We start from the raw sequence: 60,590 nt of genomic DNA, 5'->3' as shown, positions 1-60,590 counted from the left end.
GCCACCAACACTTTAGGTTAAGGGGTCACAACCGCACCCCAAAGACCAGAGGAGCCGTTGGCGTTCTGGCGGCGCAGATTGGGCTGAAGGTGGGGCGCTTGAATCTCGCTGTTGGAGGCCGTCTGAAACTGACCCAAGCCTTTCCCTTGAATTAAATGTAAATAAGAAATGAACCCCAGATGCTCATGGAATCAATCACGTGTTTCCTTTGAGCCGTTTCAGAGACTGCTCCAGAGTTTACCTTGCACAGATGCGCAAAGATTAATGATGGGGGTGCACGCTTCCAGGCGTCTTACAACTGTAGGGACTGATTAGAGACAATTCGTAGCTTGTGCTCATTTCCCTCTGTAACGCTTACGGCCGACAGGCACTGTGTAAGAGCCGGCGTACAAGAGCGGGTGACGTCACCGCCCTTCCCTGTGATAGCAGGACCACAGCTACTGGGCTGTGGAGCGATCTCTCTTTAGCTCACGGGGCTAGGTCGCTGCAGAGAGACGCGGAAGTCCCGGGTTTGAGCCTCCAGTCGGGATGGGGCCGACCAGATGCGGCAAGGGCGCCCGCCTGAGCCCCCGTTGCGTTACATCTCTATTCCCCGTGTTGCAGTGGTAAGATGACGTAAATTCCTGCTTCGACACGTAACGGGATTATAATCAAGTGCAGGAGCTGAGGGCTTTAGTTTTGTTTCGTTTTCCATGGCGTTCGTAAGCGCGCAAATCAAAGGCAATTCCTGCGTCTAACACGAATGTAAATGCTTTTGAAAGTGCAGTGTGGTGCAGCTTGTAAAATCCTTGTCCACATTTTTGGTTTGTTGATGTTTTTTCTGTCTGCCAAAGTTGTATTTTGACATCCGGACTGGGGGACTTCATCATTTGAACGTGAAGCCAGCCTTAAACCCTCTGAGGCGTGTCTGTCTGCCGGCACAAATCTTGTGAAAGGTATTTTTTTTAACGGAGAGCAACTTTAAGAAGGTTTCCGCAGCCACCTCGCAGTCCGTGTTAGATTATAGGAGGAATGCGGCGGTGGTGGGCTCGCTTTTGTCGTGGTCGAGTGGTTAAGGCGATGGGCTTGAAATGCGTTGGGGCTTCCCCGCGCAGGTTCGAAACCTGCCGACTCCGGCGTCTGCCGCACGTCGCCTTGTGCCTGCGCGGCAGAAGTGAAGTGCCGCTTCTCCTTTCCTGGTACTATAACAACGCGAAATCACTTGGACCCGCCGCCATGGGAAGCAATTCTTCAGATAACCACACATTTTGCGTTCACACCTCTGGTGCTCTACTTATGCCTTTGAAAACCTAATGAATAAAGCTGAAAGAACCGACACGATATGTAGGTGCTGGTAAAGCACGCAGTAAAGAACTGTTAACAGCAAGGGTTTCAGTGGGTTAACTGAGGAGAAGGCGTGATCGCTAATTGTTGACTTTTTATTTGGTGTTAGAAACACTCTTACTGTGCATGACGTGCAACAAATGTAGCCACAGAAATTGCATCACGCTTTCATGTATGCTATTGCAGACACCAACGTTGCCTAGATAGAAAACCGAAATAGCCGTGGGTTTGCTTGCTGGTCTGAAGGATCTCTCTTCGAATCTCTATCATTTGTCAATGGAAGTAAAAGGCGCTGCAATCTCATACGTTCAGAATCAAACCCGCAGCTGTTGTTCGACTTTTTTTTCTTGACTAATTACAACTGAGTGTCGCATGAGCAGTTACATAAACTTGTCTGGTATATTTGAACACAAATGCCGTTCTTCAATTAAAACTAACAGTACATTGTCAGGGACATTCAGTTCTATACAAACAAGAGACAGACAAGAGAATATTTCTACCGTTCATGTGGACTACGTGTTGACTTACTGATCGGAATAATTGAAAAGTTCGGGCTCATAGCCGATGCAGTGCGTGCTAATTAGAACAGCAACGCTAAGCTCTCAGCACCGTACTGAGCCCAGGTGTTTTTCTAAAGCTGTCAGGTGCAGTTCATTTACATGAAGGAAATATCTTACTGGGTACGATTACAATGCAGTAAGTAGCACAGACTACTTAGGGAGTAGCCCGATGTGTTTAAAAACGACCCGAGCCAGGCAGGAGTCGAACCTGCAATCTCCTGATCCGTAGTCAGACGCGTTATCCATTGCGCCACTGGCCCTGGTGTGACACTGCAGGACTGTAACCCAGTGAGATGAGCACTGCACCTAGTAAAATATTACCCCCGGTCCATTCTTTTCCAAAAGTGAGAAACACCTGTTTTCTACATTTTGTCTGTTTTAAAACCATATCTCTTTAAACCAAACCAAGAGTTTGTCTTTTGCACTGATATTCTGATTCATTTCGATTTCAAAGAAAAAAAAAACATTATCTTCCAAAGCATCATAAAATTGTCCATTCTTCCAGACTCTACTTCTCTCTTGTAGTAGTACAGCAGACCTTTCCAGGTGAGCAGATCACAGAGTCCGAAATGAGCTTCCTCCATCAAGCAAAGTACCTGAACATGACTCTGTCTTCATAAAAGCGCCCCTGTAATAAAGAAATTAAATCCGAAATCAAGAGGGCAGTTGCCTACTGAAATACAAGAAGTCATCAATTTTAACCTAGCAACACATTAAAGGCTGCATCTATACAAGTACGATTCTAGAAATGCTCACCAGATTACGTTTTAAGAAGGAACTGCGCCTCAGGTTCCGCCGAGATCTTAACTCGGATGGCAGAATTCAGAGTCCGGAGTGCGGACTGATGGCGCACGGAGAGTCCATATACTGAGGATCCCTCAGTGATCTTCCGCGTATTCAAACCGCCAGCGTGTGACTCCCCTGTCCCCGTGACCTCATTGCTCTGCTCTCTCCTGTGTGCAGCTGAGCCCGACTCACGGTAAAATGGAAAAAAATATGCCCTCGACGTGAGATTTATTCTGGAGCGAGCCAGTGTTGCGCATAGCTGCCTTCAAAGCAGTTAACCTAGGTTCGATTCCCGGCCAACGCAGTTACGAATGTTTTCAAATGCTGTCATGAGCCTTGGATTGTGACTAGCAAAGCGAAGCCTTTTGAAAGAGCTAAAGCACTGCAAAACGGAATTGAAGGAGAATCTTACAGGGGATTCTGAGCAGTGTCTGCATACATGCAGTCAGATAAAGGTGCTGAAAGCTTGAGCTACTCTCAATGTCATGCTGCCCTTCCCCGGAGTAAATCTGTTACATTGAAAGAATGCTTCTGGCAGGTTCAAAAAGAGACCCTTGTTAATTGGAGAAATCAATGATTTCGAATGAATTCTGTATGCGTTAAAAGACAGCTATACACAGAAAACATGCAGGACACTGCTCATGATGTTTCCCGAGCAGAAACACAGTGCGTTTTTCCAAGCCATTTGACAAAGCCCACCCACTGAAAACTGCAGCAGATCGTGTAAAGACGTTCAACTTTGTAACTACTGCACGCACAGGAAGCAGAATAAATTCCTCTTTTCAAACTGTCAAAGGTTTGCTTTGCGAACGCTGCAGGACATCGCACAATCTCTTTTGAATGGGGACAAACGATTTCTTATGGGGCGCAGTAAGTACAGACGTTTAAAATGCTCCACTCATGCCGACGATGCAGCATGAAGAAGCGCAACCTAACGTTTGACAGACAAAAGCCAGGCGCCGCTACGAGCAATATGAAATCATACTGACAAGCACACGGCGTTTCGCGCTGACACAAAAGTAATCTCGACAGACGCTGTTCTCTGCATAAAGCTGAAAGAGCTAAAGAGCGTTTCTGTTGACACGTAACAAGTTCGTTTCTTTCTACCATGATATCACCGTGACCAAATCTGTCTTTAAACACCTTGCTCAGTCTCTGACGAGACTGTCAAAAATTACTTTCGCCGATTGTATTGCAAACCGGCGGAAGCGGGGTATTGGAAAAGTTTTCAACTAGCAATAATCACGCCTCGGCTAACCCTCACAGGCTACGATACTGCCACTACGCAAAGCTGACGGTTGCCAGGCAACCGCGGGGATCCTATGGAAATCGTTATCGATCGTGTCATGGCATGTCGTTGCTATAACGCTTCATATTTGTCGTCTTCTTCTTCTTCTAGCTTGAGGTTTTGAAGAATTTCATGACAGACAAGGGCTCCGTTGGGAACAAAGGGCGTTGTGAGAAAACCGTTGCTTATTTTCAGCAGCAGAAATACAACCCTTTAAATACAAGATGACAGAACAATGACGAAGGGCATGCCGGGAGGAACTCATGCACTACAGAGGAAAGGGGGCGGGCACGTACAGTTCACATTCAAGCCACAAGTACTCCTCTTGGATGTTGCACAAACAAATCCTAACGTCTTGAAAGCATTGCAGCATGTTTGTGTCCCACTTCCCGTGGCTGCGGGACGACTGACACGAACGGACAAACACAATCTGTGGCGTTTAGCGTGACAGTCTTGCAGGCATCGTGCTGTCTCACTGCAATATTATACCGCTGGAGGGAACAGTCTATCTGGCCATGAAACTCATTTGAACGTCTAGCTACAGCAACTAACAATATCATGATTTATTCAGGATGTGTGGAATCAGCACGTCCCGGAGACAGCTTCCGAAATCGTGAGCATTCTCTGGTGGTAGGGGCGTTCAAGATGGCGCTCAGGTGGGAGGTAAAGTTTAGTGGTTGGGGAGTTTTTTTGAGTTTTTCATGACCTGAATGTTAATTTTTGCTTTTTTTGACTACAGAAAAATAAGGACTTAACACTAGTTGTTTAAACTTCAGTTATAATTGAAAGAAAAAAAAACGATTTTTTTTTAGGTTTAAAAAGTCCGATATGAGTAACACTGGGAAAAGAAAAGAGAGTGCTGGGTCTTCGAAGGAGAACTCTAAGATACCTCAATCGTATATGTATAGCACTACAAAAAAATCGATGGCAACTAAAGGGAAAAGTGAAGCAGCTGCAGGGGCAGCAAGAGGGCGGAGGCGCCGCGCGCCCGGCCGAAGTGTTGGACCGATGCGCTTTACGTGCTGAAATAAACACGCGACAGCCCCGAAATGTTTCCAGAGTGCTGTGCACTGAAGACTTGCCTGGTGCTCCTCCGTGCAGATTCTTTGTCCTCCTCCAGTGCGGGACGAGCCAACACAAGGGAGCGCATTCGCCAACATCCAGGCACGCAATGCGATTTGGAAAGCAGCTCCTTTCCAAAGAGTTGCACACGAACGATCCTTCTGTCCCGCTCTGGCAGCAAGGAGCCCCCGCCACACACAGCTTCAAGTAGCGAGTCAGGCGCCAGGGCTTTCGCTTACGGCCACACCACCCTGAACACGCCCGATCTCATCTGATCTTGGAAGCTAAGCAGGGTCGGGCCTGGTTAGTACTTGGATGGGAGACCGCCTGGGAATACCAGGTGCTATAAGCTCTTGCTCTCCCGGCCAGCAGGGGTCACCGTTGGTGCCGTAGGCTTTGGGAGGAAAACCTGCAGGATGGAAAGGTGATCTATAGCCTCATCTCTAGAGATGTTTTGTTGCTGTGGCATGTGTGTGACCCATATTCAAAAAAAAAAACCCGTCTGTAAAACGAATATCGAAGCTGCCTCTAAATCTGCAAATGAAGATGAGTCGATAAACCACTCGTTTTTCGTATAACTAGACATATATTCATTTGTTACCGATTTCATTCATTGAGCATGGATACAGTAGAGGTACAGCCATTCACTGTTTGACATGTCTGCACTGGTACAGAACCGAGCAATCAGAAAACGGGTGAAACTGTCTTTAGACTCAGCATACAGTACCGAGGCCCCCCATGACCAAATAAAGGCTAACCTCGATAATCAGCCTAAAGAACGCAGACTACAGCAAAACGACTGACTTTGAAAAGGGAATGAACGTCCGGAAGGAGTAGTGGAACTAGCTTGAGATGCTTCTCCGGACCCCTAACTAAAAGCCAGCGAGAACCAGCAGCGGCGTCCACTCCTGTCGAACCGGGATCCTTCCGCAGCCACGCAGCTCGTGGTGTCCTAACCCTCCCGTATCTGATTTTGGACCAAGCACATCAGGGGAGAGCGCGAACGCAGTCCCCCACTTCTAGAAATTATGCAGTCGAGATTCCCACATTTGGGGAATTCGCAGGGGTCAACACAGCCGGAGTGCAATGGCCGAGCCTCGCCCTGGGTGAACCTCCTTCTTGATCAAGGTATCTCCCCTGCCAGGTAAGTATGAGTTAAACAGGCCCCTGCAAGCGGCCCGCACCCACAGCACAAATCACGCAGCCTAGGCCACCTCCTCGCCCCGCACGCCACCGCCTCCTGCTGGGCCCACTCTTTCACACACTCACACGCCACACTAACACTCAAAAGTGTGGGCAAAACGAGAAAACGAGCGCGCCGTTTCCTACATATCTGCAGTCGCCGTTGCGCATTCGCAGCATGTCCCGGGATGCAATTCGGCCTCATTTGCATAACTCCAGACCGGCAGATCGCCACGCAAGCTCGCGACGTGCGCCTGCCACACACCGAACAAACCTTTTCAGCAATTTCCAAAAAACGGGCCTGCTCGCCTTCCCACAAGGCTCCGTCTCTTACCTGCTCTCCAGAGCCTGCTGCCTTCTGTGCTTTTCTCTCGGCACCGCTGCAGTGCACACAACTCCTGCAGTGGGAGGGGGGGAGAAAGTTCCCGCGCTCCGCCGCAGGGAAGGCTCGCTCCGTGCGCACACGTCCTTTCGATGCCAGTCCAACAAGTGCTCCGCATTAGCTGCGTCGGGGCTCCGGCGTGTCGCACCTCACCTCACCTCGCACTGCCCCCTCCTTGAATGTCTGCCGCTGGGCATGCCCCGCTCTCCTCCGCCTTATCTTATCGCGTGTGAGCACCGACAATGGCCACAATGCCGGGGAATGGCACCTGTAAAGTGTTAATTGGGGCACAGGAACAGCCCGTCTCGTCTCGGGGGGGCCGGCTTCAGAGACAATACAGCAAACACAGCGGGGCGGGGGAAGAAGACGACACCACACATGCGGGTACATTCAGCTCCGGCGGGAACGAGACATTTGTCGGTCTTTTCAAGTGCCGAGAGCCGAGCAATCCTTCACTTGTATCGTTTCTCCCCGGTGACTAGATCTGGCCCTGCGACTCTCGACTGGGCTCACCCCCGGGGCAGCCCAGCAGGTGTGAGCCTGGCCGGCACCCGGATGGGAGATTCCACCCCGGAAAAGCTCCGGTTGCTGCTGCTCCTGCAAGAGGTGTGACTGGGAACAGTAGGGAGCGCTCACCCTGCGGGCTGTGTGGCTTTCTTACGCCCCAGCCTCCTGATGGCGACACTCTGCTGCACAAACAGGCGCTGACATTCGGGGGAGGCGTCAAACCGAGGTCCCGACCCTCCTTGGCCATTAGGAAACCCCAGGGCGTCTCTCAAAAAGAGACGCCGTGGGTGTCCCTCTGGTGTTAGTGCTCCCCTTTACCCATCAGTCGGGGTCTCCTCCTAATCCCCGTCTCACCTGTAACAATCAATGACGAGGCCCCCCTGTCCGTGAGATTTAGTACTCGCGCAAGAGACCGGGGGCAGAGCGCGAACGCGGTCCCCCGCCCCCCACAAAGTGCGCGCTCCGGGTTCCCTCTCGGGGCCCTGCAACACAGCGGAAGGGCAGCGAGAAGGAGCCTCTTGCTCTGACGCCGCAAGGCCACAAGAGGGCGGAGGCGCCGCGCGCCCGGCCGACGTGTTGGACCGGTGCGCTTTACGTGCTGAAATAAACACGCGAAAGCCCCGAAATGTTTCCAGAGTGCTGTGCACTGGAGGTTCTTGTCTGGTGAAGACTTGCCTGGTGCTCCTCCGTGCAGATTGTTTGTCCTCCTCCAGTGCGGGACGAGCCAACACAAGGGAGCGCATTCGCCAACATCCAGGCACGCAATGCGATTTGGAAAGCAGCTCCTTTCCAAAGAGTTGCACACGAACGATCCTTCAGTCCCGCTCGGGGGGCACGGAACCCCCGCCACACACAGCTTCAAGTAGCGAGTCAGGCGCCGGGGCTTTTGCTTACGGCCACACCACCTTGAACACGCCCGATCTCATCTGATCTCGGAAGCTAAGCAGCGTCGGGCCTGGTTAGTACTTGGATGGGAGACTGCCTGGGAATACCAGGTGCTGTAAGCTTTTGCTCTCCCGGCCAGCAGGGGTCGCCGTTGGTGCCGTAGGCTTTGGGAGGAAAACCTGCAGGATGGAAAGGTGATCTATAGCCTCATCTCTAGAGATGTTTTGTTGCTGTGGCATGTGTGTGACCCATATTCAAAAAAAAAAACCCGTCTGTAAAACGAATATCGAAGCTGCCTCTAAATCTGCAAATGAAGATGAGTCGATAAACCACTCGTTTTTCGTATAACTAGACATATATTCATTTGTTACCGATTTCATTCATTGAGCATGGATACAGTAGAGGTACAGCCATTCACTGTTTGACATGTCTGCACTGGTACAGAACCGAGCAATCAGAAAACGGGTGAAACTGTCTTTAGACTCAGCATACAGTACCGAGGCCCCCCATGACCAAATAAAGGCTAACCTCGATAATCAGCCTAAAGAACGCAGACTACAGCAAAACGACTGACTTTGAAAAGGGAATGAACGTCCGGAAGGAGTAGTGGAACTAGCTTGAGATGCTTCTCCGGACCCCTAACTAAAAGCCAGCGAGAACCAGCAGCGGCGTCCACTCCTGTCGAACCGGGATCCTTCCGCAGCCACGCAGCTCGTGGTGTCCTAACCCTCCCGTATCTGATTTTGGACCAAGCACATCAGGGGAGAGCGCGAACGCAGTCCCCCACTTTTAGAAATTATGCAGTCGAGATTCCCACATTTGGGGAATTCGCAGGGGTCAACACAGCCGGAGTGCAATGGCCGAGCCTCGCCCTGGGTGAACCGATTTCGATTTTTAAGAACTTTATTTTCTTTTCACAAAAAAATACAGGAAATCACAAATCAGAAAGCTTTACATTAATATACATACTTAAAACAGTATATATGATCACATCTCATTACATTTTGACACGGTAACAGTTACATAGCAACAATTTTCTTTTTTTCTGGTGCAAATCACATTCTTTATTTAAACATGATAATGTTTTTCACAGTTTCTTGAGATACTCTCCAATGCCCTCTATTTCCCACAGATTTTCTGCTTCCTCCCTCCCTTCTCTCCACAGATCTCTGAGGTAATAGTTCTCTCGGGTGATGAACAGGGCCAGGCTACCTGCTGCCTTGACTGGGACCTCGATGCCTTTGAACAGCCCCATGTTCCTCACTCTCCACAGGGCGTCTTTCCCACTGTTCACCACGGCCCAGATCCTGTCAAACACGTCAGGGGGAAGTTTGACAGGAGAGATGCCGTATATGATGAAAGCAGCGGTCAGGGTAAATTGGGGCGAGCGAGCCTGCAACCAATCTTCAAACTGTGCCCAGAAGGCCTTAGCAAAAAAGCAGGACCACAGGAGATGGGTCACAGTCTCCTCCTCGCCGCAGCCCACCCTAACGCAGCGAGGGCTGGGGGTGAGGCCCCTACGGTACAAGAAAGTTCGTACCGGTAAGCACTGGTGGACGACACTCCAGGCTAAATCTCTGTGAATGTTGCACAGAAATTTAGAGGATGTGTGTTTCCACACCTTCCTTGTTTGGGCTGATGTTAAAATGCCCACAGGGGTCTGCCTATTGTTCTGGGGTGCTACGAAATCTTCCAGTTTTTGGACGCTGACATCTCGGAGGGGAATATGGCCAATTGGGTGAGATCTTAGAAAACTTTTAACTGTCCCATAAATTGCAGGGCATGTGTCAGAGAGTGGGACGTCCAGCTTGGGTCTGACACCCCACACTCTGAACACCTCCCTACCTACCCAGAGCCTGGAAAAATAAGTCCAGGTACGCGCTGCAGGTGCTGTTGCAAAGCCTCTCAGCACAGAGGCCAGGAAAATGCACAGCAGCTTCGTAGCAATATCTGGGACAGACTTCCCCCCTGAGGGTAGCGGCCTGTACATTATTTCCCTTCTGAGTCTTTCCTGCTTCCCACCCCATAGAAATTGAAACATCAATCTCCTCAGCACCGCCGCAACACGGTGTGGGATTGGGAAGGTAGAAGCCAGAAAATTCAAGACAGGCAAGAGATCGGCTTTGATGACCAGCACCTTCCCTGTCATGGTGAGGTCTCGGTCCTTCCATTGCATCAGTTTTTTGTTTAAGATTGGCAATTTGTTCTGCCAATTTACTGTTCCCATCTCTTCTCCAAAATACACCCCCAGGACCTTAATTCTCTTCTCTTGCAGCCTGAGATCATGTCCTTCTTTTGGCTCCCTCCAGTTCTGATAAAAAATCTCACTCTTAGATGTGTTAATTTTTGCGGAGGAAGCCAAAGAGAACCGATCACAGCACTGCAGAGCTCTGCTAATTGAGGCATTGTCAGAGAGGAGCAGGGTGACGTCATCCATGTATAGAGATGTCTTTACCTCTCCTCCCCCACTTCCAGGCACTGGTATCCCATTAATGGCCTGATCCTGGCGCAAGGCACAGGCTAAGGGCTCCATAGCCAAAACGAATAACAAGGGGGATAATGGGCAGCCCTGCCTCACCCCTGAACAGACTTCAAAGGTGCGTGATCTATTGCCATTAACCATGACTCTGCTGTTGCTACCTATGTACAGCAGGTTAATCCACTTTCTCATGATGGGGCCAAACTTCATGTGCTCAAGTACCGATGTTAAGTACTGCCGGTTTAGGCGGTCAAAGGCCTTTTCTAGGTCTACACCTAAAATGCACAGAGGGAGGGAGCGATCCTCAGAGTACAGACAGACATCCCTCAACAAGGCCAGGTTGTCGCTCATCAGGCGTCCTGCTATCCCACAAGTCTGTTCTTTCCCTACCAGTGAGGCCACTACATTTTGTAGGCGCAGGAAAAGGGCTTTGGACAGGATGTTAGTGTCCACGCCTAACAGGCTGAGGGGTCTCCAGTTCTTTATGTCATTTTTTGCTCCTTTCTTAAACAAGAGAGAGATAGTGCCTTCTCTTAAGGAGTCAGGCAGCAATTCTGTCTTGTAGCTTTCCTCGAATAGGAGCAGTAGCGGATCCTGAAGCAGATCCCAAAAGGTGCAATAAAATTCTTTAGGGAGCCCGTCAGCACCCGGAGTTTTCCCCTTCTGTAAGCTCTCCATAGCCTGTCTCAGCTCTTCTACTGTCAAATCCCTCTCAAGTACTTCCCTATCTTCTTCACTCAAAATGTTTTCTAGCTTTGAGGTAAAAAAATGAATATCTTCATCCTTTACCTCTGTAGAGCTGTACAGTCTTGAGTAGAAGGCCTCGGTGCAGGAGAGGATAGCACTCGGCTCTGTTCTCTCTCGTCCCTCCTCATCAACTACACTTTCCATGACAGTCTTGGAGCCTACCACTTTCCTGAAAAAGAAGCGAGTACACTTCTCATTTTCTTCCAAGAACTGCACTCTGCTTCTTAACAGCACTCCTCGACTACTTTCTTCGGCTATGCTCCGGATGTCCTTTTTTAAAAGGGCGATATCCTCGAGCACATCGAAGCCACTGTGCAGCATCGTGTAGAGACGCTGCAGCTGCCTCTGTTTCCTGGCTAGCACTCCTCTCCGTCTGGCAGCAGCCTTCCTTCCCTCAGCCATGAAAAAGGCCTTTGTCCTCACCTTCACCTCCTCCCACCACTCTCCTACTGACCCGTACAGACACTGCAAGGACAGCCACTGTGATAGTTTCTCCTTGTAGCGGGATACTACCCCCTCGTTCTCTAGCAGCTTTGTGTTGAGTTTCCAGAGGCCTGGGCCAAAGACAGTCCCGCCCTGGAGTTCCACTCTACACCCTAAAGCCTGATGATCTGAGAAGAAGACAGGCTGAAGAGTGACCCCAACAACTTTCACTCTCTCTGAGACAAAGCAATAGTCAATTCTGGAGCTGCTATTCCTCCCTGACCATGTATATCCTGCTGTTGTGGGATATATACATCTATATGTGTCTGAGAGTTTAAAGTCTTGAACTAAGTTTTGCAGGGCCAGTGAGCTGGAATCCAATTTTATCGGCGAGCTAGACTGCCTGTCTGTGTGCTCTAAGATACAATTAAAATCCCCTCCCACTATCACGTCTGTGCTGCATAACAATAGGGGGGAGAGTGCCTTGAGTAGCTCCACCCTTCCTCCTACGTCAGTAGGGCAATACACATTGATTAGCCGCAGGTTAACGGTCCCCCATTCCACATCCACACACAGCAACCTGCCATCTATGACCCTCTGAATACTTTTCAATTTGAATGCCCATCCTTTGAAAAGAATGGCCACGCCAGAGGCTCTGTTGTTATTGTCCCCTGACCAAACAGAAGGCCCTTTATCCCACCTATCTTCAAAACTTTTATACCTCTCTTGATAGGCTAAAGCACACTCCTGCAACATCAACACATCTCCCTCTCTCTGCTGGAGGTAATCAAAGACAGACTGGCATTTAACTCTGTCATTGATACCTCTTGTGTTAAGAGAAATTATGTTAAGAGCCATATTACATAAGAAAGTGGAACCAGTCTTTACAAAACACATTTCTCTTCGGTCTCACCTGTTACCTTTTTCTTTTTCTTTTTCTTCTTACCAATTTCCTGCCAGCCATCCTCTGAATGAGCCTTCATCAGGGTGGCAGCAGTAAAAGCGTTCACAGAGTCCATTTCAAGGAAGGGGGTAGAGGGAGGGGTGGAGAGGTTCCAGCTGTCCCCATCGCCATGCTCTCCTTCCTCCTCGCTCGGGGAGAAAACAGAGTCATTTTTTCTTTTCCTCAAGTCCAGCTCCTGGGAGCACTGAGGGGAAAGGGGTGCAGCCGATGCACCAGTCTCCTCTTCCCCCTCACCCACCAGCTGCTGCAGATCCTCCGTGATGGACTGGATGGAGGAGAGGAGGGCATCTGTAGCACTTGCAGAGTCTGAGAAAAGCAGCTCCGCTGAATCCTGGGTATCCTCGCTGGACCCGCTCCACCGGGGGGCCCCACACTGGCCCTCGTTCTGAGGAGCAGGAGTGGGGGAGGGGTCCTCGCTGTTCTCGGGGGTTTTCAAACCCTCGTGCTTGTCTGGTGCAGTCTGCGGTTGTGGGGGCGTAGTGGATTTCTCTTCCACCAGCCCCGGAGCCACAGCAGGACTGATCCTGGCTGGAGGCTGAGAGTCTTTGTCCAACAAGGGTTCTTTGTTTGACTTGTTGTTTGCTTTGGATTTTCGGGCCGGTTTGGCTGAAACAAGCACTGCCTCATCCTTTCTCATTTTGAGTTTATTGGCGTAGGCGTGAGGGCAGTTCTTAAAAACGTGTCCTTCCGAGCCACATAAATTGCACTTTGGCAGCATTGAACAGTCAGAGGCTAAATGTCCCTGTTTGCCACAGGTCTTGCAGCATTTCACAGTGCAGGACGATGCCAGGTGTCCCACAGCACCACAGCGCCGACACACCTTTGGTTGTCCCACATAAAACACATAGCCATTGCAGGCGCCCAGCCGGATTGTAGAGGGCAGGTGCCTTAAGCCTCCATTTACGCTGTCCGGTAGCAAGCGAACCTCGAATTTCCTTGCTCCTGTTTTTATACCATCAACATCTCTAACCTCAGTTCCATGGTGGACGGTGCAGTACTGGTTAAGCCAGGTGTGAATGTCCTCCGTCTTTGCCAGTTCCGAGAACATAACAACATGCACCGTTTTCCTCTCTCTCTGTGTCAGAGGCTGCAAGTTGATCTTCTCAAGTGCAGGAACTTTGCCTCTTTTTGCCTCAAACACATCCACGCATTGTTCAAACAGAGGATAGGTAGCAAATACAACCTCAAATGCTTTCTGACCTGGGAGAGCGAAGATGAAATCCAAGTGCCGAGGTTCAAAGCCAAGTTCCTTCTGTAACACTTTTCTGCTGAACTGCATACGATCCATGAAGAGGTCATCCAAGAGCTCAAAACGTACAGCATTCTTACGGGATCCAAAGGTTGCCATTTCAAAAACTGCAAATCGAACACTGCTTCCAACAAAAGAAAAACAATCCAACTACTCCACCTACAGGCTGATCAAGGTATCTCCCCTGCCAGGTAAGTATGAGTTAAACAGGCCCCTGCAAGCGGCCCGCACCCACAGCACAAATCACGCAGCCTAGGCCACCTCCTCGCCCCGCACGCCACCGCCTCCTGCTGGGCCCACTCTTTCACACACTCACACGCCACACTAACACTCAAAAGTGTGGGCAAAACGAGAAAACGAGCGTGCCGTTTCCTACACATCTGCAGTCGCCGTTGCGCATTCGCAGCATGTCCCGGGATGCAATTCGGCCTCATTTGCATAACTCCAGACCGGCAGATCGCCACGCAAGCTCGCGACGTGCGCCTGCCACACACCGAACAAACCTTTTCAGCAATTTCCAAAAAACGGGCCTGCTCGCCTGCCCACAAGGCTCCGTCTCTTACCTGCTCTCCAGAGCCTGCTGCCTTCTGTGCTTTTCTCTCGGCACCGCTGCAGTGCACACAACTCCTGCAGCGGGAGGGGGGGAGAAAGTTCCCGCGCTCCGCCGCAGGGAAGGCTCGCTCCGTGCGCACACGTCCTTTCGATGCCAGTCCAACAAGTGCTCCGCATTAGCTGCGTCGGGGCTCCGGCGTGTCGCACCTCACCTCACCTCGCACTGCCCCCTCCTTGAATGTCTGCCGCTGGGCATGCCCCGCTCTCCTCCGCCTTATCTTATCGCGTGTGAGCACCGACAATGGCCACAATGCCGGGGAATGGCACCTGTAAAGTGTTAATTGGGGCACAGGAACAGCCCGTCTCGTCTCGGGGGGGCCGGCTTCAGAGACAATACAGCAAACACAGCGGGGCGGGGGAAGAAGACGACACCACACATGCGGGTACATTCAGCTCCGGCGGGAACGAGACATTTGTCGGTCTTTTCAAGTGCCGAGAGCCGAGCAATCCTTCACTTGTATCGTTTCTCCCCGGTGACTAGATCTGGCCCTGCGACTCTCGACTGGGCTCACCCCCGGGGCAGCCCAGCAGGTGTGAGCCTGGCCGGCACCCGGATGGGAGATTCCACCCCGGAAAAGCTCCGGTTGCTGCTGCTCCTGCAAGAGGTGTGACTGGGACCAGTAGGGAGCGCTCACCCTGCGGGCTGTGTGGCTCTCTTACGCCCCAGCCTCCTGATGGCGACACTCTGCTGCACAAACAGGCGCCGACCTTCGGGGGAGGCGTCAAACCGAGGTCCCGACCCTCCTTGGCCATTAGGAAACCCCAGGGCGTCTCTCAAAAAGAGACGCCGTGGGTGTCCCTCTGGTGTTAGTGCTCCCCTTTACCCATCAGTCGGGGTCTCCTCCTAATCCCCGTCTCACCTGTAACAATCAATGACGAGGCCCCCCTGTCCGTGAGATTTAGTACTCGCGCAAGAGACCGGGGGCAGAGCGCGAACGCGGTCCCCCGCCCCCCACAAAGTGCGCGCTCCGGGTCCTGCAACACAGCGGAAGGGCAGCGAGAAGGAGCCACTTGCTCTGACGCCGCAAGGCCACAAGAGGGCGGAGGCGCCGCGCGCCCGGCCGACGTGTTGGACCGGTGCGCTTTACGTGCTGAAATAAACACGCGAAAGCCCCGAAATGTTTCCAGAGTGCTGTGCACTGGAGGTTTTTGTCTGGTGAAGACTTGCCTGGTGCTCCTCCGTGCAGATTGTTTGTCCTCCTCCAGTGCGGGACGAGCCAACACAAGGGAGCGCATTCGCCAACATCCAGGCACGCAATGCGATTTGGAAAGCAGCTCCTTTCCAAAGAGTTGCACACGAACGATCCTTCAGTCCCGCTCGGGGGGCACGGAACCCCCGCCACACACAGCTTCAAGTAGCGAGTCAGGCGCCGGGGCTTTCGCTTACGGCCACACCACCCTGAACACGCCTGATCTCGTCTGATCTCGGAAGCTAAGCGGCGTCGGGCCTGGTTAGTACTTGGATGGGAGACTGCCTGGGAATACCAGGTGCTGTAAGCTTTTGCTCTCCCGGCCAGCAGGGGTCGCCGTTGGTGCCGTAGGCTTTGGGAGGAAAACCTGCAGGATGGAAATGTGATCTATAGCCTCATCTCTAGAGATGTTTTGTTGCTGTGGCATGTGTGTGACCCATATTCAAAAAAAAAACCCGTCTGTAAAACGAATATCGAAGCTGCCTCTAAATCTGCAAATGAAGATGAGTCGATAAACCACTCGTTTTTCGTATAACTAGACATATATTCATTTGTTACCGATTTCATTCATTGAGCACGGATACAATAGAGGTACAGCCATTCACTGTTTGACATGTCTGCACTGGTACAGAACCGAGCAATCAGAAAACGGGTGAAACTGTCTTTAGACTCAGCATACAGTACCGAGGCCCCCCATGACCAAATAAAGGCTAACCTCGATAATCAGCCTAAAGAACGCAGACTACAGCAAAACGACTGACTTTGAAAAGGGAATGAACGTCCGGAAGGAGTAGTGGAACTAGCTTGAGATGCTTCTCCGGACCCCTAACTAAAAGCCAGCGAGAACCAGCAGCGGCGTCCACTCCTGTCGAACCGGGATCCTTCCGCAGCCACGCAGCTCGTGGTGTCCTAACCTTCCTGTATCTGATTTTGGACCAAGCACATCAGGGGAGAGCGCGAACGCAGTGCCCCACTACCAGAAATTATGCAGTCGAGATTCCCACATTTGGGGAATTCGCAGGGGTCAGCACAGCCGGAGTGCAATGGCCGAGCCTCGCCCTGGGTGAACCGATTTCGATTTTTAAGAACTTTATTTTCTTTTCACAAAAAAATACAGGACATCACAAATCAGAAAGCTTTACATTCATATACATACTTAAAACAGTATATATGATCACATCTCATTACATTTTGACATGGTAACAGTTACATAGCAACAATTTTCTTTTTTTCTGGTGCAAATCACATTCTTTACTTAAACTTGATAATGTTTTTCACAGTTTCTTGAGATATTGACCTATGCTCTCTATTTCCCACAGATTTTCTGCTTCCTCCCTCCCTTCTCTCCACAGATCTCTGAGGTAATAGTTCTCTCGGGTGATGAACAGGGCCAGGCTACCTGCTGCCTTGACTGGGATCTCGATGCCTTTGAACAGCCCCATGTTCCTCACTCTCCACAGGGCAACTTTCCCACTGTTCACCACGGCCCAGATCCTGTCAAACACGTCAGGAGGAAGTTTGACAGGAGAGATGCCGTATATGACGAAAGCAGCGGTCAGGGTAAATTGGGGCGAGAGAGCCAGCAACCAATCTTCAAACAGTGCCCAGAAGGCCTTAGCAAAAAAGCAGGACCACAGGAGATGGGATACAGTCTCCTCCTCGCCGCAGCCCACCCTAACGCAGCGAGGGCTGGGGGTGAGGCCCCTACGGTACAAGAAAGTTCGTACCGGTAAGCACTGGTGGACGACACTCCAGGCTAAATCTCTGTGAATGTTGCACAGAAACTTAGAGGATGTGTGTTTCCACACCTTCCTTGTTTGGGCTGATGTTAAAATGCCCACATGGGTCTGCCTATTGTTCTGGGGTGCAACGAAATCTTCCAGTTTTTGGACGCTGACATCTCGGAGGGGAATATGGCCAATTGGGTGAGATCTTAGAAAACTTTTAACTGTCCCATAAATTGCAGGGCATGTGTCAGAGAGTGGGACGTCCAGCTTGGGTCTGACACCCCACACTCTGAACACCTCCCTACCTACCCAGAGCCTGGAAAAATAAGTCCAGGTACGCGCTGCAGGTGCTGTTGCAAAGCCTCTCAGCACAGAGGCCAGGAAAATGCACAGCAGCTTCGTAGCAATATCTGGGACAGACTTCCCCCCTGAGGGTGGCGGCCTGTACATTATTTCCCTTCTGAGTCTTTCCTGCTTCCCACCCCATAGAAATTGAAACATCAATCTCCTCATCACCGCCGCAACACGGTGTGGGATTGGGAAGGTAGAAGCCAGAAAATTCAAGACAGGCAAGAGCTCGGCTTTGATCACCAGCACCTTCCCTGTCATGGTGAGGTCTCGGTCCTTCCATTGCATCAGTTTTTTGTTTAAGATTGGCAATTTGTTCTGCCAATTTACTGTTCCCATCTCTTCTCCAAAATACACCCCCAGGACCTTAATTCTCTTCTCTTGCAGCCTGAGATCATGTCCTTCTTTTGGCTCCCTCCAGTTCTGATAAAAAATCTCACTCTTAGATTTGTTAATTTTTGCGGAGGAAGCCAAAGAGAAACGATCACAGCACTGCAGAGCTCTGCTAATTGAGGCATTGTCAGAGAGGAGCAGGGTGACGTCATCCATGTATAGAGATGTCTTTACCTCTCCTCCCCCACTTCCAGGCACTGGTATCCCATTAATGGCCTGATCCTGGCGCAAGGCACAGGCTAAGGGCTCCATAGCCAAAACGCATAACAAGGGGGATAATGGGCAGACCTGCCTCACCCCTGAACAGACTTCAAAGGGGCGTGATCTATTGCCATTAACCATGACTCTGCTGTTGCTACCTGTGTACAGCAGGTTAATCCACTTTCTCATGATGGGGCCAAACTTCATGTGCTCAAGTCCCGATGTTAAGTACTGCCGGTTTAGGCGGTCAAAGGCCTTTTCTAGGTCTACACCTAAAATGCAAAGAGGGAGGGAGCGATCCTCAGAGTACAGACAGACATCCCTCAACAAGGCCAGGTTGTCGCTCATCAGGCGTCCTGCTATCCCACAAGTCTGTTCTTTCCCTACCAGTGAGGCCACTACATTTTGTAGGTGCAGGAAAAGGGCTTTGGACAGGATCTTAGTGTCCACGCCTAACAGGCTGAGGGGTCTCCAGTTCTTTATGTCATTTTTTGCTCCTTTCTTAAACAAGAGAGAGATAGTGCCTTCTCTTAAGGAGTCAGGCAGCAATTCTGTCTTATATCTTTCCTCGAATAGGACCAGTAGCGGATCCTGAAGCAGATCCCAAAAGGTGCAATAAAATTCTTTAGGGAGCCCGTCAGCACCTGGAGTTTTCCCCTTCTGTAAGCTCTCCATAGCCTGTCTCAGCTCTTCTACTGTCAAATCCCTCTCAAGTACTTCCCTATCTTCTTCACTCAAAACGTTTTCTAGCTTTGAGGTAAAAAAATGAATTTCTTCATCCTTTACCTCTGTAGAGCTGTACAGTCTTGAGTAGAAGGCCTTGGTGCAGGAGAGGATAGCACTCGGCTCTGTTCTCTCTCGTCCCTCCTCATCAACTACACTTTCCATGACAGACTTGGAGCCTACCACTTTCCTGAAAAAGAAGCGAGTACACTTCTCATTTTCTTCCAAGAACTGCACTCTGCCTCTTAACAGCACTCCTCGACTACTTTCTTCGGCTATGCTCCGGATGTCCTTTTTTAAAAGGGTGATATCCTCGAGCACATCGAAGCCACTGTGCAGCATCGTGTAGAGACGCTGCAGCTGCCTCTGTTTCCTGGCTAGCACTCCTCTCCGTCTGGCAGCAGCCTTCCTTCCCTCAGCCATGAAAAAGGTCTTTGTCCTCATCTTCACCTCCTCCCACCACTCTCCTACTGACCCGTACAGACACTGCAAGGACAGCCACTGTGATAGTTTCTCCTTGTAGCGGGATACTACCCCCTCGTTCTCTAGCAGCTTTGTGTTGAGTTTCCAGAGGCCTGGGCCAAAGACAGTCCCGCCCTGGAGTTCCACTCTACACCCTAAAGCCTGATGATCTGAGAAGAAGACAGGCTGAAGAGTGACCCCAACAACTTTCACTCTCTCTGAGACAAAGCAATAGTCAATTCTGGAGCTGCTATTCCTCCCTGACCATGTATATCCTGCTGTTGTGGGATATATACATCTATATGTGTCTGAGAGTTTAAAGTCTTGAACTAAGTTTTGCAGGGCCAGTGAGCTGGAATCCAATTTTATCGGAGAGCTAGACTGCCTGTCTGTGTGCTCTAAGATACAATTAAAATCCCCTCCCACTATCACGTCTGTGCTACTTAACAATAGGGGAGAGAGTGCCTTGAGTAGCTCCACCCTTCCTCCCACGTCAGTAGGACAATACACATTGATTAGCCGCAGGTTAACGGTCCCCCATTCCACATCCACACACAGCAACCTGCCATCTATGACCCTCTGAATACTTTTCAATTTGAAAGCCCATCCTTTGAAAAGAATGGCCACGCCAGAGGCTCTGTTGTTATTGTCCCCTGACCAAACAGAAGGCCCTTTATCCCACCTATCTTCAAAGCTTTTATACCTCTCTTGATAGGCTAAAGCACACTCCTGCAACATCAACACATCTCCCTCTCTCTGCTGGAGGTAATCAAAGACACACTGACATTTAACTCCGTCATTGATACCTCTGGTGTTAAGAGAAATTATGTTTAGAGCCATATTACATAAGAAAGTGGAACCAGTCTTTACAAAACACATTTCTCTTCGGTCTCACCTGTTACCTTCTTCTTTTTCTTTTTCTTCTTACCAATTTCCTGCCAGCCATCCTCTGAATGAGCCTTCATCAGGGTGGCAGCAGTAAAAGCATTCACGGAGTCCATTTCAAGGAAGGGGGTAGAGGGAGGGGTGGAGGGGTTCCAGCTGTCCCCATCGCCATTCTCTCCTTCCTCCTCGCTCGGGGAGAAAACAGAGTCATTTTTCCTTTTCCTCAAGTCCAGCTCCTGGGAGCACTGAGGGGAAAGGGGTGCAGCCGATGCACCAGTCTCCTCTTCCCCCTCACCCACCAGCTGTTGCAGATCCTCCGTGATGGACTGGATGGAGGAGAGGAGGGCATCTGTAGCACTTGCAGAGTCTGAGAAAAGCAGCTCCGCTGAATCCTGGGTATCGTCGCTGGACCCGCTCCACCGGGGGGCCCCACACTGGCCCTCGTTCTGAGGAGCAGGAGTGGGGGAGGGGTCCTCGCTGTTCTCGGGGGTTTTCAAACCCTCGTGCTTGTCTGGTGCAGTCTGCGGTTGTGGGAGCGTAGTGGATTTCTCTTCCACCGGCCCCGGAGCCACAGCAGGACTGATCCTGGCTGGAGGCTGAGACTCTTTGTCCAACAAGGGTTCTTTGTTTGACTTGTTGTTTGCTTTGGCTTTTCGGGCCGGTTTGGCTGAAACAAGCACTGCCTCATCCTTTCTCATTTTGAGTTTATTGGCGTAGGCGTGAGGGCAGTTCTTAAAAACGTGTCCTTCCGAGCCACATAAATTGCACTTTGGCAGCATTGAACAGTCAGAGGCTAAATGTCCCTGTTTGCCACAGGTCTTGCAGCATTTCACAGTGCAGGAAGATGCCAGGTGTCCCACAGCACCACAGCGCCGACACACCTTTGGTTGTCCCACATAAAAAACATAGCCATTGCAGGCGCCCAGCCGGATTGTAGAGGGCAGGTGCCTTAAGCCTCCATTTACATTGTCCGGTAGTAAGCGAACCTCGAATTTCCTTGCTCCTGTTTTTATACCGTCAACATCTCTAACCTCAGTTCCATGGTGGACGGTGCAGTACTGGTTAAGCCAGGTGTGAATGTCCTCCGTCTTTGCCAGTTCCGAGAACATAACAACATGCACCGTTTTCCTCTCTCTCTGTGTCAGAGGCTGCAAGTTGATCTTCTCAAGTGCAGGAACTTTCCCTCTTTTTGCCTCAAACACATCCATGCATTGTTCAAACAGAGGATAGGTACCAAATACAACCTCAAATGCTTTCTGACCTGGGAGAGCAAAGATGAAATCCAAGTGCCGAGGTTCAAAGCCAAGTTCCTTCTGTAACACTTTTCTGCTGAACTGCATACGATCCATGAACAGGTCATCCAAAAGCTCAAAACGTACAGCATTCTTGCGGGATCCAAAGGTTGCCATCTCAAACTGCAAAACAAACACTGCTTCCACAAAACAAGAAAACAATCCAACTACTCCAACTACAGGCTGATCAAGGTATCTCCCCTGCCAGGTAAGCCGAGAGCCGCAGGCGATGAGCCCGGAGCTGAACGGGCCCCACTGGCTCGTTTGTAAGGCCAGGTGCATTGCCAACCACGACCGGCAGGGCAGAGGCCTTGAAGGCAGCCTGGGCTCCTGCAGCTGTCCAGCCACGCACTCTGGTTTCTCTTTATCTCGTACAAATCTTTTGCCTTTTACTAAAGATTTCCATGAAGAGGAGCATGAATGAGTTCCATACAATTTTTGTGCTTTCCTGCCTTCGGGTGGGGCGCAGCTGGGCTGGTCAAAGAGAGAAAACAAAACCGCTCACAATCACTCTTATTACTGCGACTGTGGCCGTCTGCTCTGCGAGTCCTCGGTCTCCGCCTGTCTGATTGGTGCTCTTTTCTTTGGGGGGCGGGAAGTGTCCGGCCGCAAATATGAAGCGTTACAGCAACGACATGCCATGAGACGATTGATAACGATTTCCATAGGATCCACGCGGTTGCCTGGCAACCGTCAGCTTTGCGCAGTGGCAGTATCGTAGCCTGTGAGGTTTAGCCGATGCGCGATTATTGCTAGTTGAAAACTTTTCCCAATACCCCGCTTCCGCCGGTTTGCAATACAATCGGCGAAAGCAATTCTTGACAGTCTCGTCAGAGACTGAGCAAGGTGTTTAAAGACAGATTTTGTCATGGTAACATCATGGTAGAAAGAAACAAGCTTGTTACGTCTCAACAGAAACACTCTTTAGCTCTTTCAGCGTTATGCAGAGAACAGCGTCTGTCGAGATCACTTTTGAGTCAGCGCGAAACGCCGTGTGCTGTCAGTTTGATTTCATATTGCTCGTAGCGGCGCCCGGCTTTTGTCTGTCAAACGTTAGGTTGCCCTTCTTCATGCTGCATCGTCGGCATGAGTGGAGCTTTTTAAACGTCTGTACTTACTGCGCCTCATAAGAAATCGTTTGTCCCCGTTCAAAACAGATTGTGCGATGTCCTGCAGCGTTCGCAAAGCAAACCTTTGACAGTTTGAAAGAGGAATTTATTCTGCTTCCTGTGCGTGCAGTAGTTACAAAGTTGAACGTCTTTACACGATCTGCCGCAGATCTTACAAACGAGCCAGTGGGGCCCGTTCAGCTCGGGGCTCATCGCCTGCGGCTCACGGCTTGCGAGCGTGCCCAATCCGTGCGATAACTCGGAAAACACCCGGCCACACTGTGCCGGAAACGACGCACTCTGGGAAGCCGCTATGCAAAGCGAGGTCCCAAGATCCCCTGCGGCCGGACACTTCCCGCCCCCCAAAGAAAAGAGCGCCAATCAGACGGCCGGAGACCGAGGACTCGCGGAGCAGATGGCCACAATCACCATTACAAGAGCGATTGCGAACGTGCTTGTTTTCTCTCTTTGACCAGCCCAGCTGCCCGCCACCCGAAAGCAGGGAAGCACAAATATTGCATGGAACTCATTCATGCTTCTCTCCGCGGGAATCTTTAGTAAAAGGCGAAAGATTTGTACGAAATGAAGAGAAACCAGAGTGCGTGGCTGCACAGCTGCAGGAGCCCAGTCCGCCTTCAAAGCCTCTGCGCTGCCGGTCGTGGTTTGCAATGCACCTGGCCTTACAAACGAGCCAGTGGGGCCCGTTCAGCTCCGGGCTCATCGCCTGCGGCTCACGGCTTGCGAGCGTGCCCAATCCGTGCGATAACTCGGAAAACACCCGGTCACACTGTGCCGGAAACGACGCACTCTGGGAAGCCGCTATGCAAAGCGAGGTCCCAAGATCCCCTGCGGCCGGACACTTCCCTCCCCCCAAAGAAAAGAGCGCCAATCAGACAGCCGGAGACCGAGGACTCGCGGAGCAGACTGCCACAATCGCCATAACAAGACCGATTGCGAGCGTTTTTGTTTTCTCTCTTTGACCAGCCAGGCTGCGCCCCACCCGAAGGCAGGGAAGCACAAAAATTGCATGGAACTCATTCATGCTCCTCTCCACGGAAATCTTTAGTAAAAGGCGAAAGATTTGTACGAGATGAAGAGAAACCAGAGTGCGTGGCTGCATAGCTGCAGGAGCCCAGGCCGCCTTCAAAGCCTCTGCACTGCCGGTCATGGTTGGCAATACACCTGGCCTTACAAACGAGCCAGTGGGGCCCGTTCAGCTCCGGGCTCATCGCCTGCGGCTCTCAGCTTGCGGCCGTGCCCAATCCGTGCGATAAGTCGGAAAACACCCAGCCACACTGTGCCGGAAACGACGCACTCTGGGAAGCCGCTATGCAAAGCGAGGTCCCAAGATCCCCTGCGGCCGGACACTTCCCGCCCCCCAAAGAAAAGAGCGCCAATCAGACAGCCGGAGACCGAGGACTCGCGGAGCAGACGGCCACAATTGCCATAACAAGAGTGATTGCAAACGTTTTTGTTTTCTCTCTTTGACCAGCCAGGCTGCGCCCCACCCGAAGGCAGGGAAGCACAAAAATTGCATGGAACTTATTCATGCTCCTCTCCACGGAAATCTTTAATAAAAGGCGAAAGATTTGTACGAGATGAAGAGAAACCAGAGTGCGTGGCTGCACAGCTGCAGGAGCCCAGACCGCCTTCAAAGCCTCTGCGCTGCCGGTCGTGGTTGGCAATGCACCTGGCCTTACAAACTAGCCAGTGGGGCCTGTTCAGCCCCGGGCTCATCGCCTGCGGCTCTCGGCTTGTGGGCGTGCCCAATCCGTGCGATAACTCGGAAAACACCCGGCCACACTGTGTCGGAAACAACGCACTGTAAGGCACCTTGAAGCGTGCACCCCCAACATTCTTCTTTGCACATCTGTGAAAGGTAAACTCTTGAGCAAACTCTGAACCAGCTCTAAGGAAACTAATCCGATTAGACGTTACTTTGCCTCATCCTTTAAGGGACCCTTGATAATTGGAGAAATCAATGATTTCGAATGAATTCTGTATGCGTCAAAAGACAGCTATACACAGAAAACATGCAGGACACTGCTCATGATGTTTCCCGAGCCGAAACACAGTGCGTTTTTCCAAGCCATCTGACAAAGCCCGCCCACTGAAAACTGCAGCAGATCGTGTAAAGACGTTCAACTTTGTAACTACTGCACGCACAGGAAGCAGAATAAATTCCTCTTTTCAAACTGTCAAAGGTTTGCTTTGCGAACGCTGCAGGACATCGCAAAATCTCTTTTGAACGGGGACAAACGATTTCTTATGGGGCGCAGTAAGTACAGACGTTTAAAAAGCTCCACTCATGCCGACGATGCAGCATGAAGAAGCGCAACCTAACGTTTGACAGACAAAAGCCGGGCGCCGCTACGAGCAATATGAAATCAAACTGACAGCACACGGCGTTTCGCGCTGACTCAAAAGTGATCTCGACAGACGCTGTTCTCTGCATAACACTGAAAGAGCTAAAGAGCGTTTCTGTTGAGACGTAACCCAGTGGGCAAAAGACGTATAATATACGTCTATTAAACGCATACCTTAGACGTCTAAATGTGGTCTGCAATTCGTCTAGAATGAAATTCTAATATACGTCTATTGTTATACGTCAATTATACGTCTATGATTAGATGTTCATTATACGTAAATGGTTGGAGTTCTATTATACGGATAAATTTAGAGGACTATTATACATATATGGTAGGAGTTCCGGATAACTTTAGAGGACTATTCTACGTATATGGTTGGAGGTCTATTATACGGATAACTTTAGAGGTCTATTATACGTATATGGGTAGAGGTCTATTATACGGATAACTTTAGAGGTCTATTATATGTATATGGTTAGAGGTCTATTATACGGATAACTTTAGAGGTCTATTATACGTATATGGGTAGAGGTCTATTATACATCAAAGTTAGGTTTTACAGGTGTAGAAACTAGAAAATCAACCCAATGATTTGGTTTAGAAATTTATTCTGAAAATACACATTCACACCTGAAAAATATGTATTTCAAATTATACATTGTATACAATCAATCAACAATCAACATATGGGCAATAATCATAAAAAACACAACTAGTCTTAAACTTCAGCTACAAATTCTGGTAATATGGCAATATACAGTATAGTAACGGCAAACACAAACTAATTACATTAACACACTAACTCAAAACCACATTTTGATTCAAATATACATTTTAAAATGTACAACTTCTATATTTCCAAGAAAAAAAATATTACAATGGAAGTTAAGACGATTTTTGTCCACTATTTGCAAACCCTGTGTAATTGTCCTAACAGTTAGAACCAAAAACCTAGTATTTTCAGTGTCCAGATCTCCTGGCCCCCTGCCTTGCATATGCATTCTTCAAGTAACACATTGCGTGCTCCTTTATTTCTTTTTCTGCTGATTTAGGGTGGGACTTCAGCACCGCAGCTAGGAGAAAATTATATAATATTACTTCCCAAATTAATGATGATTAATATCTTCTTTAGTATAATCTAAAAAATGAACGTTTTACTAAGCTCAAAGCTGAAATAAATGTATAAAATTTGGCTTGCATCATAGAAGTTGAGCAATAAAGTCTGTCCTAATTAAAGAGTACCCAAAGTTTGAAAGTACAACATAGAATAAGAATAGAGAAACGGCAAAACGATTTAGTGTCATCTTCCCCATTCACACCATTCCCCATTTCGAATGAATTCTGTATGCGTTAAAAGACAGCTATACACAGAAAACATGCAGGACACTGCTCACGATGTTTGCCGAGCCGAAACACAGTGCGTTTTTCCAAGCCATTTGACAACGCCCGCCCACTGAAAACTGCAGCAGATCGTGTAAAGACGTTCAACTTTGTAACTACTGCACGCACAGGAAGCAGAATAAATTCCTCTTTTCAAACTGTCAAAGGTTTGCTTTGCGAACGCTGCAGGACATCGCACAACCTCTTTTGAACGGGGACAAACGATTTCTTATGGGGCGCAGTAAGTACAGACGTTTAAAAAGCTCCACTATTTTTATGTGCCATTTTTTGCTTATTCACTTACTATTTTAATCAAAATAATATTAAGAAAGATCTGTATGTATTCAGATAGTATTATTATTGTTCATACTTACTCGTCAAAAGAGGATTGCTGAGATATTTGCGGATATACTTCTACGTTTGAAAAACGTGTCCAAAATGGTGACCAACGAATACTAGCAATGCATTGTGGTATATAACCGGAAAATATGCTGGGTTCGATATTTTCTCAACGTATGCGTTTATTAATGTTGTCGATATTATGGTTGAAATTTAACATTGATAATACATCGCGGCTATGTGCCCCCTGCTATGAGCTGATGTGCAATTTTAACGCATGCAGTTAGTAAGGATCGGTCACTGTTGTATGGTATTATATACAGTATAATGACATTATGGAATAGGATGGGGACAGGCCTGGCATCACGGGGGGAGGGAGGAATGTCGCCCCTTCAGTTTTGGGCAAAAAGATGTACCTAACTTACCTAGGAGTATACGGCACTCTGCACAGTGTACGAAGTAATTTTCGCAGTAATTAATTTATTATATTTACTATATTTATTATACACGTGTAAATTAATTACTGCGAAAATAATTTACTTCGTACACTGTGCAGAGTGCCGTATACTCCTAGTTGCGGCACACACGATACATACAGTAAAAAGCCTCAGGCACTGTGTTAGATGTGTTTTCGACGTTATATATGCGTTTATTAATGTCGTCGATTTTACGGTTGCAATTCGACTTTGATTATACGTCGAGGCGACGTATATATACGTATAGCCGTATTTTCGCCGTGAATATACGTATATTCGACGAATCAGTGCCCACTGGGTAAACTCTTCAGCAAACTCTGAACCAGCTCTAAGGAAACTAATCCGATTAGACGTTACTTTGACTCATCTTTTTACGCTAGGGTTAGGGTTAGCATTCCCACGCTACTTAGACACTTTGTTTACGCTCAGTGCTTGATTTTGGGAACTTCAGGACGAGTGGGAATTTTCTCCTATCTGTCAATTCTGTTTTGTTTTGGAGACTCTTGGCTGCCTATGTTGTACAGTGCAGCGTGAAGGAAACATTTTCCAAAACTGTGTCAGCTCAAAAGTTGTAAGAAAACCTCTCCAGCTGCTTTAACTCTCTTCATTTTTGTCATTTAATGTGACACTCGATGTATAACTGGAGCCTCACATATGCAAATGGTGAGGCTCCAGTTCGACACCCAGTTCAATACCACTTTACAGTAAATGACAAAAGCATGGCAGACTGTGCCGGACCGGCAGATTACTTCCGCTTATTTTTACCATATTAAACAATGGAAATCCAACCACTTGCATTTGTGACACTTGATTTTGGCTGCACCTAAGACACTCTTAAATCTTCAAACACATTTCTCTTCTCCCGCAACACTCTTGTCTGTCGGCGCTATGTGGCAGCGTTGCATGACAACCCATCTCACCACGGAAAGGAACCTAACAGCTTTGGTAAGAGAGGAGAAAAGGACCTGGCCCGTACGCGGCTCAAACCCGCAACCTTGGCGTTACTAGCACCACCATCTAACCAACTGAGCTAACCGACCTCACAACAGTGGTCCTCTCTGTGCTGCAAAAAATCAAGCTCAGGGAATTTCTTTTGTCCTTTGAATAGAAAGCCGTGTAATTCAGTGTACGGGCTTTCTCGTGCAGTTTCATAGTTCTTGTAACCCAAATCCTACACTGGCCTGAAGTGCCCCCCCATTTCACAGCATTTTTCAGCTGATTTAAAATGTACCTAAAGGAGAAGCATTATTGAAGACCATCAATTACCAAGAGCTTTTGTCAAAGGTTTTGGTGGTCATTTTTAATGACCACAGAGCACTATGACCTCGGTTTTACATCTCATCCAAAAGACAGCGCCCTTTTTCCAACACAGCTTCTCCGTCACTATATTGGGACATTGGGACCCGTACAGACCTCAGAGTGAGCGCCCATTAACACCACTTCCAGCTGGAAGCTTTGTTTTTCCCTGTAGCTCACCCTCATCCTGGTACTGACCTGGCTCACACCTGCTTAGCTTCAGTGGGTTTTCAGTTGCGAGTTGCAAAAGTTGGGATACAAGTGTAGCGGCAATGCTTGTTAATAAGACAGAATTAAGCGTTGGTATGCTGTCCTAAATGAAGCCCCATCTCACCCCCCATCTCTGTGGTGCAGCCACAGAGAAAGTATTCATGCAGACTGATTTAAGTTGTTTTCTTTTGATAGGGAACAGCTCCCAGACAGGGATGCACTTAGCTAAGCCTGGCTATCATGATCAATGGTCATCCATTGGCGCCTATCTGTCTAGGGAGTGCTGAATGGACATCTGGACTGCATTCTTAAGTGTCAAGAGTAAGTGACTTATATCTCACCTTGACCAACCAATCAGGGACTGGCAGGGCGTGGTAATACCACGTGGGTCTCCAATGCCCGCCAAACTCTCAACCAATCAGCACACATCTGTGTCTTGGTCAAAAAGGGAGCGCAAGCTCAGATCGGGGCTCTCCTTGGCCATTTTCGCGCATCCTCAGAGACAATCACGTGACAACTGCTGTTGTCTGCATAGGGACTTGGACTTTGTTCTAAGCGCGAGGCCAAGCATCCCGTACGTACTCAGAATTCTACTAACGTGAATGCTCCGTTTGATCAACGGCAGCCTACAGTTGGACCCTCGTCGACAACCTGAATAGCTTATTCAGAAGCAGCGCTGGACCGGGAACGAACCAGTTTCTTCCCAGGCAAAAGAGTGACTTGTGAGGACTCGCGGTCACACTCTGTGCATAGAGACTTTCTACTAGCCAGCCGGACTGCTGGTAGATCCCCTCGGAGCAACGACTGCCCTGCGCGCCGCAGTCAGATTCCTCCGCCCGTCCTACTCCGAGCTGCACCTTGACTGGTTGGCTGGTAGCCAGAGGACGCCGACACAACGCCCATTGGACAACCGCTGGAACAGAGGCTGCAACAGAGCTTGTCAGCTGGTTTGGTGTTCGTGCCGGGAAATTCCAAATCCATACACAGTGGATAAGTTAACCCCATGTTCTACATTGCGTCTCGAGAATTCAATTGTACCTCAACACAAGTTGTTATCAATTTAATTCATGAGTAATGTATTTACTTCCGAGTTTAGAGTAACAATGGGTAATAACACTGATTAGCGATTTGGTAACCGAACGATATATATTGACATATATTCTCTGTTGTGTATCTCTTTGTGTTTGCATCTCTTCGAGATTATATATCTTGTATATTGATAACCCTCACAGTAAGGTCTGCCGCTCGTATCCAGGCAGACTAGTATATGTTTGGTGCACAATTTATATTAATAAATGTATCTCATGTATTGAACCCGTGTGTGTGCGTTGTTAGTTGTTCTGGCGATTGATTTTCTAAAAGCCCCAACGAACAACCTCGTGATTACTGCTACAATTAATAAGTGTCTCAGTAAACCCATCAAACCACTACATTTAATGGCGTCCCTGGGTGGGCGAGTTTAGAATGAAATGAGACTCAATCGCACAGAATAACTGATGTTGCTGTGAGTTCAAGTTCAGCACAGCACCGTGGCTTTTATACGCGAATACCGGGTGTGCTGATAACTGCGTAAAGAAATCCCCCTGTTTTCTAGCGTTTAGTGTAACGTGTGCTGATTGGAAATCCATCTGCTCGGGTGTTTAGATTCCATACTGTATTTTGGTAAAAGGAAAAAAAGTAATACTCTTAAAGTTTCTCTGACGTAATGACAATGGCTGCTAAAATGTCTGAAGTGGAGTCGCTTATAAGTACTATTTCTAGCGACGACAATCCTGGTTACTGGAGCGGTATCGAAAAGTTGAACTTTGATGATATTGAGAAGCTGCAAGTAGATTTAGTAGCTAAGGTAGCGAACCAGCTTAACACAGGAGGGTCTGTGAACGTAGTTCAGGTCCTATCTAGTTTCGCCTTAAATCTAGCTAAACAGCTGGAACTGTCTTTGTCCGAGCTGACAAAGTTTCAAACGCTTCAGGGAAAGCTAGAAAGATATAAGGCGGAGCGAGTTGAGTTGTTGGATATAATCAGAGAAAAGAGAGTGAAAAGTGAGGAAAGTGAAGACAGACTCAGGGAAGTTTTAGGTAAATTAGATGACCTGTCTGCTAGAGAAACTGCGGCTGAGGTAGCTAGGAGAGACCTAGAAGCGAGCTTGAAAGAAAAAGAAAAAGAAATTGAGAGTTTAAATGAGCTCAGCCAGGAAAGGCAAAAGGAGTTAGATGCTGCCGTACTGGAAGCAAAACAGGCTAGATCCCACTTACATGCCAGCCCACCTAGCAGCCCGGAGCGCTCACCCAGGAGGTTTCTCCCGGCCAGGGTCTGTGGTCGGATCGGCATGGGGGAGATCGCCGAGTCCTGCGCGAGACGCAAGGGCGATTCAATTCAGGCATAGACCCCCTGCTCCTGATCACGGCCGTCTCCCTGCCCACGGAGAAACTGTAAAAATTAACCTCCACTCCCTGAGGCAGTTAGCCAAAGATGTAGAAAGGTTTGACCCGACAGTGTCAGGGAATAATGTGGAGACCTACATTGATGAGCTGAGATATACTTTGCAGTTTATGCCCGAAGCGTCCGAACAGGAAAAGGCTATGTTAGTAAGGAAAACTACCAGCCGAGCGGTCCACGAGTGGATGTCTAGACAAGGACCTGAGGTCTGTAATAGCTTTGAGGAGCTGTGTCAGGCAATGATCGGAGAATTTTCGGCTTTTATAGATCCCATATCTGCCGTGGCCACAGCGCACCATATTAAGCACGAAAAAGCTGAAGCCCCTCGCGACTATTACCCCTATTATATAATATTTTACTATTATATAACTTGTAAAATATTACCCCCGGTCCATTCTCTTCCAAAAGTGAGAAACACCTGTTTTCTACATTTTGTCTGTTTTAAAACCATATCTCTTTAAACCAAACCAAGAGTTTGTCTTTTGCACTGATATTCTGATTCATTTCAATTTCAAAGAAAAAAAAAAACATTATCTTCCAAAGCATCATAAAATTGTCCATTCTTCCAGACTCTACTTCTCTCTTGTAGTAGTACAGCAGACCTTTCCAGGTGAGCAGATCACAGAGTCCGAAATATGCTTCCTCCATCAAGCAAAGTACCTGAACATGACTCGGTCTTCATAAAAGCGCCCCTGTAATAAAGAAATTAAATCCAAAATCAAGAGGGCAGTTGCCTACTGAAGTTCAAGAAGTCATCAATTTTAACCTAGCAACACATTAAAGGCTGCATCTATACAAGTACGATTCTAGAAATGCTCACCAGATTACGTTTTAAGAAAGAACTGCGCCTCAGGTTCCGCCGAGATCTTAACTCGGATGGCAGGATTCAGAGTCCGGAGTGCGGACTGATGGCGCACGGAGGGTCCACATACTGTGGATCCCTCAGTTTTCTTCCGCGTGTTTAAACCGCCAGCGTGTGGCTCTCCTGTCCCCGTGACCTCATTGCTCTGCTCTCGCCTCTGTGCAGCCGAGCCCGACTCATGGTAAAGTGGAAAAAAATATGCCCTCAACGTGGGATTTACTCTGGATCGAGGATAGATGTCACCTTTTTATCGTTGAACAGGATGTATGTGATGTGGCGACTAGGTTCAATTTTGTATCCTTTTAAAAGATTAAGGACTGGGGTGAGCGGGATTTATCACCCTTTCAGCTAAGAACCTGACGTGAGCACCGTTTAAGCTGCATAGACTCGGTCGTTTAACTCTTCTCCATTAGCAGGGTTAAGGTTAAAGAAAAAAAACATTGCTGACTTCTTTTTTTTTTGCCAGCCGCGAGCGCTGATTAGCGAGGTTTGTATTTCATGTTTTGCAAGTTGCATCCATTTTAAGAAAAACAAGTCGTTCAAGACAGGAAATGAATACTTGCATTTAATTAAGTCTAGGCGTATGCGGTTGTCCATAATGACCAGTTCTGTTCGAGAACACAGCACAAAAAAAGGCACCGCTGGGATTCGGACCCAGGATTTCTTGTTTACTAGACAGGCGCTTTAACCAACTAAGCCACGGCGCCCCGGGAGTACTGTTTTTTTGCAGCCACTTGGACACACCACTCAGACACATCTGCATTCGGTGTGTGCTCCGCCTGCTCGCTGAGCAAGTTGCCACCTTTACATACAATAGCAACATCGACACCAAGAGAAAGGATGACAAATGGCTTTTATCTGGAACTTTTCATGTCCAAGGAGCTCAATGTGCTTTCTGTGTACAACAGGGCCACTGAACTCCACACTGGCCACTGAACCACAGCAGTGGCTTGCTGGCTTGACATCTCCCAAGGAAAATGTTGAAATCGCATGTGGAACAGGAAAAGGACCCTCGAGTACGAGGGAAAAAAAAGAAAAAGATCATCTGGAGCGTGCCAACCCGTGTCTGGAAAGCCCAGTTTCATTGACGAGGTGGCCGAGTGGTTAAGGCGATGGACTGCTAATCCATTGTGCTCTGCACGCATGGGATCGAATCCCATCCTCGGCGCTCTCTATGTCTGACACGTGTGCCTGTTAGATGTTGGCCCTCCTTCTGTTTGCTCCAGTACTAGAGCTGTACATTTTCTAGCGGTGGCTGAACATGGTATAGTAGGCTAACGTCGGTATCGAGCAGTGGCAGTAACAGTATTTACGTGCCGCTGCTGCCAAGTGGCTCTGGGTTGAGACCGCATTTTCACTTACTTGCAGCACAAACGGAGAAAGCGATTTTTGACAGTCTCTCGAGAGACTGCGCTAGGTGTTTAGGGATAGACTTTGTCAGTTCCCCCTGGGATGATGGCCTCTCAAATAGTTTGTGATTCCTCTAGACGTTTATACAGTAGAAGCCTGCTTCGTGGCTTAAATCCAAGCTAAGGAAACGAGTTAGAGGTCTGATGCAGAACTGCACTGTATGTGTGAGGAAAGCTGCCCCCTTCTGTTCCATGTCGACCGAACAGAGGACTGTAAAGGATACGACCAAGAAACTTTAGGATGCTGGTTGGAATCCAGCTCCAAAGAAGCCCCTTTGGGTGTTATGTCATGAAAAAGTAAGAACAGAGAATCTCCCTTTGATCAAAAGCGCAACAGAACTGTTTTCCGTGGAGCAGGTTTCAGACCCGTAGACCTGTTTTATTTGTATGGCGTTCGTAAGCGCGCAAAACAAGGACAATTCCTGCGTCTAACACGAATGTAAATGCTTTTGAAAGTGCAGTGTGGTGCAGCTTGTAAAATCCTTGTCCACATTTGTGGTTTGTTGATGTTTTTTTTCTGTCTGCCAAAGTTGCATTTTGACATCCGGACGGTGAGACTTTATCATTTGAACGTGAAGCCAGCCTTAAACCCTCTGAGGCGTGTCTGTCTGCCGGCATGTATCTTGTGAAAGGTATTTTTTTTTTAACGGAGAGCGACTTTAAAAAGGTTTCCGCAGACACCTCGCACTCCGGAGGAGGAATGCGGCGGCGGCGAGCTCACTGTAGTTGTGGCCGAGTAGTTAAGGCGATGGACTTGAAATCCATTGAGGACTCCCCGCTCAGGTTCGAATCCTGCTGACTACGGCGTCTGCTGCACGTCGCCTTGTGCCTGTGTGGCAAAGGCGAAGTGCTGCTTCTCCTTTCCTGGTACTATAAAAATGCTACATCGCTTGGTCCTGCTTCCATGGAAAGCAGTTCTTCAGGTAATTCTACTCTCTTACCAAAGCTGTTAGGTTCCTTTCCGTGGTGAGATGGGTTGTCATGCAACGCTTCCACATAGTGCCGACAGACAAGTGTGTTGCGGGAGAAGAGAAAAGTGTTAGAAGATTTAAGAGTTTCTTAGGTGGAGCCAAAATCAAGTGTCACAAATGCAAGTGGGAAGATTTCCAATGTTTAATATGGTCAAAATAAGCGGAAGTTATCTGCTGGTCCGGCACAGTTTGCCATGCTTTTGTCATATACTGTAAAGTGGTGTCGAACTGGGTGTCGAACTGGAGCCGCACCATTTGCATATGTGAGGCTCCAGTTATACATCGAGTGTCACATTAAATGACAAAAATGAAGAGAGTTGTAGCAGCTGGAGAGGTTTTCTTACAACTCTTGAGCTGACACAGTTTTGGAAAATGTTTCCTTCACGCTGCACTGTACAACATAGGCAGCCAAGAGTCTCCAAAACAAAACAGAATGGACAGATAGGATTCCCACTCGTCCTGAAGTTCCCAAAATCCAGCACTGAGCGTAAACAAAGTGTCTAAGTAGCGTGGTAATGCTAACCCTAACCCTAGCTGGAGTTTGAGCAATCCAGCACTGAGCGTAAAAAGATGAGTCAAAGTTACGTCTAATCGGATTAGTTTCCTTAGAGCTGGTTCAGAGTTTGCTCAAGAGTTTACCTTTCACAGATGCGCAAAGAAGAATGTTGGGGGTGCACGCTTCAAGGCGCCTTACAGCTGTAGGGAGTGATTCGAGACGATTCGTGGCGTGTGCTCGTTCCCATGTACCGTACGCCCCGGGGTGCAGTGCTAGGATGACGTACAATACCACTTGGGCACGTAACGGCGTTATGTGCAGGGTTTTCGTTTGTTCGTTTTGTTTTGCTCTGCTTTGCTTTGTTTTGCTTTCCATCGCGTTGGTAAGAGCGTAAATAAAAATGCGATTCCTGCGTCTACCACTAATGTAAGAGCTATTTCAAGTGCGACGTGGTGCGGCTTTTCAAATGCTTGTGGGCATTTCTCTGTTGTTGATTCTTTTTTTGTGTGTAACAAAGTGGCATTTTCATGTCCGGACGGGGAGACTTTATCATTCCGACATGAAGCCAGCCTTAAACCCTCTGAGGCGTGTCTGTCTGACGGCACGTATTTTGTCAAAGGTATTATTTTTTTTTAACGGAGAGCGACTTTGAAAAGGTTTCCGCAGCCACGTCGCACTCCGTGTTAGATTAAAGGAGGAATGCGGCGATGGTGAACTCGCTGTAGTCGTGGCCGAGTGGTTAAGGCGATGGACTCGAAATCCGTTGGGGACTCCCCATGCAGGTTCAAATCTTGCCGACTACGGCGTCTGCCGCACGTCTCCTTGTGCCTGCGCGGCAAAGGTGAAGTGCCGCTTCTCCTTCCCTGGTACTATAAAAACACTAAATAGCTTGGCCCCGCTGCCATGGAAATGAGTTCTTCAGATAACCACACATCTTGCGTTCGCACCTCTGGTGTTCTACTTATGCCTTTGAAAACCTAATGAATAAAACTGAAAGAACCGACACAATATGTAGGTGCTCGTAAAGCATGCATTAAAGAACTGTTAACAGCAAGGGTTTCAGTGGGTTAACTGAGGAGAAGGCGTGATCGCTAATTGTTGACTTTTTATTTGGTGTTAGAAACACTCTTACTGTGCATGACGTGCAACAAATTTAGCCACAGAAATTGCATCACGCTTTCATGTATGCTATTGCAGACACCAACGTTGCCTAGATAGAAAACCGAAATAGCCGTGGGTTTGCTTGCTGGTCTGAAGGATCTCTCTTCGAATCTCTATCATTTGTCAATGGAAGTAAAAGGTGCTGCAATCTGATACGTTCAGAATCAAACCCGCAGCTGTTGTTCGACTTTATTTCTTGACTAATTACAACTGAGTGTCGCATGAGCAGTTACGTAAACTTGTCTGATATATTTGAACACAAATGCCGTTCTTCAATTAAAACTAACAGTACATTGTCAGGGACATTCAGTTCTATACAAACAAGAGACAGACAAGAGAACATTTAGTATATAATAGACAGAAAGAGGTTCGAATCCTGCCGACTACGTTGTCCACCTCCTGTCGTTGTGTTTCGGCGCAAGCAAAGAAGCGCCCCTGTTCGGTGTTCCTGGTGGTTTTAAAATGCCAAATTGCTTGTACCCGCTCCCTTGCAAATAAGTTCTTCAGCGTCCGCGAATGGCATTTTACAGCTGGAAGCAGATGTCGACGCTTTTTGCACAGAGCACCAAAAAAGCGTCTTTTTTGAAGGCCCGGGTTCTGAGCGTTGGTGGTTCAGTGGTAGAATTCTCGCCTGCCACGCGGGAGGCTCGGCTTTGATTCCCCGCCAATGCAGTGGCTTTTGCAGCTAGCTGCTCCATCACTTGCATCCCCTTGCAACTCGCAACTGAAAACCCACTGAAGCTAAGCAGGTGTGAGCCAGGTCAGTACCCGGATGAGGGTGAGCTACAGGGAAAAACAAAGCTTCCAGCTGGAAGCGGTGTTAATGGTGCCGGCGGTGGGGCGCTCACCCTGAGGTCTGTGCGGGTCCCAATGCCCCAGCATAGTGACGGAGACACTGTGTTGTAAAAGGGCGCTGTCTTTTGGATGAGATGTAAAACCGAGGTCACATCGCTCTGTGGTCATTAAAAATGACCACCAAAACCTTTGACAAAAGCTCTTGGTAATTGATCGTCTTCAATAATGCTTCTCCTTTAGGTACATTTTAAATCAGCTGAAAAATTCTGTGAAATGGGGGGCACTTCAGGCCAGTGTAGGATTTGGGTTACAAGAACCATGAAACTGCATGAGAAAGCCCTTACACTGAATTACACGGCTTTCTATTCAAAGGAGGGCAAAAGAAATTCCCTGAGTTCGATTTTTTGCAGCACAGAGAGAACCACTGTCGTGAGGCCGGTTAGCTCAGTTGGTTAGAGCATGGTGCTAATAACGCCAAAGTCACGGGTTCGTGCCCCGTACTGGCCAGGTCCTTTTCTCCTCTCTTACCAAAGCTGTTAGGTTCCTTTCCGTGGTGAGAGGGGTTGTCATGCAACGCTGCCACATAGTGCCGACAGACAATTAAATGACAAAAATGAAGAGAGTTAAAGCAGCTGGAGAGGTTCTCTTACAACTTTTGAGTTGACACAGTTTTGGAAAATAATTCCTTCACGCTGCAGTGTACCATATAGGCAGCCAAGAGTCTCCAAAACAAAACAGAATTGACAGTCATATAATGTCCATTAACCCCGGTTTTAAACGCAGCATCATGTCTGCCATCATAAGAATATGAGTCCAATATTTTAGAATATAGTCAGAATGACTTCTAACCTTAGCTGTGGTGTCTTTAATCCCTATTGCTCAATGCATGGTGTACGTACTGCATACATGTGTCTTGAGAATGAGGAATGGGCCCCTGAGACAGTCATTTGCCTGTTTCACAAATGATCGTATTTTACTAGAGATTCTGTTTGGGATTCAGATGTGCATTCGGACAGCAATCCCTTTCAAGAAATGATATGTTCTGGATGAGGTCAAAGGTGCTAGAACACTGTATTTAGGATGTGTTTGCAGTGATTGTGTGTCTCCTGCTTCAACGCAGTGATATATAGATGTGCTCCTGTAATTTATTGGTACATGCCCAGGGCAGTAAGTAGTCTGAGGATTTATTTCCAGACGGCATAGAGCAGTGAAGCACTTCTACTTAAATTATTACATTATACACAATTTGAGTTCATTTTAAAAAGTAAAAGGTAATGAAAGGAATGCATTTTCATAAGAAAGATAATACCGATATGCATGTGATAATCTTCCTTATATCATGTAGTGCGTCATTTGGACACTTTGTGGGCTTGAAATACAAAGAAAATCATGTTCTATGGTACAAGATAAATACAAAACTTAATCATTTATTTTAATTAGATTTGTTTATAAAGCATAAGCAATCATTTATTACATTAATATATGTGAAAATGACATTTTAGCACCATAATATTACATACAGGTCTCTAGCTTCAACACAGTGATATATATATATATGCTCAGTGATTTATTGGTACATGCCCAGGGCAATAATCAGAATTAGTATTTGTTTCCATACGGGCTACAGGTAATCTTGTGAAATACTTCAACACACTGGATCGCAGATTTAGACCCCCTGCACTCTTACTCCTTAAAAACCAAAGAAATGAAGATATGTAGCAATCACATTGTAACAGGGGTGACAGTGACTTAATGCTTATACTACTGGACTTCTGGTACCTTTAGGGTACGGTGTTCCCTGAAGGGCTCTCAAACCCCGCATTTCAGATGCCTAGCTGTATTGCTGATGTGTTGCACCTCAGAATCACTTTTAAACCTTACCTCTGGTATCTTTAATCCCTATTGCTCAACGCATGGTGAAAGTATTGCATAAATGTGTCTGAAAATGAGCAATGGGCACCTGAGAGACTCATTTGCCTGTTTCACAAATGATCATATTTGACTAGAGATTCTGTTTGGGATTCAGTTGTGCATTCTGACAGCAATCTCTTTCAAAAAATGATTTTACCTTATCGCGGCTTTGCCCTTCTTGCCTTTTTGGACAATATCTCCATCTTGTGGTCGTTGTTGGTAATGTCTAGACAATATCTCCATCTTGTGGTCGTTGTTGGTAATGTTTTCTTATGCCCTTTTTTTATTTCAATTCTCTATTAGATGATTCTAGAATCTCTACAATAGAGTTGAAAACATCAGTTTTATAGCAGACAATATGACATTATTTATAGTCCAATTAGAAATTTATTACCCTGTTTTTAACATAATAACAAATTAAAACTAAGTTTGGAACACCAGGGAACATAAAAAATGATTTTTAGGAAAACCATGAGGTTCTCTGTGTCCGATGCCTGCAAGGGGAGAAAGCTAGAATCCTTTGATTTTTCCAAATTTGAAAATAAACATCATATAACAACAGCTTTCATTCCTAGGAGTGAAAAACAACCATTTTTGAAGACATATTAGTTTCTAAAACACTACAATAAAGTTAAAAACATCCATTTTATATTACATTATTTTTTGTGAAATAATTAAATTGGCTTATTTCTCTCACATTAAATTGGCTACAAATGCAAGAATTCAACCAGATATTCTTGTAAAATGTATAATGTTGCATTGCAGTTAGTTAATGTAGTTAGTCCATAGTCAGCAATCTAAACTTTATTGTTAAGCTTTAATGATTGATGTTGTACCAGTAACCTTTAGAAATACTACAGTACTTCACAAATGCTTTGTGTGTTTGGAAACCTTTTGAGTAAAAGCCTTATAAAAATAGGTTTAGTTTTTACAGGACATCACAAAGAAATAGGATGGTATAATTCTTATAATTGCTTAGTGATTGTATTTGGAAGATTATGCACTAAACAGACTTCAGGAATGCCAGTGGATCATTGTGCTATTTGGAATTATTCCAAAAATCAAGTGACCTCTTTGCTGTAGTATTTTTAGTATTATTTATTTAGTATTAATAAAGAATAGATTTATTAAAGTCGTGCGATGTGCAAGCGGGATATGTAAAATAATTTAAAATAAAGTTTTTTATTATTGTTATAGAGAAACATGATCAGATTTTCCCTGGTTCAGAAACAAAACGATTAAAATCTGTAATCTTTCCACTTGTATGTCATCAGACATTAACGAGTACAACCCCCCTCTCTGCCGGAGTGCTGGCTGTGACGAATTAAACCAATTTCACAGGTGTTTTCAAAGTAGGAAGTACAGTGTTAACTAGTAGATGGCCTCCTCAATGAAATCGCTTCAACATGCTAATGCGTTGGTGTAACAGTCCGGGCGTGGCAAGCTTCCAATGTCAACTCGACTCGATTGGAAGACAATGAACGTATTTTAGCCCTAAATGAATTAATAGCAAACATGGTTTACATAAAAGACATTTTTCCAAGAAAGTTTATAATAATACAATCTATAGTTGAAATCTGAGCCTAAATATAAAGAAAAAAGCATTTTCAGAGAGCAATCACGCTGTGTTTATGTAGAAAAAGCGATTAGGTTTATGAGCAATCTAATTACCTATTCGCTTAAAACGCTATATAAAATAAAGTTTATTTAAAGATGAATGATAAGTGTCGCAGTTTTAATAATTTTCGTAGTAGGGCTTGGACAGATTCCAAGTGCATTTTTGCAATTTACGTTGCATTGTCCAATGTGATGTTGTAATACAGTTTAGAATACAGAAAGTCTAAACTGTATCAGCTTTATTTATGGGTTGCAATTTAGAAAAAGTCAAAAACCGCACTCAAAATCCAATTTAGAGCTTTCTGGCAAGAGGAGACACCCAAATTATAATGTAACATGCCACTGTTTGTGCATGAACAAAGTTATACTGCAATTTTCCTTAGATACGCGATTAAAAAAAATAATTTTTTTGAATCCCCGGCCAAACACATTCCATAAGAATCAGCGCTTTTATACAGTATATCGCCTTTAAACACGCGTTTACGATTTAAATCAAAACTCGATTCAAATCAATATAAATGTTTATTTTGTAACGCATAGGTGACTATTCATTGTTATTAAAAAGACGTAAATTCGATCATGTTGTGATATTTAGAAATATAAATTTGTTTTGATGCGAGTGAGGTTTTATTTAATCTCTGACCAAGGGAAATGTTTCATTTTTTCAAAGAAATGTTTGTTAAAAATTAAAGTCATAGTTCCATGAGATTCAACCACAGACCATGTGACATAGGAGTCAGGAACCTAACCCACAGCACCACCAGCACAGTCACATGCTGAGGGCTGAAAAAGCACTACAGAAACATTATCGACTATAAAATAATGTAATTAGGCACAGAAGAAGTTTACAGCACAGTACAATAATAAATGCTGACCATGACTTTAGAAGCATAAATTACCTTACACTCAATTTAAACACAAGCTGTCTTTAGCCCTCTAAGCTGGTTCATACAGAAATGTAGAGAACCAGGCTCAGAACACACAGCTTCATTAGCGAATACATATGCAGAACAACTAGAGAAGATGTTTTACAGAGGATGGATTTTTAGAAACATCCCATCAGTGACATCACTGAAGTCAACTCCTAGGTAACTGTCGTGTGGATAGTTTCACAAGAATCAGACAAAGGTTTAAGCATCGCTTATTTTAGATAAAACTGCAAAAAAACAACAACAACCCATAATGTACTTCTTTGCGGCTCTGTTTGCCCAAATCATATATTCACAACGTGAAATTAGAAAATAGTATTACGTAACCAAAAACCGCAATATGGAAACAGAACCTGTGTAATTGTTGACAGATGATGTACTCGTAACATTTTTACAAGACGAACTACAACATTTAAAAAATGACTTGTATGTACTTGATATCTCTAATCAATCCACTGCACTGCATTAAAACAAAACAAAAACTAAAACGCCCTGGGCATACCGTTTCGCGCTTCTTATCAGTTGCTCAAAAGCAATTTGACCGTATGAAATGCATAATATAAACCTAGAAACATATACGTGAGGAGTATTTACGTAGTATCGGTGTCAAGACATACCTCTCAAATACTGTAAATCAAGTTAAAAATATCTCAAGACCGATTCTGGTCATAATGAAACCATGTTTCGTGTATGTTTTCTTTAAAGTACCGAGACCAGCCATATACTGTATGTTTATGTTCCAAAATTAATATCGTTTATGGCCTTCACACGCGTTGCATTACGCTCCTATTCTTTTTATGCTCAGGCACTAAGATTTCCCTTCAGTGGTAAAATTCCATATAAATATTCAATACTTAAACGGGCACAGTTAAGACATTAAATATACATATACATATACATATACATATACATATACAAACTGTATACAGTACAGTTTGCATACGGTAATATGTTTATGTTCCTAAATCAATCTCTTTTATGAGCATGTGAAAGGAATGGTGAATCGATTCTCAAAAATTACTGTACTTTGCATGATTGGAAAAAAATGCGTGATTGCGAAATGCTGTGGTGTTACTTTTACAAAGAAGGTCAGTGAAAAAAATAATGTGGACCAGGGCAATACTTTGAGTTTACAGCTTGTCCAAGGTCATTTATTATTAATACTATTAGTAATATCTTCATTAAAGACTTTGATGGCTACAGCTCAAACATGAGAAGTTGAGCTTTATTAGCTCCACCTTGCGGAAATTCCGGATACTATTATTTTGCTAGCGGTATTTACCGGTAACTCGCGGTATTTACCGGTAACTCGCGGTAGACTGCGTACAGCGTACCGGAAAATAATGCAGTATCGCCCGCACATTTTGAATGGCTGCATCTGTAGCAATCATATTGTAGCAGACACTCATTTGCCTGTTTCACAAATGATCATATTTTACTAGAGATTCTGTTTGGGATACGGATGTGCATTCTGACACCAATCTCTTACAAAAAATGATTTTACCTTATCGCGGCTTTGCCCTTCTTGCCTCTTTGGACAATATCTCCATCTTGTGGTCGTTGTTGGTAATGTCTAGACAATATCTCCATCTTGTGGTCGTTGTTGGTAATGTCTTCTTATAGATAGATACTTTATTGATCCCGTGAGGGAAATTGCAGTGCAACAGCAGCTTAACACACACAACACAGCCACAGTGTAACGAATTATATAATAATAGTACAATACTGTATATATACTGTATATATATATATGAAACAGAAATAGAAACAGAAACAGGAATCGCTTACTCACCTGGAGAATCTCTGTAGGAATATATAGCATTTATCAATGGAAATAAAAGCTGCTTTAATACAGTGCATGTTCAAACTCAAACCCTCAGCTGCTGTTCTTGTTTGTTTTGGGACAAATTGCAACTGAGCATCGCATGAACCGTTACGTACCCTTATCTGTTAGGGAATTTCAAGGGAGGAGTTAGGTCAGAATGGGTAGGCTGCAAAACAACAAGTAAAGATTTATTCCAAGATGAAACGTTGTGGCGGTTTTCTTATCTTTTCAGCATGGACTAAACTTTTACGTGTTCCTTATATGCTATATATGTATATATTAGCACCAATGTCGTTCTTAAAAACTAACATGAAATTGTCAGGGACATTCAGCTATATACAAAGACGAGACAGACAAAGTAATAATTCTGTATTAACGTGGCCTACATATTGACGCAATGATCAAACTGACTGACATGTTCTGATTCAGATCCCCTGCAGTTCATGCCAATTAGAACAATAGCAATGCTGAGTCCTCCCCACCCTACTGAGCACAAATTCAGCTGCTCTCCAGTTCTGTTCTGCATGTTTTTTCATTGCAATTGAGCTCGGAGCTGGAGATGATCTCCATACAGTTCTGTGTTCACCAGCCCGCACTTGCGTGCTAATTTACGGGTTGTGGCAAATGCTTTTCTATAGTTCATATACATGACGGCAACCTGTTACCGAGGAACCTGAGAGGTTTAAAAGCCTCACGAGCCAGGCAGGACTCGAACCTACAATCTTCTGATCCGAAGTCAGACGCGTTATCCATTACGCCACTGGCCCATAGAACATGCGCTTGCACTCCACCACAGAGAGCTCTACACTGCTACTAGTAGTACACTTCCCCATCTAAATTTTCACAGCAAGAAACTTGTGTTTCCTACTATTTTTGTCAGGTTTAAAATATCATCTCCTTAAAACAGAAAAAGTGTTGATGTGTCGTGCTGAAATTCCGATTGATTTTGAATTCAAAGAAAAAAGGTTTTCTTCCAAAACACCATGAAATTGTCACATCTTGCAGACAATAGGTGTATTCCATGTTGTAAAGAGAAGAAAGAAAACCATGGAGCCTTTTACAGGTGTGAGGCTTCTTCAGGTGTGAGAAGACCTCACAGTCGAAACGCTGTGTTTCCGTTCTTCTCTTTTCAGCATGCAATAAACCTAGTACTTGTTCCTTTGCAGCCGAGGCATGCTGACGTAGCTACCCAGCTGAACATCTTGCAGACTCTACAGTACTTCTCTCCTGTAGAAGTAAAGCAGGGCTTGCTGGGTGAGCTTTTGCTCCGGTAAATTAGGTCACGTGTCATGTTAAATCACTTCTTCTAAACACAACATTTGCTGGTGCTAGCTTTCCCCATGAAAAGAGACATTTCCCTTACAGTACATGACATATCGTTTTTATTCTATCAATAAGTATAGAAATTAAACAAAAGAAAAAATGGTGTCGCCAAAGAATGCACAGCTCTGTCGCCTTGGGGAGGTGTCAAGGGCATTGAGCTCCTTGGACATGAAAAGTGCCCGATAAATGCCATTTCTCATCATTTCTCTTGGCGTCAGTTCTGCTATTAAATGGGACGGAGGCAACGGGCTCAGAGAGCAGGTTAAGTGCACACCGAACGCAGATGTGTCCAAGTGTCTGTAAAAGCGCGGTGCTCCGCTGGCGCTGTTCCCTAGTGGCTTAAAGTGCCCGCCTAGTAAGCAGGCGATCCTGGGTCTGAATACCAGCGGTGCCTCTCTCCGTGTCTTGTTGTGCCGAATGTCTCATTTCAGACAAACATGTACAGCTTGGTTCAGTTTAATGCAAGAATTCATTTCCTTTCTGGAATAACTTGTTTTTGAAGAAATCCATACAGCTTGTGAAAGATGAAATCCATTTCTTGGTTGTCAGTGGAAAAAGATTGCCGGCTGCAAGAAGCGCAAGTGATTGTTTTCTTTGACCATAAACCTGCAAATGTAGGGTGCACAAAAGACTGTCAGACTCTGTGGTGCTGAAAAGTTGGTGGTTCAAGCCCCTCCAGTATGCGTGTCTCAGTTTTTCCAATGTAAACATCATCACCATCGCTAAAGAAGATGGTGCAGAAGGCTCCACAGTCGAAACGTTGTGCTTCTTTTCTTCTCTTTTCAGCATGGAGTAAACCTTTGCTTTATCCTTTGCAGCCTAAGCATGCTGACGCAGCTACCTTTCTCTTAACACGCCTCAATCATTATTCACCAAAACGATCAGCAGAATAAGTCGCCTTTGTGGTGATGTCACTCCTCTGCTTCACAAATGTCCTTAGTGACGGACCATTTCTTTCTGCCATTTTTCCGGAGCGGTTATTGATTGCTCCATCATTTCCCTCATACTTTCCATCCCTAGATTGAAAAAAAAAAAACAGAAACAGGCTGACAGGACGACAATCAAATTGCAAAAACTCATCAAAGCACTCGATAGAGTATTTGAATCCACAAGTAGCTACGAGCAACTTTGTCCTGGCTTGCATGAAAGTCGGAAAATGTCAAAAAGAAAAAGATGGTGGCTTTTTCATATCTGTTCTTTTATTTTTAGTTCGTTGGCTCATCTGTCCATTGTCCTCCTGCCTGGCTCTTGACCTGTGACTGTTTGAACGCACACAGTAGACTTTCATGCAGGGGATTTGTCCTGAGCCTCTGTGAAGGACCCACCCACCCCCATAAATAACTGCTCTAGAAACACATGAATGCAAAACTAAACCACAGCTTAAAGAGGAGCTTGTCATGACCGCCAGGCAGTTAAGACCAACTCTTAAGCAATCTAAACAGCACCAGCAGAGGGTGATTATTAACAAACGCCGCCGCACGAGTTAACCCACCTGCACACACTCCACCGTGGGGTACGCAGTGCTATTTTTACCATCTTTACTTGCTTCCCGCTGGTATTGAGTCTACTCCTTGAGAGCTCTACCTGGCGTTTTTTCCATTACCTCGTTTATTCTGGATATTGGACTCCCCTTCTGCCTTTTCGACTTTGGACCTCGCCTCTCACCTCGGACTGTTTGCCACCAGTGTTCTCCCTGGATTACGACTTACCTTACGCCTCTTGACCACGAAACAAAGCAAAGCAGAGCAAAACAAAATGAACAAACGAAAAGCCTCACGTCCCGCACTTGCGTGTAACGCCGTTACGTGCCCAAGCGGTATTGTACTTCATCTTAGCACTGCACCCCGGGGCGTACGGTATATGGGAACGAGCACACGCCACAAATCGTCTCGAATCACTCCCTACAGCTGTAAGGCACCTTGAAGCGTGCACCCCCAACATTTTTCTTTGCGCATCTGTGAAAGGTAAACTCTTGAGCAAACTCTGAACCAGCTCTAAGGAAACTAATCCGATTAGACGTTACTTTGACTCATCCTTTAAGGGAACCTTGTTAATTGGAGAAATCAATGATTTCGAATGAATTCTGTATGCGTTAAAAGACAGCTATACACAGAAAACATGCAGGACACTTCTCATGATGTTTCCCGAGCCGAAACACAGTGCGTTTTTCCAAGCCCTCTGACAAAGCCCGCCCACTGAAAACTGCAGCAGATCGTGTAAAGACGTTCAACTTTGTAACTACTGCACGCACAGGAAGCAGAATAAATTCCTCTTTTCAAACTGTCAAAGGTTTGCTTTGCGAACACTGCAGGACATCGCACAATCTCTTTTGAATGGGGACAAACGATTTCTCATGGGGCACAGTAAGTACAGACGTTTAAAAAGCTCCACTCATGCCGACGATGCAGCATGAAGAAGCGCAACCTAACGTTTGCATTCCTAGCAAATTCCTTTTATTTTTTGATAAATAAAGACAGTCTTGTTTAACAAACAACACACACAACATTTTACATTGTCAATTCAATTCAAATCAATGTATTTCTATATAGCGCCTTTCACAACAAGGTTACGTGCTGTCTCTTTGAGGCAGATGTTTAAATCCTCTGAGTTAAGTGCTGAAGTTATAGTAGTCCTATCAGTATTGTTGCCTCCGATCAACAGATCCTCATTTTTCTCAGAGTTGAGTAACAAAAAGTTTTCACACATCCAAGTATTTCCTTCCTTAATGCATTTAACTAAACTGATAATAGAAGAGTTGTCGTTTGGTGTAAACAAAATGTTTATTTGAGTGTCATCAGCATATGAATGAAAGTTCATATTATTTTTTCATATTATCCTACCTAGCAGCAGCATGTAGAGAGAGAGAGCAATATTGGTCCCAGCACTGATCTTCTGGTACCCCAAATTGAACTGGTGACATTGATGAAGCAGTACAATTATTAGATATTTGAACATAATGAAAACGATGAGTAAAATGTGAAGTAAACCACTGAAGGACGGTTCCAGATAAGCCAACCTCAAACTCAAGCCTGTGTAACAAAACAGAGAGGTCAACCGTGTCAAAGGCAGCTCTAAGATCTAGAAGCAAAGCACAAGCACTGTTGCATTCCCTGCATCAGTAGCTAAGAGAATATCATTTACGACTCTTGTTAATGCAGTTTCAGAAACCAGACTAAAATTTCTCAAGTATATTATTTGAATCCAGATATGATTGACGTTGGGCAACAACTATTCTCCCAAGACTTTTAGATTGAAATGGGACCTTTGAGACAGGCCTGTAGTTGTTAAGAACTTGTTGATCCAAATTTGACTTCTTAAGAGCGGTCTAACAACCGCTACCTTAAATTGATCAGGTACAACGCCTGACGCAAGCGATGCATTCATCATACTAATTATAGGTCCTGCCAGTCCTTCGAGGGAATCTTTGACTAGCTGAGTGGGGATGGGATCTAGCAAACAGGTGGTTGACTTTGTCTTACGTCTGTGTTTATGAGTCCACCATAAGAAGAAATCTGAACAGGAGCGGTGATCATGCGAGGTCACCATGGAGGAAACCACTGCTCTCCCCCCAAAAAAAACCACCACTGCCCCTCTCAAGTTTGCTAAAGACCACATGGATGTTCCACAGCAACTCCTGGAACAATGTTCTGTGGACAGTGACAAAAGTTGAACATGTTGGTAAATGTGCACAACGTTTTGTTTGGAGATAACAAAACACTGCATACCAACTCCAAAACCTCATCCCACCTGGGAAGCATAGCGGAGGCTGTACGGCTTGCAATCATCGAGGGACCGATGAATTCCAAGATGTATCAGGAAATTCTACAGCAGAATGTCAGGGTGTCTGCCTGTGATCTAAAACTCGAAAGACGCTGGGTCATGCAGCATGACAAAAACAAAGGAGTACATCAACAACAGAGTGGCTGAAACAATAGAAATTCCGTATTTTGGGATGGCCGAGTAAGAGTCCTGACCCCAATCCCATTGAAGTGCTGTGGCGTGATCTGAAGCAGGCCGTTCAGCGCAAGACATCCCAAAAATATACATGAACTGAAACAGTTTTGCATAGAGGAATAGGCCAAAATACCTCCTAACCGCTGCTCAGGTCTGACCAGCCGCTACAGAAAGTGGGGATTGAGGTTTTTGTCATAAAGGAGGTTCCACTAGCTCCTTAATATAAGGTTTCACGTACTTTTTCCATCAATGACCTTGATTGTTTAAACCATTTGGTCAATAAAGAAACAGCAATGTCAAATGTTGGGCGTGTGTTGTTTGTTAAATCAGACTCTCTTTATTAATTATTATGACTTAGATAAAGATAAGATCACATGTTAGGAGCCATTCATGCAGAAATCCACATCATTCCGAAGGGCTGTTTACAAAAGTTTTTCTCCCAACTGTATGTGAGAGAAAAGAAGAGACGCTCACTGAGTAAGGTGGGGTTGTAGCTTTGCAAATCAAAAGGACATTTGTACGCTCAAAATGGGACAGGAGCACCCCAGATGGTACTCAAACCCACAATCCCTGGCTTAGGAGGCCAGTGTCTTAGCCATTAGGCCACTGCGCCACACTGGGTGAGGTCGATCATGCTGATGAAGAGCCAGTTTTTTTTCCTTTGCTTTTTCAAAGGGATCCCCAAAATTAGGGAAGTTAGGCAGCAGAAGGTTTACTGTGACCTGAGAAGGACCGGCATCCAATCACGGTGGTACATACACACACGCTCTCACTCATCTGAGCTACACGGCTACCAAGATGATCTCAGTTGCGCCGAGCTGGTACGGAACATATTGAACTCATCGACGGCGAATTGTCTCTCAGACAGGCTTTTCACCTCTGAGCTCCCTGACTGACAGTAATCAGCTAGGTAGTGAAACAGTCAGCTGCTTCTAAGCCTTAAACAGCTGCATCTCGGCGCTTCCACAGAGAGATGATTTGAAAGCCAAACATCGCCCATTGGGAACACCTTACTATCACTAGTTTAAGAGACTCTTAAGGTCTTGCAGAGGTGCCTGTCTAATAGCATGCGCTTTGCAAGCTATAGGTGTTTAGGCTGAGGCAGAATGCCTGTTAACAAAATGTTTTTCTAAAGGGGCCTCGCACTCTTTTCCAAGCAATGGTCACCATCCCCACCGAGTGTCACAATGTAGTCATGTCCTAGGACATCACCTGTTAGTCTCCATTTGTCTGCCACCAACACTTTAGGTTACGGGGTCACAACCGCACCCCAAAGACCAGAGGAGCCGTTGTCGTTCTGGCGGCGCAGATTGGGCTGAAGGTGGGGCGCTTGAATCTCGCTGTTGGAGGCCGTCTGAAACTGACCCAAGCCTTTCCCTTGAATTAAATGTAAATAAGAAATGAACCCCAGATGCATATGGAATCAATCACGTGTTTCCTTTGAGCCGTTTCAGAGACTGCTCCAGAGTTTACCTTGCACAGATGCGCAAAGATTAATGATGGGGGTGCACGCTTCCAGGCGTCTTACAACTGTAGGGACTGATTAGAGACAATTCGTAGCTTGTGCTCATTTCCCTCTATTCCCCGTGTTGCAGTGGTAGGATGACGTAAATTCCTGCTTCGACACGTAACGGCATTATAATCAAGTGCAGGAGCTGAGGGCTTTAGTTTTGTTTCGTTTTCCATGGCGTTCGTAAGCGCGCAAATCAAAGGCAATTCCTGCGTCTAACACGAATGTAAATGCTTTTGAAAGTGCAGTGTGGTGCAGCTTGTAAAATCCTTGTCCACATTTTTGGTTTGTTGATGTTTTTTCTGTCTGCCAAAGTTGCATTTTGACATCCGGACTGGGGGACTTTATCATTTGAACGTGAAGCCAGCCTTAAACCCTCTGAGGCGTGTCTGTCTGCCGGCACGAATCTTGTGAAAGGTATTTTTTTTAACGGAGAGCAACTTTAAAAAGGTTTCCGCAGCCAAATCGCAGTCCGTGTTTGATTATAGGAGGAATGCGGCGGCGGCGAGCTCGCATTTGTCGTGCTCGAGTGGTTAAGGCGATGGGCTCGAAATGCGTTGGGGCTTCCCCGCGCAGGTGCGAAACCTGCCGACTCCGGCGTCTGCCGCACGTCGCCTTGTGCCTGCGCGGCAGAGGCGAAGTGCCGCTTTTCCTTTCCTGGTACTATAACAACGCGAAATCGCTTGGACCCGCTGCCATGGAAATCAATTCTTCAGATAACTACACATTTTGCGTTCGCACCTCTGGTGCTCTACTTATGCCTTTGAAAACCTAATGAATAAAGCTGAAAGAACCGACACGATATGTAGGTGCTGGTAAAGCACGCAGTAAAGAACTGTTAACAGCAAGGGTTTCAGTGGGTTAACTGAGGAGAAGGCGTGATCGCTAATTGTTGACTTTTTATTTGGTGTTAGAAACACTCTTACTGTGCATGATGTGCAACAAATGTAGCCACAGAAATTGCATCACGCTTTCATGTATGCTATTGCAGACACCAACGTTGCCTAGATAGAAAACCGAAATAGCCGTGGGTTTGCTTGCTGGTCTGAAGGATCTCTCTTCGAATCTCTATCATTTGTCAATGGAAGTAAAAGGCGCTGCAATTTCATACGTTCAGAATCAAACCCGCAGCTATTGTTCGACTTTATTTCTTGACTAATTACAACTGAGTGTCGCATGAGCAGTTACATAAACTTGTCTGGTATATTTGAACACAAATGCCGTTCTTCAATTAAAACTAACAGTACATTGTCAGGGACATTCAGTTCTATACAAACAAGAGACAGACAAGAGAATATTTCTACCGTTCATGTGGACTACGTGTTGACTTACTGATCGGAATAATTGAAAAGTTCGGGCTCATAGCCGATGCAGTGCGTGCTAATTAGAACAGCAACGCTGAGCTCTCAGCACCGTACTGAGCCCAGGTGTTTTTCTGAAGCTCTCAGGTGCAGTTCATTTACATGAAGGAAATCTCTTACTGGGTACGATTACAATGCAGTAAGTAGCACAGACTACTTAGGGAGTAGCCCCATGCGTTTAAAAACGACCCGAGCCAGGCAGGAGTCGAACCTGCAATCTCCTGATCCGGAGTCAGACGCGTTATCCATTGCGCCACTGGCCCTGGTGTGACACTGCAGGACTGTAACCCAGTGAGATCAGCACTGCACCTAGTAAAATATTACCCCCGGTCCATTCTTTTCCAAAAGTGAGAAACACCTGTTTTCTACATTTTGTCTGTTTTAAAACCATATCTCTTTAAACCAAACCAAGAGTTTGTCTTTTGCACTGATATTCTGATTCATTTCGATTTCAAAGAAAAAAAAAACATTATCTTCCAAAGCATCATAAAATTGTCCATTCTTCCAGACTCTACTTCTCTCTTGTAGTAGTACAGCAGACCTTTCCAGGTGAGCAGATCACAGAGTCCGAAATATGCTTCCTCCATCAAGCAAAGTACCTGAACATGACTCTGTCTTCATAAAAGCGCCCCTGTAATAAAGAAATTAAATCCGAAATCAAGAGGGCAGTTGCCTACTGAAGTTCAAGAAGTCATCAATTTTAACCCAGCAACACATTAAAGGCTGCATCTATACAAGTACGATTCTAGAAATGCTCACCAGATTACGTTTTAAGAAGGAACTGTGCCTCAGGTTCCGCCGAGATCTTAACTCGGATGGCAGGATTCAGAGTCCGGAGTGTGGACTGATGGCGCACGGAGGGTCCATATACTGTGGATCCCTCAGTGATCTTCCGCGTGTTCAAACCGCCAGCGTGTGACTCCCCTGTCCCTGTGACCTCATTGCTCTGCTCTCGCCTCTGTGCAGCTGAGCCCGACTCATGGTAAAGTGGAAAAAAATATGCCCTCATCGTGGGATTTACTCTGGATCGAGGATAGATGTCACTTTTTTATCGTTGAACAGGATGTATGTGATGTGGCGACTAGGTTCAATATTGTATCCTTTTAAAAGATTAAGGACTGGGGTGAGCATGATTTACCACCCTTTCAGCTAAGAACCCGACATGAGCACCGTTTAAGCTGCATAGACTCGGTCGTTTAACTCTTCTCCATTAGCAGGGTTAAGGTTAAAGAAAAAAAACATTGCTGACTTCTTTTTTTTTGCCAGCCGCTAGCGCTGATTAGCAATGTTTGTATTTCATGTTTTGCAAGTTCCATCCATTTTAAGAAAAACAAGTCGCGTTAAAGACAGGAAATGAATACTTGCATTTAATTAAGTCTAGCCGTAGGCGGTTGTCTGTAAGGACCAGTTCTGTTCGAGAAGACAGAACAAAGAAGGCACCACTGGGATTCGGACTCAGGATCTCCTGTTTAAGAGACAAGCGCTTTAACCAACTAAGCAACGGCGCCCCGGTAGTGTTGTCCTTTTGCAGCCACTTGGACACACCACTCAGACACATCTGCATTCGGTGTGTGCTCCGCCTGCTCGCTGAGCAAGTTGCCACCTTTACATACAATAGCAACATCGACACCAAGAGAAAGGATGACAAATGGCTTTTATCTGGAACTTTTCATGTCCAAGGAGCTCAATGTGCTTTCTGTGTACAACAGGGCCACTGAACTCCACAATGGCCACTGAACCACAGCAGTGGCTTGCTGGCTTGACATCTCCCAAGGAAAATGTTGAAATCGCATGTGGAACAGGAAAAGGACCCTTGAGTACGAGGGAAAAAAAAGAAAAAGATCATCTGGAGCGCGCCAACCCATGTCTGGACAGCCCAGTTTCATCGACAAGGTGGCCGAGTGGTTAAGGCGATGGACGGCTAATCCATTGTGCTCTGCACGCATGGGTTCGAATCCCATCCTCGTCGCTCTCTACGTTTGACGTTGGCTCTCCTTTTGTTTGCTCCAGTACTAGAGCCTTACATTTTCTAGCGGTGGCTGAACATGGTATAGTAGGCTAACGTTGGTATCGAGCAGTGGTAGTAACAGTATTTACGTGCCGCTGCTGCCAAGTGGCTCTGGGTTGAGACCGCGTTTTCACTTACTTGCAGCACAAACGGAGAAAGCGATTTTTGACAGTCTCTCGAGAGACTGCGCTAGGTGTTTAGGGATAGACTTTGTCAGTTCCCCCTGGGATGATGGCCTCTCAAATAGTTTGTGATTCCTCTAGACGTTTATACAGTAGAAGCCTGCTTCGTGGCTTAAATCCAAGCTAAGGAAACGAGTTAGAGGTCTGATGCAGAACTGCGAATTCAATGAAGGGGAACACTACAGTACATTGCACTGTATGTGTGAGGAAAGCTGCCCCCTTCTGTTCCTTGTCGACCGAACAGAGGACTGTAAAGGATACCGCCAAGAAACTTTAGGATGCTGGTTGGAATCCAGCTCCAAAGAAGCCCCTTTGGGTGTTATGTAATCAAAAAGTAAGAACAGAGAATCTCCCTTTGATCAAAAGCGCAACAGAACTGTTTTCCGTGGAGCAGGTTTCAGACCCGTAGACCTGTTTTATTTGTAGGGCAGGGCGCATTCCCAAACGCGAATCTCCTGTTTTAGAAATGCTTTGGGCGGCGTGAAGTGAAAATAAGAAGTGGGCTCCAGATGCACATGGAAGCAATCAAGTGTTTCATCCGAGCTGTTTCAAAGACTGCTCAACAGCTTTCCTTTTACAGAGGCCCAACGATTAATGATGGGGGTGCACCCTTCAATGTGCCTTACGACTCTAGGGAGTGATTGAGACGATTCGTAGCGTGTGTTCATTTCCCTCTATTCCCCATGTTGCAGTGGTAAGATGACGTAAATTCCTGCTTCGACACGTAACGGCGTTATAATCAAGTACAGGAGCTGAGGGCTTTTGTTTTGTTTCGTTTTCTATGGCGTTCGTAAGCGCGCAAAACAAAGACAATTCCTGCGTCTAACACGAATGTAAATGCTTTTGAAAGTGCAGTGTGGTGCAGCTTGCAAAATCCTTGTCCACATTTGTGGTTTGTTGATGTTTTTTCTGTCTGCCAAAGTTGCATTTTGACATCCGGACGGGGAGACTTTATCATTTGAACGTGAAGCCAGCCTTAAACCCTCTGAGGCGTGTCTGTCTGCTGGCATGTATCTTGTGAAAGGTTTTTTTTTTAACAGAGAGCGACTTTAAAAAGGTTTCCGCAGCCACCTCACACTCCGTGTTAGATTATAGGAGGAATGCGGCGGCGGCGAGCTCGCTGTAGTCGTGGCCGAGTAGTTAAGGCGATGGATTTGAAATCCATTGGGGACTCCCCGCTCAGGTTCGAATCCTGCCGACTACGGCGTCTGCCGCACGTCACCTTGTGCCTGTGCGGCAAAGGCGAAGTGCCGCTTCTCCTTTCCTGGTACTATAAAAATGCTACATCGCTTGGTCCTGCTTCCATGGAAAGCAGTTCTTCAGGTAATTCTAGTCTCTTACCAAAGCTGTTAGGTTCCTTTCCGTGGTGAGATGGGTTGTCATGCAACGCTGCCACATAGTGCCGACAGACAAGTGTGTTGCGGGAGAAGAGAAAAGTGTTTGAAGATTTAAGAGTGTCTTAGGTGGAGCCAAAATCAAGTGTCACAAATGCAAGTGGGAAGATTTCCAATGTTTAATATGGTCAAAATAAGCGGAAGTTACCAGCTGGTCCGGCACAGTCTGCCATGCTTTTGTCATATACTGTAAAGTGGTGTGGAACTGGGTGTCGAACTGGAGCCTCACCATTTGCATATGTGAGGCTCCAGTTATACATCGAGTGTCACATTAAATGACAAAAATGAAGAGAGTTAAAGCACCTGGAGAGGTTTTCTTACAACTTTTGAGCTGACACAGTTTTGGAAAATGTTTCCTTCACGGTGCACTGAACAACATAGGCAGCCAAGAGTCTCCAAAACAAAACAGAATGGACAGATAGGAGAAAATTCCCACTCGTCCTGAAGTTCCCAAAATCCAGCACTGAGCGTAAACAAAGTGTCTAAGTAGCGTGGGAATGCTAACCCTAACCCTAGCTGGAGTTTGAGCAATCCGGCACTGAGCGTAAGAAGATGAGTCAAAGTAACGTCTAATCGGATTAGTTTCCTTAGAGCTGGTTCAGAGTTTGCTCAAGAGTTTACCTTTCACAGATGCGCAAAGAAGAATGTTGGGGGTGCACGCTTCAAGGCGCCTTACAGCTGTAGGGAGTGATTCGAGACGATTCGTGGCGTGTGCTCGTTCCCATATACCGTACGACCCGGGGTGCAGTGCTAGGATGACGTACAATACCGCTTGGGCACGTAACGGCGTTATATGCAAGTGCAGGACGTGAGGGTTTTCGTTTGTTCGTTTTGTTTTGCTCTGCTTTGCTTTGTTTTGCTTTCCATCGCGTTGGTAAGAGCGTAAATAAAAAGGCGATTCCTGTGTCTACCACTAATGTAAGAGCTATTTCAAGTGCGACGTGGTGCGGCTTTTCAAATGCTTGTGGGCATTTCTCTGTTGTTGATTCTTTTTTTGTGTGTAACAAAGTGGCATTTTCATGTCCGGACGGGGAGACTTTATCATTCCGACATGAAGCCACCCTTAAGTCCTCTGAGGCGTGTCTGTCTGCAAGGCTTGTATTTTGGAAATGTTTTTTTGAAACGGAGAACGACTTTGAAATAGGCTTCCGCCGGCGCCTCGCGATCCAGGTAAGATTGTAGCAAGAACGCAGCGGCAGTGGGGCTTGCTGTAGTCGTGGCTGAGTGGTTAAGGCGATGGACTAGAAATCCATTGGGGTCTCCCCGCACAGGTTCCAATCCTGTCGACTACGTTGTCCGCTTTCAGTCGGTGTGTTTCGGCACAAGCAAAGAAGCGCGCCTCTTTGCTGTTCCTGGTGGTTTTAAAACGCCCAATCGCTTGTACCCGCTGCCTTAGAAATAAGTTCTTCAGCGTCCGCAAATGGCATTTTGCAGCTGGAAGCAGATGTCGACGCGTTTTGCACAGAGCACCAAAAAAGCGTCTTTTTTGAAGGCCCAGGCACTGAGCATTGGTGGTTCAGTGGTAGAATTCTCGCCTGCCACGCGGGAGGCTCGGGTTCGATTCCCGGCCAATGCAGTGGCTTTTGCAGCGAGCGGCTCCATCACTTGCATCCCCTTGCAACTCGCAACTGAAAACCCACTGAAGCTAAGCAGGTGTGAGCCAGGTCAGTACCTGGATGAGGATGAGCTACAGGGAAAAACAAATCTTCCAGCTGGAAGCGGTGTTAATGGTGCTGGCGGGGGGGCGCTCACCCTGAGGTCTGTGCGGGTCCCAATGCCCCAGTATAGTGACGGAGATGCTGTGTTGTAAAAGGGCGCTGTCTTTTGGATGAGATGTAAAACCGAGGTCACAGCGCTCTGTGGTCATTCAAAATGACCACCAAAACCTTTGACAAAAGCTCTTGGTAATTGATGGTCTTCAATAATGCTTCTCCTTTAGGTACATTTTAAATCAGCTGAAAAATGCTGTGAAATGGGGGGGCACTTCAGGCCAGTGTAGGATTTGGGTTACAAGAACCATGAAACTGCACGAGAAAGCCCGTACACTGATTACACGGCTTTCTATTCAAAGGAGGACAAAAGAAATTCCCTGAGTTTGATTTTTTGCAGCACAGAGAGGAGCACTGTCGTGAGGCTGGTTAGCTCAGTTGGTTAGAGCGTGGTGCTAATAACGCCAAGGTCGCGGGTTTGAGCCCTGTACGGGCCAGGTCTAGGTCCAGGTCCCTGTTTGTGAAACAGGCAAATGACTGTCTCAGGGGCCCATTCCTCATTCTCAAGACACATGTATGCAGTATGTACACCGTGCATTGAGCAATAGGGACTGAATACACCACAGGTAAGGTTAGAAGTCATTCTGAGGTGCCACATGTGAGGGATACAGCTAGGCATCCGAAATGTAGGGTTTGAGACCCTTCAGGAGTACTGCATCCTTTGAGACAGACCTGTGCATGTTAAACAAATGATCATTTCTTTTGGCATTAGGGACTAAATATACTAAACATATGATGCTAAAATGTTATTTTCACATATATTAATGTAATAAATGATTGCTTATGCTTTATAAACAAATCTAATTAAAATAAAAGCTTAAGTTTTGTATTTATCTTGTACCATAGAACAAGATTTTCTTTGTATTTCAAGCCCACAAAGTGTCCAAATGACGCACTACATGATATAAGGAAGATTATCACATGCATATCGGTATTATCTTTCTTATGAAAATGCATTCCTTTCATTACCTTTTACTTTTTAAAATGAACTCAAATTGAGTATAATGTAATAATTTAAGTAGAATAGATTCTAATAATATAATGATCCAGTGTTTTGCACTACTTCACTGCTTCACTGCTCTATGCCATCTGGAAATAAATCCTCAGACTGCTTACTGCCCTGGGCATGTACCAATAAATTAAAGGAGCACATCTGTTTATCACTGCGTTGAAGCAGGAGACACACAGTCTCTGCAAACACATCCTAGATACAGTGTTCCAGCACCTTTGACCTCATCCAGAACGTATCATTTCTTGAAAGGGATTGCTGTCCGAATGCACATCTGAATCCCAAACAGAATCTCTAGTAAAATACGATCATTTGTGAAACAGGCAAATGACTGTCTCAGGGGCCCATTCCTCATTGTCAGACACATGTATGGAATGCTTTCACCGTGCATTGAGCAATAGGGATTAAAAACACCGCAGGTAAGGTTAGATGTCATGTTCTATGATCATTTCTTTCAGCATTAGGGACTAAATATACTAAACGTATGATGCTAAAATGTTATTTTCACATATATTAATGTAATAAATGATTGCTTATGCTTTATAAACAAATCTAATTAAAATAAAAGCTTACGTTTTGTATTTATCTTGTACCATAGAACATGATTTGCTTTGTATTTCAAGCCCACAAAGTGTCCAAATGTTCTATGATCATTTCTTTCAGCATTAGGGACTAAATATACCAAACGTATGATGCTAAAATCCTGAAAAAAGGATGTGCTCCATCTCGTCAGTAGATTGGATTCCAAAACTGATTTGGGTCAATATACATTACCTTCGAAATTAAAGTACAGTCTACTGTAGGGAACCATCAACTTAGAAAGCATTGGCCTTCCCTGGGGGTCAGGTAGGTGCAAAAGATAAACCTTTATCCTATCTTTATCTTAAGATAAGTGGCCAAGCAGTATTTTTCCAAGTTTCACCAAGCACATCATGTTGCCATAGTAGACAAAGTTCTATAAAATGTTAAATAACTTTTAAAAAAAGCATCTTGGTCTTACAGTACTGTACAAGGTGAATTAAACTGTCCCTGGTAATAAAAAGTAATTAGAAGCATCTCAGAAACTTTATCTCTAGAAACATTAGCTGTTTTATATCATGTAATTTAGTGTGATGTTGTCAGAATTCAAGGACATTATCACACACAGAAATTGGTTCAGTTAAATCTAAAAAACACAGCTAAACATGGGTTTAAATGTAACAGAAGTCTTACCTCTTGTCAAAAGATTTAATTCAAGAAGCGATGTAATAAATGATTGCTTATGCTTTATAAAGAAATCTAATTAAAATAAAAGCTTAAGTTTTGTATTTATCTTGTACCATAGAACATGATTTTCTTTGTATTTGAAGCCCACAAAGTGTCCAAATGATGCACTACATGATATAAGGAAGATTATCACATGCATATCGGTATTATCTTTCTTATGAAAATGCATTCCTTTCATTACCTTTAACTTTTTAAAATGAACTCAAATTGTGTATAATGTAATAATTTAAGTAGAATAGATTCAGGTAGGAAATATAGAGTCATGATGTTTATGGCTGACATCATTTCACATGGGTGAATTTTAAGCTAAGAAATAAAAACATTTACAATGAAGATACCATTGCTTAATTTTAAATGCCTTTAAAAAATAAATACCTCCTGAGAATAATTTGCCACTCCCAGATCCTTGGTAAGGTACTGTTTGAATCCAATCAGGAGAGGAGCATCCAGGGAGTGCTTTCTATAGAGTCCAGCTTGGGCCACTCTCTTCCGGCCTGCTGATACTTTTTAACTACTCAGGGCCTGTAAGGATATAAAACACCGGTTTAAACATTTTATACCTATAAGACAAATTAGAATTTTAGTAAAAAATTGATACATCTGAAAAATAAAAAGTCTTACTGCTGATAGAGTTCTTCAGAGCTCACATCTTCCCCTTCCTTATCCGCTTTTGTTTCAGTTTCTAGAGCAGCCTCTGGCATCTCTTCCTCCTGGACAGCGGCCTCTTGCTCAGGGCCGCTGGAATGCAGGTAGATTCTTTTCAACATGCTTTTACATAATATGTTGTAACAATGATTTCAAAAAGAAACTACAGAAGCCTTACAGATTAAAAATATCTCACCTTGCCAATGTGTCTTCAGGCTTCCCATGTACAAAAAGGCCCAAGGACTCTAGCAGTCTTACAACCACTATCCTGTTTGCCTCACCAGACACGATCTCTATTCTGTGGTAATCCACGATGACCCCGTTCTTCAGGTGATTCATCATGTCCTCCCTCGCCTGTTGAGAGGCCATCCTGATCTTTTCTGCCGTGGCGTGCTTCATACACGCCCTCTTCAAGTGAGCAGGAAGCTGATCAAGAGTATTCAGGCACATCTTGCACACCAGGGGAATCCTCGCGGGTTTCCTTTGAAAATAAATAATACCATCTGTGTATAGAAACAAGCTAAGACTGATTTCTTAAATTATCCTTAATTTTCTCTCTCATAGTTTGAGCATAATGATTTTATTGCATTTATATAAGAATTGCTCATTGCTCCTAAATAAATAATGGTTTCATAAAAAAGTGAACACTTACTTGGTCTCAGTCACAGACTTTCCAATAGAAGCCATTGTGGAGTTCAGCAACTGCAGGTCCTAGAAGTGGGGAAGGAATTTTAAAAGAGAAATTGAATTACAATACAGAAGGAATGGCTGAGGGATCACTGAAATATATATATACAAATTCCAAAGACTGAGTCCATATAGAAACAACTACCTTTCATTTTCAGTATAAGAAAAAAAAAACATTATCTTCCAAAGCATCATAAAATTGTCCCTTCTTCCAGACT

The 60,590-nt window shown here is 45.8% G+C and overlaps 20 non-coding genes across 20 annotated transcripts; 10 read left to right on the top strand and 10 right to left on the bottom strand.

Annotated features, from left to right (window-relative positions):
- Positions 1-2,070: 2,070 nt before the first annotated feature.
- trnar-acg (transfer RNA arginine (anticodon ACG)) lies at positions 2,071-2,143 on the bottom strand. Its single transcript has one exon. It is a non-coding gene; the product is annotated as a tRNA-Arg (tRNA).
- A 1,678-nt stretch (positions 2,144-3,821) lies between these two features.
- LOC138230235 (U4 spliceosomal RNA) lies at positions 3,822-3,962 on the bottom strand. Its single transcript, XR_011186269.1, has one exon. It is a non-coding gene; the product is annotated as a U4 spliceosomal RNA (small nuclear RNA).
- Positions 3,963-5,252: 1,290 nt separating this feature from the next.
- Positions 5,253-5,371, top strand: LOC138230097 (5S ribosomal RNA). Its single transcript, XR_011186142.1, has one exon. It is a non-coding gene; the product is annotated as a 5S ribosomal RNA (ribosomal RNA).
- Positions 5,372-6,007: 636 nt separating this feature from the next.
- On the bottom strand, positions 6,008-6,171 carry LOC138230128 (U1 spliceosomal RNA). Its single transcript, XR_011186173.1, has one exon. It is a non-coding gene; the product is annotated as a U1 spliceosomal RNA (small nuclear RNA).
- A 1,807-nt stretch (positions 6,172-7,978) lies between these two features.
- LOC138230320 (5S ribosomal RNA) lies at positions 7,979-8,097 on the top strand. The gene has a single exon (XR_011186350.1). It is a non-coding gene; the product is annotated as a 5S ribosomal RNA (ribosomal RNA).
- A 636-nt stretch (positions 8,098-8,733) lies between these two features.
- On the bottom strand, positions 8,734-8,903 carry LOC138230169 (U1 spliceosomal RNA). Its single transcript, XR_011186207.1, has one exon. It is a non-coding gene; the product is annotated as a U1 spliceosomal RNA (small nuclear RNA).
- A 6,927-nt stretch (positions 8,904-15,830) lies between these two features.
- LOC138230356 (5S ribosomal RNA) lies at positions 15,831-15,949 on the top strand. Its single transcript, XR_011186383.1, has one exon. It is a non-coding gene; the product is annotated as a 5S ribosomal RNA (ribosomal RNA).
- Positions 15,950-16,584: 635 nt separating this feature from the next.
- LOC138230165 (U1 spliceosomal RNA) lies at positions 16,585-16,754 on the bottom strand. The gene has a single exon (XR_011186204.1). It is a non-coding gene; the product is annotated as a U1 spliceosomal RNA (small nuclear RNA).
- Positions 16,755-22,018: 5,264 nt separating this feature from the next.
- LOC138230271 (U5 spliceosomal RNA) lies at positions 22,019-22,135 on the top strand. Its single transcript, XR_011186301.1, has one exon. It is a non-coding gene; the product is annotated as a U5 spliceosomal RNA (small nuclear RNA).
- Positions 22,136-22,365: 230 nt separating this feature from the next.
- On the top strand, positions 22,366-22,507 carry LOC138230216 (U4 spliceosomal RNA). Its single transcript, XR_011186251.1, has one exon. It is a non-coding gene; the product is annotated as a U4 spliceosomal RNA (small nuclear RNA).
- A 759-nt stretch (positions 22,508-23,266) lies between these two features.
- Positions 23,267-23,381, bottom strand: LOC138230300 (U5 spliceosomal RNA). Its single transcript, XR_011186330.1, has one exon. It is a non-coding gene; the product is annotated as a U5 spliceosomal RNA (small nuclear RNA).
- A 391-nt stretch (positions 23,382-23,772) lies between these two features.
- LOC138230246 (U5 spliceosomal RNA) lies at positions 23,773-23,889 on the bottom strand. Its single transcript, XR_011186275.1, has one exon. It is a non-coding gene; the product is annotated as a U5 spliceosomal RNA (small nuclear RNA).
- Positions 23,890-24,280: 391 nt separating this feature from the next.
- On the bottom strand, positions 24,281-24,397 carry LOC138230285 (U5 spliceosomal RNA). The gene has a single exon (XR_011186315.1). It is a non-coding gene; the product is annotated as a U5 spliceosomal RNA (small nuclear RNA).
- An 8,839-nt stretch (positions 24,398-33,236) lies between these two features.
- On the top strand, positions 33,237-33,318 carry trnas-gcu (transfer RNA serine (anticodon GCU)). Its single transcript has one exon. It is a non-coding gene; the product is annotated as a tRNA-Ser (tRNA).
- Positions 33,319-35,747: 2,429 nt separating this feature from the next.
- On the top strand, positions 35,748-35,829 carry trnas-cga (transfer RNA serine (anticodon CGA)). Its single transcript has one exon. It is a non-coding gene; the product is annotated as a tRNA-Ser (tRNA).
- An 8,129-nt stretch (positions 35,830-43,958) lies between these two features.
- Positions 43,959-44,031, bottom strand: trnar-ucg (transfer RNA arginine (anticodon UCG)). The gene has a single exon. It is a non-coding gene; the product is annotated as a tRNA-Arg (tRNA).
- A 7,571-nt stretch (positions 44,032-51,602) lies between these two features.
- trnar-ccg (transfer RNA arginine (anticodon CCG)) lies at positions 51,603-51,675 on the bottom strand. The gene has a single exon. It is a non-coding gene; the product is annotated as a tRNA-Arg (tRNA).
- A 1,624-nt stretch (positions 51,676-53,299) lies between these two features.
- Positions 53,300-53,381, top strand: trnas-gcu (transfer RNA serine (anticodon GCU)). The gene has a single exon. It is a non-coding gene; the product is annotated as a tRNA-Ser (tRNA).
- A 1,343-nt stretch (positions 53,382-54,724) lies between these two features.
- trnas-uga (transfer RNA serine (anticodon UGA)) lies at positions 54,725-54,806 on the top strand. The gene has a single exon. It is a non-coding gene; the product is annotated as a tRNA-Ser (tRNA).
- A 1,695-nt stretch (positions 54,807-56,501) lies between these two features.
- trnag-gcc (transfer RNA glycine (anticodon GCC)) lies at positions 56,502-56,572 on the top strand. Its single transcript has one exon. It is a non-coding gene; the product is annotated as a tRNA-Gly (tRNA).
- The last annotated feature ends 4,018 nt before the right edge of the window (positions 56,573-60,590 follow it).

The sequence above is a fragment of the Lepisosteus oculatus genome, unplaced genomic scaffold, assembly GCF_040954835.1.
Source record: "Lepisosteus oculatus isolate fLepOcu1 unplaced genomic scaffold, fLepOcu1.hap2 HAP2_SCAFFOLD_48, whole genome shotgun sequence".
NCBI lineage: Eukaryota > Metazoa > Chordata > Actinopteri > Semionotiformes > Lepisosteidae > Lepisosteus > Lepisosteus oculatus.
The sequence above is the reverse complement of the archived record's forward strand: the minus strand, read 5'-3'. Positions and strand labels throughout refer to the sequence as shown.